The 70641-nt window shown below is 42.9% G+C and overlaps 3 protein-coding genes and 1 long non-coding RNA gene across 10 annotated transcripts in view; 2 read left to right on the plus strand and 2 right to left on the minus strand.

Annotated features, from left to right (window-relative positions):
• Positions 1 to 2077: 2077 nt before the first annotated feature.
• Positions 2078 to 29185, minus strand: farp2 (FERM, RhoGEF and pleckstrin domain protein 2). 4 transcript variants are annotated; one of them, XM_076079358.1, is made up of 27 exons: positions 28915 to 29182; positions 28000 to 28233; positions 21680 to 21784; positions 19929 to 19971; positions 19763 to 19841; positions 19371 to 19468; positions 19051 to 19165; positions 16618 to 16765; positions 16423 to 16518; positions 16129 to 16292; positions 15982 to 16050; positions 15796 to 15853; positions 15416 to 15668; positions 10933 to 11069; positions 10654 to 10743; positions 9842 to 9975; positions 9677 to 9758; positions 9330 to 9567; positions 7750 to 7880; positions 7587 to 7655; positions 7413 to 7502; positions 6105 to 6187; positions 5791 to 5909; positions 5413 to 5576; positions 3851 to 3958; positions 3601 to 3752; positions 2078 to 3491 (listed from the first exon to the last, which is right to left on the minus strand). In XM_076079358.1, exons 2-27 carry the CDS (start codon positions 28198 to 28200, stop codon positions 3398 to 3400), a joined length of 3120 nt encoding a protein of 1039 aa, XP_075935473.1. In that variant the 5' UTR covers positions 28201 to 28233; positions 28915 to 29182; the 3' UTR covers positions 2078 to 3397. The 4 variants fall into 4 exon arrangements, 3 of the variants coding, with proteins under 3 accessions (XP_075935473.1, XP_075935471.1, XP_075935470.1); XM_076079356.1 differs by lacking the exon at positions 5413 to 5576 and adding an exon at positions 4830 to 4969 and having other exon boundaries at positions 10885 to 11069; positions 28915 to 29181; XM_076079355.1 differs by having other exon boundaries at positions 10885 to 11069; positions 28915 to 29180.
• A 2133-nt stretch (positions 29186 to 31318) lies between these two features.
• LOC142935174 (uncharacterized) lies at positions 31319 to 33874 on the minus strand. The gene is made up of 2 exons (XR_012947789.1): positions 33044 to 33874; positions 31319 to 32955 (listed from the first exon to the last, which is right to left on the minus strand). It is a non-coding gene; the product is annotated as an uncharacterized LOC142935174 (long non-coding RNA).
• hdlbpa (high density lipoprotein binding protein a) lies at positions 32897 to 50620 on the plus strand. Of its 2 annotated transcripts, none has more exons than XM_076079353.1 (28): positions 32897 to 32983; positions 35150 to 35221; positions 37772 to 37886; positions 37987 to 38153; positions 39934 to 40149; positions 40240 to 40446; positions 40549 to 40764; positions 40867 to 41073; positions 41159 to 41266; positions 41368 to 41472; positions 41688 to 41766; positions 42399 to 42538; positions 42664 to 42768; positions 42858 to 42971; positions 43078 to 43164; positions 43260 to 43391; positions 44086 to 44304; positions 44697 to 44918; positions 45037 to 45255; positions 45382 to 45520; positions 45616 to 45767; positions 45852 to 45956; positions 46067 to 46201; positions 47161 to 47304; positions 47495 to 47674; positions 48589 to 48705; positions 48844 to 48993; positions 49091 to 50620. In XM_076079353.1, the coding sequence occupies exons 3-28, from the start codon at positions 37811 to 37813 to the stop codon at positions 49178 to 49180; spliced, it is 3831 nt and encodes a 1276-aa protein (XP_075935468.1). In that variant the 5' UTR covers positions 32897 to 32983; positions 35150 to 35221; positions 37772 to 37810; the 3' UTR covers positions 49181 to 50620. The 2 variants fall into 2 exon arrangements, with proteins under 2 accessions (XP_075935468.1, XP_075935469.1); XM_076079354.1 differs by having other exon boundaries at positions 45619 to 45767.
• Positions 50621 to 59347: 8727 nt separating this feature from the next.
• Positions 59348 to 70641, plus strand: part of kif1aa (kinesin family member 1Aa) — a 34598-nt gene continuing 23304 nt past the window's right edge. For all 3 annotated transcript variants that reach the window (XM_076079306.1, XM_076079308.1, XM_076079307.1), the window contains exons 1-12: positions 59348 to 59453; positions 67005 to 67078; positions 67675 to 67857; positions 67949 to 68014; positions 68216 to 68394; positions 68685 to 68796; positions 69053 to 69130; positions 69286 to 69351; positions 69443 to 69460; positions 69564 to 69642; positions 69727 to 69805; positions 70041 to 70183. In XM_076079306.1, coding sequence (XP_075935421.1) covers positions 59348 to 59453; positions 67005 to 67078; positions 67675 to 67857; positions 67949 to 68014; positions 68216 to 68394; positions 68685 to 68796; positions 69053 to 69130; positions 69286 to 69351; positions 69443 to 69460; positions 69564 to 69642; positions 69727 to 69805; positions 70041 to 70183 — 1183 coding nt within the window. The remainder of the gene's footprint in view (positions 59454 to 67004; positions 67079 to 67674; positions 67858 to 67948; positions 68015 to 68215; positions 68395 to 68684; positions 68797 to 69052; positions 69131 to 69285; positions 69352 to 69442; positions 69461 to 69563; positions 69643 to 69726; positions 69806 to 70040; positions 70184 to 70641) is intronic.

Below are 70641 nucleotides of genomic sequence, written 5' to 3' on the forward strand. Positions count from 1 at the left end.
CTTCACACTCTTCTGTTATGATTTTAAAGCCCGAGCTAAAGCGACCCTGATGACATCACTATGACATCATCAGGGTTATTCTCTCAAACTTTAAAAAGCTTCCACCAGAGCCACAAAAAACAGGACACAACTGTTTTTCACAGGCTCGTTACATTCTTATTGATTTGATCCATACCTCTCTCTGTCCTTTAAATATGAAGCTAATATGCTAAGCTAACAGCTGTTAGCTTAGCATACTAGCTTAGCACACAGACTGGAGAAGGGGGTCAAACAGCTAGCCCTGATTACACACATGAGGTATGATGCATATCCTCTATGACACACTAACAGGATTAGAGTTAGCCTATGATAAAGATGTGAAACATGGAATACAACATATTTAAGTATTTAAAATAAGTAATCTTTTTTGGCTGCCATGTTGACTGTGGCAGTAGTGTGCATACATGTGGTTTTGAAAGCACAAACACTGACAGCAAGCAGCTACACATCTCCTCCACTCCCCAACAGTTGATCATTTAACTAGATTTCCTTGGCAGAGGAGCGACATTGTCATCTGTGGCCCGGGGGAAGCCACCCCACCCTCCGTTCCCTCCGTTTGGGCCTGCCCGAGGAATGCCCTGCTTTGTTTATGACTGCTCAACAGATTTGCAGATCCTTGTTAAAACCAGAGGCAAAGAGGCGAACTCCTTCAACTGTCACCGACAGCTCGGTTTGCAAAATACTTAATCCAAAAAGCCAAGCATGAAAACGCATGTTCAGTCCTCGGAGTACGTATCAGCACACGTTTTAAGGCTCATTGCCAAGTGTGCATATCATTGCAGCATGTGTTGCAAGTATTTCTCCTCATTCCAACACATTTCCAAGGTGAGCGACAGTGCAACAAAACTGCTAGATGCCAGTAGTTGATTGGCATTGATACATCTATTGTTCATTCTTTTTTTCTTAATAAAGCAAAAATGCCAAAGGATATGGTTCCTGCCTCTCAGATGGGAGGATTTGCTGCTCATCCTTTGAATAATTATTTGGTTGGACAAAACAAACATTGCGCGAGCATCACTTTGTGCTAGCAATGATAGACATTGTTAGAATCTTTGCAATTAAACAATCTATCGATTAAGGGAGAAAGTAATCGGCAGATAAATACACAATGAAAATAGTCATTATGCAGCCCTATATGAAGTAAAACCCTTCTTTTATATTAATGCATGAGTAATAACAAGTTCATGATACAATATATAATTGTACAAGCATCACAGGGATATTTTTCTGCATCGAGTACTTTTATTTTTAATACTCCCATTACTTTATTTTGCTGAGTATAATGACATACTTTCAGTTAAAAAAACATTTTCAATGCAGGACTTGTAATGAAGCATTTTTACCATGTGGTATTAGCACTTTTATTTTTAAGTAGAGGATGCGAATACTCGCTTGTCAGTTCCCACATTGATTTTAAAATGATTCTTCTAGTCTTTAAAGGCGTGGTCGATGCATTAGCCGACTCGTCTGACATCCTTCCAATGTGTGAACCAGGACGCCCCTCAGGTCCTCTGGCACTAGTCCTTCACTTGTTACAGAGTGCAGAAAAAAAAACTTTGAGTGAGGCAGTTATTAGTTTTTATGTTTGCTTGAGGAACTGAGAGCAGCTTAAAGTTATATCTTAATCTATTGCCCGGCTTTATGGACAATATTTATTTAATTTAATCATGTATTTAATTCATGCCTTCAATGTTGATTTTATTTGTCCTCATCTTTTATTTTATTAATACATTTGAAATGTCCATGTGCATTAGACCCAAAATAGTTTCACTGTTTACATTCATATTATCAGCTCGTGAGTCATCTGTAGTTCACTTTGAATAGCACTAACCTGTACTAGAGTTGCTTTGCAAGTAATGTTTGATGAAGATAACCTGGCGGCTAAAAATGATCTCAACATAATGTAGCAACTGCAGCCTCTTATACCGTTGACATGTAAAGAAACATACAGCAAATAGAAAAGTCCACCACTGGACATTTGGTATGTATCTACCGGCCACATGTTCCCTGATAAATATCAGCACAAAGCCACAGAGAGTGTGATTGCAACGATCTTTTTATTCGTTAGGATCTTTTCAATGGAATAAAATGAAGACTACATGTGGGGGGGGGGGGGGGGAGATGCGGGAGCAACGGCCCTGATGACGACTCTAAACAATAAATAGGAGTAACATATACCGTTTGTTAACCTGTTGCAACAGTCAGTCAGTCTCTCTCTCACACACACACACACACACACACAGAATGTCAGATGGTTTGGAGAGGACCTCCATCATCACCTTACGTGAGCAGCTCCAGTGGCTTCTCCGAACACACACACACACACACACGCATACAGTGGGGGGGTTAAAGATTCCAGTCTTCATACAAAAAAACATAACGGTTAATATCACGTGTGCATGTAGCGCACCAAATAACCGACAATAAGCGTCGTTGGTGTCTCCCATGAGCCCCGACATCATTACCGAGTACAATTACTTCAAAATGTGTTCTTCTGGTTCGCCTTTAGAGGGGAAAACCTGTGACTTTTGCACACTAGAGTCACCACTGCACAATATTTCCTCATGTTATCCCTATGCCAAAGAATAAAAGCAGGATACATTTGATATTAAAGAGAGAAATGTAGCACCGAACTGGCCGCAACGCTGCCCAACTACAGGTTAAAGCAGCTCCCTTTGAAACACGTGAAACCTCCCATTATCAGGAACGCTGCTCATACTAATACTTCATACAGCTTTATTCTTGAAAAAGATAAAAAAAATCTCACAAATGCTGCCAAACGTTTGCAACCAAAATCGTGTGCGTGTCAGATTTTCTCTAAACCTCCCATGCATCTCCAGACGACTTAAAACTTGCTTCAACATCCCGTGAACTTCCTGCTCGCCTCCGTCTCTCTCGCGCACACACACGCACACCTTCAATGCAGAGAGCACATTCTATCGTGCACCTTCATTTTTTCCCCACATACTGTGTATCATCTGTGTCCCAACAAAGCTTCAGTCATCACGTGCTAAAGAGTAAAATCCCCCTTTGTGTTGGAGTTGGTCCCATATAACAGTGTTTCCAATCAGTCCATCTATGTGAACGGCCCAACTGAGCGCTACACATGCAAAGAAAACACGGATCAAAATGTCTCCCTTTCATTATGTCCTGTATACTGACATGAACGTAAGCATTTTACAAACCGTTAGAATTAAATCCTTAGGCTGAGAAATGTTAAATACTATTTTAACTGGCTGCATCTTTCAGTCTGCTATTGTCCAAATCTTTGCTCCGCGTGAAAACGACAAAAAAAAGACTTGATGGTCTCTCTGATGCCCCGGGGAGGCCCAGCCTCCAGGTGCGGGCAGCATCCGATTCAGTTTCCGTTCATCTCCACGGAACCTCCTTTGGGTATGAGCAGGCTCATCCGGCCCGTGGTGCTGGCCGCGCTCTTGATCACCTCAATCCATCTGCGGAGACAAGCACACAGGGTTGTTTTTTTTTGTTTTTTTTATTAAACAAGTTTCTGCGGTTGTGAGGGCCGACCCCTCGTGGCGTGCGCCGCAACGAGTCGCTTACCTTTCGAAGGTGTACTCGCTCTCCGCCCGGAAAAAGTAAACGTGGGACTTGAACTGCAGCTTGAAGACGTACTCCTTGTGGATGCCGTCCGACTCTTCGGGGGTGCTGACCGTGTAGCCGAGCAGCGGCAGGCTGGCCAGCGGGAAGTCGTCCTGCAATCGAGAGACGGGGAAACGCTTTCTGAATACAGACCGAATGCCTCGCCACTCTAGCAGCAAATGAATTCATCTGTCAGGTCACCAGTGCTGACCTGGTGAGTCTTGTAGAAGAACAAGCAGAAGTTGGTGAAGACCACCCACAGTTTCTGCCAGCCGTTGCTGTTCTTGAACTTCCTCAGGAGGTAACCCGACAGCTGGTTCTAGGCAGAAAATAATAAAAAAGGTTGGACGGGTGATTGTAACTGATGTTTTGTTATTTGTGGCTGTGTGGGAGCGCTTAGTTGTGACACCAATTACATAGAAAACTTTTGCGTATTTACCAGGGCTGTAAAAGTGTGGAGGTGTGCTCTAACTTTAAAATGCTCACTTCTTTTTGCCAATAGAGGCTTTGTTTATGTAATAATGTGGAGATGAGTCGCTGTTGGGTATTCACGTTTATTTCCTTATTTCCATGCGATTAAAGGACAATTACATTTTATCCTCCCCTCAGCTCTGGCCATTGGTTAGTTATAGTAAAATTGGATTAACCAAAGTAATTGCTGGGATCTTGGAAAGCCGAGATGTTGCTAAAAACTACCAGGTAAAAAAAAAAAAGACTTGCTTTACTTTCTATGGCTGTGAGCATTCTGTGAGCAAGACTTCCTTCAATTGTGAAGAGCCAGACATACTCTGTTCTGGGTTACATTAGTAGTCTCTATTCTATAACATTTTCCTCCTTTTGTAACAGTTTGTAGTTGCTTTTTTTTGTGTGTCTTAAACCGGAGAGCTGTGGCTGCGTTGTGTGTTTTTGTATTTCTATTTGTATTTAACTTGTTTTGTTGTGTAGGTACAGTTTGAGATGGATGATGAGTGCTGCAATCTGGTTTTATGCTGTGTGATCTTGTAGAAATAGACGACAAAATGTGATGCATCAATAAACAAACCAGTGTGAAACCTTAATAAAAATAAATCAGTCAAAATGTTTGATTCTCATTGGATTTCAACATGCAATTAAAAAAAACATAATTAGCCGTTTTCAGGGGACTCTGATTTCTACTGAGAATCCAGGGAGAAAGCGCGTGGCCCCGGTACCTGGTTCATGCGCAGGTAATCAGTGAGAGAGAGGTTCTGGTTGCGGTACCAGCAAACGTGTGTGATGGTGTTTGGTCGTTGGCCCTGACCGAGGAGGTAGCGAGGAGGAAGCTCTGGTGAGATAGCCGGAGAGCCGTAGACTGAGAGGGCGAGGAGACAAAAGAAAAGGGGCGAAAAGGGTGCAGAGAACAGGGTTAGCGTGTTAGCTTAGAGAGGAAGAAAGGGGGAAGAAAAGTCCTCGAGGTCTGTGGAGGAAGAAGGTGGAAGAGAAATCATTTATTGCGTGCACATTATTAATACCCTCTCGATCACAAAGAGCCTTCCGGGACAGTCAAACAGATGAGTTGCAGGATATCAACAGACACCAGGAGGGGGGAAAAAAAGAGGGAAAATGAAAATGTTAGAAAGAGGAGGTGACACGCAGAGACGACGGCAGCCGCTCAAATCTGCCGCTGCAGTGGTGATGAATGTCAGGTGCACGCGAGTCGAACTACTCGTCGTCTGTGTTTTTCCGCTGATGTGTGAATGGGTGCGCGTGTGTGTGTGTGTGTGTGTGCGTTAAACGTGGGCGGAGGAGGAGTACCTCCACAGCCTGGCTGTGATCAGACATAGACACACTGGTGTTGCGGTGCCAGCACACGTGCATGGTGGTGTTGGCGCGGTGGTGCGTCTGCTTGTCCAGCGACGTGTGTGACGAGTTCATGTCGTCCTCCGACTCCTGCTCCAAAGAGACCTCGTCGGACGATCCTGGGGAGGGGGGAGGAGGAGGGAAGGAGGAGGCGGGACAGGAAGTTGTTTGGAAGGGATTAACTGAACATTTGAATGCGTTCTGTATCCCAAGGAAAAAAATATTTTCTTTGTCACTTGAGGAAAAATATATATATTTTTTAAAGTCTCCACTCAATCAGTGCGGCAGTCAGTGTACGTCTTCAGGTAACACTGAGGGAATAGAAGCTCTTACGGTTGGAGTGGTCGCCGAGTCCTGCATCAAGGAAGATGGTGGACTTCTCTTGGGACTTCTTGGCCAGGTCAATGGCCATGTTCAGGTCCTCGATCCACTTCCCCATCTCCACTTTAGAGCTGGAATCACAGACAGGACAACCGTGCACCGAAATTACACGTGGTGACAAGTTGTGTGCATTTACAGCATAGAAAACATAACGTAAAATATAATATTCATAATAAAAGATTCTATATTATTTATCTAAAGAAACACTACAGTGCAACTTTTGGTCCAATAAAAAAAAATAAAAAAAAAAGGTTCTCGTTTCTCACCTGGCAGCCACGACAACGGTCCTCTGAGCAGAGTAGATGGTGAAGCAGTGAGGGACCGACCACTCGTTTTCACTCTCCTCAAGCTAGGAACAAAAGAGAAACCCAGACAACGTCAGCCTGACGCGGGAAGCATTCCATCCAAAAGACACATCTGTCAACAATGAATGACTTGAGCTTGGGGATAAAAAAGGGGGGGAAACGCAGGCGGGGAGTCTGAATGGAGTCACAAACAGACCTCCCAAAGGGCCTCTACCGGAGCATTAACATGCGTCTGTGTGGAGGTAAACCGTGATGATCATACAAACACCTTTTGGACCGCAGGAACTTTCCCCAGGTACTAGGAACCTTTTGAGGAACTGTTTTGACAGCAGGGACCAGGGTCTACGGTAAGCTTTTTACTTTTTTGAAAGTACAGGAACTTTCCGGGTGTGGTCTACAGGGTTGACCGTCGTTGATTGGTCAAACACACAGTACAGAATTCAATCATCAAACAAGGAAGAATCTCTAGAATGGATTCAGGACGAGGGGAGAGCGTTTCTCTCGGTTTGATTACATAAAAGTCAAGTTAGGGAGAGATTAATAGAGATCGCGCGAGTGAGAATCACTGTGCTGTTTGACGGCGTTTGTTTCATTTCTCTCATTTCATCCATTACAAGGTGCATCAGTACATACTATGCTGCAGTAAACGTCTTCGCAGTTTTTAGATGAAACAGGCGTGCACGCTGACCTGCGACCACCACCAGCAGCAGCCCTCGTCCCATGTCATGCAGGCTAATTTGCCTAATCTCCGCAGGTCTTTAGACCTGCTATGGAAACGCAGACAACAATGGGCTGCGGGAACCTTTTAGTCTCGAGACTAAAATTCTCGGGAACTTCTTGGCTGGATAACGTGGGTTTACCTTCCTATCAGTTCCCACCTTTAAGTCCAAAACACACCCATCAGTTGTGGCAAAAAAAAAGAACATCTCTTATGTCCTTGCTTGTACTTTATCATTTGAGACGTCCACGGCTCGATATACAAGCACAGACAAGATTTTTGCATCTTGAGCAGTCTTTTGGCGACCCGTCTACACGAGCGCGGGAGAAGAAGGGTGGGGCCGGCGGAGCTCAGAGGACTTACCGGTGTATCCAGCACTATGAGCTGCAGCCAGGAGTAAAAGCAGAGACATGCAAAGTTAGGACACCCAGGGGCCCTTCCCTTCTCGACACACTGATCACATCATACACACATCGGGGTTTACTATTCCTCTACTAGAGCTGTGGTGGGATAAACGTTAGAAGAGGGCCAACGAGAGCGTAAACACTCACGATCATGCCGTGAAGGGGCAGCTGGCCGTGCACTTTGAACTGATTGGTCGCCGTGACGCCTTTGCTCGTGTAGAGGAGCATGTCTGAGAACTGAGAAGAAACATTTAGAGTTATCTTTTAGGAGCATTGATGTGTGGAAATTACAGTAGAAGTAAGCAGTAGTTTCGCACTAACCAGGAAGAACATCCTTTGCTGCAGTCCTTTCTTGGTGAGCTTGTACAGACACCCCTCTCGTATGAACTCCTATGAAAAAAAAAGAAAAAAAAAAAGAAAAGGAAGGTTCATCAGACGGCTTCCCCAGCACCCTCTACCCCCCGCTCGCCGTCACTGCACTCACCCTGCCTGGCCCCGTCAGGTTCTCTATGCCGATCAGGTCTCTCTGCAGCTCTGTCAGCTTCTGGAAGTTCTCCAGCCGGATGAGGCTGCTCTGGAGCTGGGTGGCGATCTCGGCCACTTCCTTCAGAGCCTCTGCAAGGGAACAAAACCCACAGTAATGGTTAAAAAAAAAAATTGAATTAAGACCAGACTACATAATATCCGTCTGATCATGGACGGGGGGATGAAAACGAATGTTGAGCACGTTGACCAATAGGAGCGCAGAGCACTCTTTCCGAGCAGCGCAAATACAAACGTGGCAAACGGAGAAAAGGAGTGAGGTTTCACCTCCTTTCAGTGACCATGCGACCATTTGACCGCCTGCTTTTGGTCGGGACCGTTGTGTGAAATGAATCACACATGACTCTGCATACATTATGCATGAGAAAAAGACGGAGCGATTCATTCATAAAACCATGATAACACATGTGAACACTTCTTATTTTCCCCCATTCCCATGAGAAAAAGCTGTGGCTGGTAGCAATAGAACCACTCTAGTCTTGGTACCGCCTAAGGCCAAAATCTTCATTCTCGATATTTGTCATCTCATATCTCGAAAGCAATACATTTCATGATGTAGCATGTTTTCTGGTCAGTCAGTCAGAATGTGAAATAACCACATGTTTAAGCCTGAATTTGTACAAATGAAGTCCAAAATTATCAGATTTTCTGAGAAATATGAGTTAACATGTGCTAGTTTATTACTACGTAACTGTGTATCACGATACCTCCATATATGATTTCATATCTTCCTTTGAAAGGGGATAAATCATCATATTGAATTATTGCCCAGCTGTAGTTCCACGTCGGTCGAGGTTCCAGGCGAGCTGAGCCGATTTCCTAGAAGGTAGAGTTACGACACTGCCGACCACTGATTGGTCAGAGAGAATAGTGATGACCGCCCACACAAACCCGCTGTTTTATAGTCAACAGCGACCGCAATTTTTTGAATTCACTCGACCCAGTTTTTTTTTCAAATGCTGGCTAGCAAAAAACTATGCAGTACAATTGACCTGGTACAGATCCTCGGTTTGGTTGCTGCTGAAACTATTTCAGCGTCCCGTTGAAGAAGATGTCACGGCAGTTTGGTGACAAAACGGAGTTGAGTCGAGAAGAGCCGTATCATGCAGTGAAAAAAAACGAGGCATAACTAATAGACTCTCTTTACACTCTTTAAAGTCATGAAAGAGGTCTAACATACATGTCTGTCATGTATGTTGGACAAGTCATGCAAAGAACTTATTCTGTGATCACCCGACTGGACACAAAGAGATATCATCTAGTCAGATCCCAGCGTGATTAAACCTTTTTTACTTTTTATTTGCCATCTTTTCAAATGTTTTCCTCATGATTTAATATAAAGGACTTGGAGCTGACTTTCATTTGTGAACATTGTGATGCAAATGTTTTGTCTCCATCAACTACCACTATCTCAACCAACTAAATGAGACTGTTATACGTTATAAATAACCGCCTCATTGAAGAAAAGTGATTCAAAAGTCATATGATTATTACCGACACCTAGAAAAGCGGAGCGCTCACCTTTGCAGTCGTCGTGATCGCGGTGGGCGGGAGAATAATGCTTGCACAGTCTCTCCAGGATGAGCTTGTAGTGCATGAGGCGCTGGATGGGCTTGAGCAGGAACGTGTTGAGGGGCAGGTAGCACACCTTCTGCAGCTCGAACTCCTTGTAGACCGTCTCCAGCTTCTTCAGCCTCTTGCTGGCCTTCTCCAGCTCCGTCAACACCTCGTCGTGTTTCCGCAGGAAGCCGGTGAACTCCTGCGGGCGGCGACAATAAAACACACGTGCGGCGTGAGGCACGGGACGTTCCTGCTCGCCGCTCTAACGCGTGTGTGAGTGAGAGTGAGAGAGAGAGAAGCGTTCTCACCTTCAGAGCGCACATGTTCCTCAGCATCACGTCGCCGATCATCTGGTAGTCCCCCTTGACGTGAGCGTTGGAGCGTCCCTCCCTGCGGAATTTTTTTTGTCTTTATTAGCATGTCATCGGACACACGTGTTGTCACACAGAGACACACTTGAAGGCAGCACCTACCAGAGAGCCAGCCTCTGGTCCAGCTCCTTGAGGAAGCCCCGGTGGAACTCGTAGATGGGGTCGATGTTGGAGAAGAGGAGGGTCATCAGGCCTTCGGGCATGGCGTTTTCTTTGATCACAGCGCTGCGGAACCACTGAGGAGCAGGAGAGGGACGACCGATTATTCATGCCTACTACACAGACTGGTATGTAAACATGATCATGTATGAAAATGAGGTTTATGAGTCGAGCATTTCCTCTTTAAGACGTTTAACAGAAAAAGCAAAGCAACCGAAGTCTGCCAGAGGAAGAATTGATGAGAGTCCCAATGTAAGGCTTCATGTTCAGATTTATTGAGAGTTTTGTTAGATGTTTTTCTTTTTTATCCTCCAGTTCAAAAGACTCATTACACAAAATCTTCCATCTGTTTGAGAGCCTGTGGGCCACACAGAGCAAATTCTTATCACGTCATTAGGTCCTTTCTGGCTCGTGGTTCATGAAGATTTAATGAGAAAAAACATTTACATTTAAAGATACGTAGGAGAGCTGTAGGGCTGCCCCCTTAACTTTAGATTGTTCAGTCGAGAATACTTTACATCGATCATTTGTTTAATGTGAAATGAATAATTAAAGTCACACGGGTCTGGTTCACTGTTAATCGTTTTACCCGTCTTTTGTTATTTACTTTCTTTTGAAAAGTTCTACATACTTAATTTTTGTATTATTTAATTTGACCATTTTTGAAAAAAACACAAGTAAATACAGTCCAGGCTTCTACATTTGTTTTGAAATAACCACATTATTTCTACCTGGCCTCGGTAGCAAACACTCACCACAGTGATGACCTCGAGGTCCTTCAGGTACGTCCGCTCCGTGGTCAGAATCTCTTTGGCGATGAAGTAGGCCTTGTCGGTGGGATATCGCTGAGGGAGAAGAGTTTCAAAACTGAGCGATGGACAACATTCCCCTGATGACGAAATACAAACGCCTTCATACTGACAAACGGTTTAGAAAATCATTTCTACCCTTAAAAAAAAAGGGGGGGGGGCATGTGAGCGGTGTACCTTCCTCCTGCCCTCCTCCTCCTCCTCTAGCTTGGCATTGCTGCCCACCTCGCTCAGGATGGGGCTCTGCAGGGGCGATGGGTTCTGGCCCGGCAGGCTGAGGGTGGACATCTGGAAGGAGGGAGACAGGCAGAGGGGACCCTTGGAGCTGAAGGGGGAGGCCTGGGGGCTGTCCACGGCTGAATCTGTGGCAGAGGGAAAAGTGACATGGAATAAAATTAGATTTTAAATCATTTAAGTCTAATAAATATCCTTTAATTAAACTACAGTGTGAGGAAGTTGGGGGAAGTAAAATGTGAGCTTTAGAAATTGGTTGAAGTCAAATCCTTAACTTCATCTTCATCTAACCTGGTTTCCTCTCCGAAAGAAAAAACACCGCCCGAGTGTTGCACGTCTCAACAAAAGCAAGCCGAACGCCTCATCACACGCGTCGGGCCCACAAACGTAAAGGGGAGACGGCGGAGCAGACCAAATTAAGTAATGGTTCCCACATCTCCCCCCCCCCACCATTGTTTTCAGAGCCCTCAACAACAAAATGATTCATAGCCAACTTATACGAGCTCCGTCTCAACAGAACTCCTGCTTTTGTTCTGCCTCAAATTAGGAGACAAGACCAGCAGATGAAACACTGGGCTACACAGATCACCACAGCTGTTCTTCCACTTCTAATGGAGAGAGAGAGAGAGAGAAAAAAAAAAAAAAAAGGAGGGGGGAAGGCCTAAAAGGAAAAAAACACTACTCGACCCGGAAATAATTGCTCACGCAAAGACTTATCAGGAATGTGGCTTGTCTGGAGGGCAAACGGTCGTTTATAGTTTATCCGACAGGGAACGACACGAGAGGGGAAGAGAAGGAAGGTCGGACGACGAGTTTGCTGTGGAATGACTTGGCACAAAGCCTGTCCAAACACACACACACACACACACACACACACACACACACTGAGCTGGAATTAAGTTGAGGAATCTTTGTGTACGAGTGCACCCCAACCCCCGACAGCAGACAAGTGTGTTGCCTCAAATTTAACAAGGCGGCGTGTGTTTACTTGTTGCACGTAGGCGTCTTTTTTTTCTAACGTAACAATGAAGAGTGTTCCGTATTAATAGGAGGATGAAAAAAAGAAACGGACCGACTAAAGTGAGGAGTCAACAGAAGCTGCTGCAGCTGGATAAACAAAGGCTTTTAAAGAATTCTATGTAGGATCCAAAATTGATCCTGGGGAGTTTCATTCGTTTTTTTTTTATTATTCAGAAAATGATGAGGCTGAAACAGCTCACCGTTACACAATATCTCCAGTCTGTTGTCTTTGTATAAACCCCCCCCAAAAAATCTTATATACATATCAACAATGCCGTTTTCAGATTTGGGACTCAGAAGACGAGGGCAAGATAAACTTCTTCCGTCATGATCTGAACGTGTAACACTACTGGAGTTTCTGTTAAAGTTTGTGTGTTTTTTAAATGTCGGTCTGCGTCTGAAAAAAAAAAAAAAGAAGAATTTTAAGTCTGACATTCATGGTACCCAAAAGTGATGACTTTATTCTTGAGTAAAAACATACACACATGAAGTACAGGTTGTTTATAATAAGTCAATATACATGTTTCAGGGTTACGTGTTGATTACTTGGTACCTAAGTGCAGTTAAGCGAAGCTGGTTATGGTCATTGGTTGGATCTTTAGTCGAGATGTGGGGAGAATCACAAAAATAAGAAAGAAAGGCCACCAGGACAAAACCCTCCATCAGACCGACCAGCTCCACACGCTCTCATAGTTTAGTGATGGCACATGAAACGACAATGGCTGCTCACCATCCTTCAAAATGACAATGAGAACTGCTGAGTATGTAACTATTGCCTAAAAGAGCAAAACTGCCCCTTTCCCACATGGATGTTCACCGAAAACATCCCGACGCTAATAGAGAGTAACCCGGAACGCACACCTGAGATACGCGTGAAAGGCATGTTGGGTGAAAGAAGAGAAAGTAAGTGCTTAAAGGCATGGCGGTGCGAGACACACAAAAAGACTAACCTGTATAGAAAATAGCAAACTCTGCAAAAGCCAAGTGGAGTCAAGTGGGCTCAGACAAAAAAAACATTGCACTTTGCAAGTCAAGACTTTCTTGAGGAGGAAATGACATCAGTGAATGTAAAAAATACGACCGATTTAGTTAGATATCAACACAGTATTAGCTTGTAGTGCTGACTTTAAGACGGACTTGTCGAGACCAGACGGCACACGCATGTTTTTGAGGCCTAAAAAAGAAGCTCTGTGCATGCTAGTGTGTTAGCGACGTACCGTGTTAAAGCTATCGACTGCTCCTATGCCAATACTTGAACATGAAAAAAAAATAATACCAGCTGATATAAAAGCACTGAGATATGAATCGTTATTGTTACTGTGCAAAAAGACCTGCCACGATTCCTTCCAATAAACAGCAAACCACCTCGTTGGTACCCTGAAGACAGCTAAAGCCAAAAGATGCTGAAGGGCCACGTGCCAGAAAAGAGACAAACATCAACCTCTAGTCGTGAAATTACCTTTTCCTACTTTACCCAAAGGGTGTCCTTGATTTCTAACAGTTTCAAATGTTGATAAGACCTTCTCAGCTTTAGTAAGTAGGAAGTATCAGACACTATAATGCATGGTTTACCAACTGTGTGCTACAGAAGCACAAAGCCTTACATACGTACATGTGAGAGGATACATTCATTCAGCAGAAAGTGGTGTCAACAGTGTAGTTTACTGGCTCACTAGTACACTGCTTACATTCTTTAACTAAGCTCAGCATGAAGCCAAAACACTCCGGTGTGTCTATTTCTATCCTTCAGACGTAGTGGGCCTACAGGACACCCACTACGTTCATGCTGTGGACCGGTGTGATGTGAAGAACAGCCAGCAGATGTCAGTGAGGCGCACAAGTGAGGATCACTGAACCTGGACGACTATGTTGTCTTCTTTACCCTGAGATTAGAGACGCATTAAGGATTTTCCGCGATATCGGTTTCATTAAATTGAAACTATTAAGGTGGATGCAGAATATTATTCTGACATCCCGAGTTAAATTCCTATGTTTTTAGCAAAAGGGAGGCAAAACTAACAAGACATTCCTACGCTCATGTGTACTTTAGTGTTTTAAAAAAGGACTTGAAAACATGTAATAAAAAAGATACAAAGCTTCCAAAGTAAAAGCACAAAAAAGTTTTGCATTTCCTGAAATGCTCGAGGGATTCACCCAAAATGCATGATCGACATCTGCTCTGAACGGGCTGAATGTTGCGGATAAGACAAAGAAGACTGATATATATATACTACAGACTGACCGTGGCAGGGCTACAGCAGGTCAAATTACTGATCAAAACTTAAAAGCAATAAGTGCTGCTGCAAACCAACATATGGAACAGTTGATGTTTCCCGCCACTCATCAGCACGGAGAGCTAAAAATGAAAGCGTGACCACAGCGGGCGGACGGAAATCCCTCCACGTTTAAACACAAAGACAGCCGGACACGTTCACGTGGTGCAACCGTCTTTGTCTTACGATTATTAAAGGTTGCCGAGACCGTATTATCAAAGAGTGCTTAAAGTTATTCATCATTAAGTGCTGGAACAACACGGGATTCTACATTTTAATATGAGGGGATCCGGACGGGTCAGCGAGTGCCAGGGCCTGCAGGTTGTGGTACTGCCGGAGGAAACCCTCTATCCCGCCGCTGCCCAACAGCAGATTACTGTGAAACAGTTTCTGCTCGGGGGGGAGGACGCTGTCGGAGCCCCAGTCGGAGTCCGTGTCCGAGCTGCCGTTCCCGGAGCCCTCGGTAGCCGTGGGCGGGTAGCTGAGCTGCTCGAACTGCTCCACCAGGTCACCGAACTGTGCGGCGGAGCTGCTCTCCGACCGCACCGAGTACGCCGGGAAGTTGACCATGGAGCTGGCCTCCGACTGGATGTCGGAGCCCGGCAGGCAGAGCGAGGACGAGTCGCCGCCTCCGTAGCCCGCCGACATGGACTCGCCCGCCGAGATGAGCCCCAGGTTGTCCAGGTTGCTGCACTCGGAGCGGCTATTGACCAACGAGCTGGTCTCGGAGTGGCCTTCGAAGTTGTCGGGGAAAAGGCGTCTGTTCTCAAACAAGTCCTCGATGCCCACGCTGGACAGCGCGTTTCCGCTGGGGTAGGAATCCTCCGCGTAATTGAACCGATCTTCCTCGAGCCCGAAAGAGTAGGCCTCGGCCCCGCCGCCGTAAAAGGAGATCTCGGTGGGATCGTCATCTATGAACTCCTCGGTGACGTGCAGCGGCGAGTTGGACATTGAGAGCGCGTGATTCTGTGTGGCACGCAAAAGCTTCGCTTCGAACGCCTCGGGCGTAAGGACCCCCTTCCTCTTCCCCCCACCCCCTCCCACCGAGGACCCCGTGCCCCTTCGCCTGCCGCGCTCATTATCCTCATTGCCATTTTTGGAGGGCTGCAATTGGGAAGTGCCACCCTCTACACACACAAACAAGGGGCTGCAGTGTCCTGCTGCCTGATTTCTAGGGGCACCTTGAAAAGCGTAGTGAGACGGAGACGCGGCCTTGACAGGTTCTTCCTTCGGAGGGCTCGGGGGTCTGGTGGCCTGCAGAGGGGACTGAAGCTGCTGCTGCTGGGGAGGCGCTGGAGACCGGCTCGGTGTGGGCAAAGGCCGTGGCTGGAGCTCTGCTCGCGGGAGGACGCTGGAGATGTGCGCCGGGTGGAAGGACACGGTGGCGGAGGAGGGGGAGCCTGGGGCACCGAGACTGTCGTTGAACAACAAGCTCTGTACACAAGGAAAAAACAGAGTGGGGGGAGGAAGAAAAAGAAAAAAAAAAAAGAGGAGAAATTAATAAATGAAATTGTATTAGTTTACTCATTAACGTTTTTGCTCCATTTGTAGTGCCACTGACCTGTTTTGGCACATCTGTGGTGAAGGAGCGAGCAGACATCTGGATTTTACTGTTCCTCCTGAACGAGAAACAATTCAATGAATCATTTATACGAACGCAGCGTGGAAAACATTTCTCAGTCAATACTCGAGAAGACAGCGCGTCTTTCTGATAAACAGCGTGAAGACTTTGTATGAAAACACTCACCTCTGGTATGGAGTTCTCTTCGCACCGTTTTGCCTGACGTAGTCCACGAGTTGCTTCTGAGTCCGTCCACTGACAAGAGAGAGTTCTGAATTTAAAAAAAAACACCTTATGGGATACGTGCCTTTGTCTATTGTCCGTATGTGGTACCTGTATCTGAAGGAAGAGCCTCTGGTGAAGAGGATGGCTTTGGATTTGGGCAGGGGTTGGTCGAACATGCGGAAAAACGAGTGGTACTCCACGCAGATCTTCCAGAAGATTTTACACTGGTCTCGAGTGGCCATCAGGAACTCCAGTGTGTCCTGATGGGGCCCCTGAAAACACACAGAGAAAGACAATTAAAACCACACAGTATATTGGTCCCTTTTACGGTGGATGTGGAGACTTACGGATAAAACAACGCCCGACATTGGCATTTTCTGAATCAAGACACCCGATACGTACGTGAACCTCTGGGTAGAGCTTGATCAGGAACCTCTTTCTCTTGAAGCTCAGTTTGCGAATCTTGGACCAATTGAAGGTGTTTATTTTGGTGTTGCCCTGGGAGAAATGTTAGAGGAAAGAAATAACCTTTAGCGACATTGTTAGGGCCCGAGGGTCACGTCCACGAAACACAGCTGGCGTGAGAGCGGCAGCCACCTGGAAAACCTGAAGGCCCATGTGAGCGACGGCGAGGTTGATCTTGGAGCCTTCCCGGTCGGCCGCTGGGTGGAAGCGGACGCCGTACATCTCCAGTTTACGGGCAATTTCCAGGATTTGGAAATCTGATTCAGCTGGAGTATGGCCCCTGGAGTGGACAAAATGTAGGAGAAAAAAAAACATCAACACTTGTGGGTAAGAACAGTTCCTCCTTGGGCCTCTATAAGGCTCCATTAGACCAAATTATACAGAACAATGAAATTACCCATTGTGATTTAGCAGAAAACCCCCCATTTACCAAAATAACTACACCGACACAAATTTTCTCAGTGCAGTGAACAAATTGATGATCGGCCTTCAGCTCTTTAAAAAAAAAAAAAGAAAAAAAAAAAAGACTGGTAATATTTCACCACATTTGTTACAACAAAAATATATCGGCCTTCTATCAAACGACTGTTCTGTCAATAGGCAGATACTGTGTGTTTGGGTTTTCTCTAGAATAACTAACAGACATTGCCAGCAGCTCATAATTAGCTAAATCAATCATTTCTCTGAGCCCGGTATTTTCCAGGAGCACATTTAGATGATGGATTTTGTTGAAGGCGCCATCAATACTGAAAGATTTTGTTTGATTCTCCGTTGAATACACGATGCCAGAAGCTCACTGAAACGGCACTCTTTCTCAAACTGAAAAGGTTAATGATCACAATCAATGAGGCTTCAGCAGTGTCTTTGATTTCAAACACAGTTGTTGCATCGCGACTCGTTTGCAGCACAGTGTGTCCTTAAATCCCTCACAATTTCCAGGATTTATTTAAAACCATGGGATTACAACCAAACAGCATGCTAGGGAGACCTATCCATCCAATCATCACCACATTCTAATTTTGTTCATCTGCTAAGCACTGGAAATCTCCTTAGGGCCCTCCCCTGCCCCACTGGCCTTATGGCTAATAGAGCAGGCCAGAGCAGGGGATTAGGTCGAGGGAACTCGCTGCTTGTGCTTCCAGGGAAGAGATTAGCAGAAGGTCTTTACACGCTGGGCTGAAAGGAGCCCCTATTGGCCGTAGAGTAGCGCTGAGCTAACGAGGAGTCTGGCGGTGGGAAAAGTGCAACGAGCGGGTTTTGTGAGACTCTGGACTCTTTGAGACGGGGCAAACCCTCTCATTACGGTTGTTTAGCAGGAACGGGGTTTTCTCAGCTCAGTTACCTCATTGCAGTTTGTGTTGTGAAGCCACATTAAAAAAGAGACAACGTGCCACTGTTTACACATTGCAAAACATTGTTTTTCCTGTGATAAACCCTGTGGGATAGGAATAGCGAGCGGCGCTGTGTGGTCACGACTCAAAATGTCGGGTTTTATTCAACATTTAGCTGGAAATGTTCAGTAGCATTCATTTGTAATTTGTATTTCTTCCACTGCGATCTCAGGGAACAAACCCACGATGTGATGGCGCGGCGAGGTCAAACAGCAACAGTCCTAACAAATCACATTTACTCTCGTTACTCTTAAGAGACTGAAAAAAACAAAAGGTATAACCATGCTACAGCACTTTCTATTTCAACTTTGGACTTTCATTTTAAGTCTCATCTGTTAGAGACTAAAAAGAAAACCAAAACAAAATAAAATATATATATATATGACGGACTGTACACACGAGAGTTGAGCAGAAGCGTCCCGTCTGCAGCTGCGACGCAACAATGTGCTGGCACTCAGCTGGTCTATTGTGTGTTAGCGGTGAGACAATGTGCAGAAATAAGTGTGTGCTACTTAGCGGCATCAACACAGCTGCTGAAGCAGCTGTAAGGGGGTTCGCTTTGTCACTGAGGTTCAGGAAAAAAACGATAACTCTTTGGTTTAATTCAAACTGGTTTACTCCCCGACTGAATGTTCAGGATGTTCGTTAGATTTAAATTTTTTTTTTACTAATGAAGGTTACAAACAGAGTGAAATGACCCTGAATGAAGTATCCAAGCGGCAGCCATGATGAGAGCTGGTCGAATTCTCGAAAGGAAAAGGTGCTTCACTAATTCCTTTCTTACCTCCTTCAGCGTAGGGTACACCGGACCATCCTTAACGAAACTAAAAGGAGATAATGCCCACAATGCTTCGGCAGCAACATTTAAAGTGATGCACCACTCGGCGGTCAGCAACGTCTGACGGCGCTGTTTAATTGAGCATTAATAGAAAACATTCTTCTTAGGAGGTGTGATTTGTTTTTGCACAGGACTCGTGGAGGTTGTCACGGTGCTCATTTCCTATGTGTTATAAATAAAGTCGCCTAGCACAAGTCCAGTTCTTGGTTCTCTTAGCAGAAGTCCTCATGAATCCTCCTTCGTGTCTGACCTCGAACCTCATGACATTTTCCAATCGAGGTCAAAGGGAAAGTGGTTAGGAGAAGATGTAGGAGAGATGGGAGTGGAGCGACTTACAGGTGCCTGCGGTGGAGCTCCATGATCCTCTCCTGCACCTTCTCTTGGTACGGCAACAGCTTCGTCGTCTTCAGGAAGTCCCGGTCTGCTGAGTCGTCGTAGTCGCCGATCTCCGCTGTGGTTTGTGGGAGAGCGACACGTCAGTTTTTCTGAGCGAGTCACGGTAAACGTAAACATGAAGCGAGGCCCCGTTGGCTTTTATTTTGAGCGTGGGCACAGTCGTTTTATAGCAATACCAAAGATTTGACTTTTTTTTTTATGCCTAGCTAAAACGCAGTTTAATATAACAGTCAAATAAAAGTTAGCAGCTTAAAACGTACACTGGACGAGGTGAGAGGCCAGCAGGGCTCCGGTGTTTTCTGTGCAGATCAACCTGGACTCCATCAGATCTCTTTTCATCTGCAGCGAAAATAAGTACCTGTGAAAAAAATAAAAATTAAACAAAAAAGGCTTAGTGTCCATCCAGTAAAATAATATCTCAAAGCAGGCCTTCACAAAATACCTCCTCAAATAAACACATGCATCGACACTACACCGACTGCAGCAAAGCATTCAAAGAATTTCATTAACATTTTTGGGAGGACAAATACGATAATGCTCTGAACACCGTAATCGTGAGCTTCTGAAAAGAAAAAATCACTGTATTTTCTAAAGCCCCTCGACACAGGCACGAGATAAAGGCAATATCCAGAAGGAAATTACAGTCACTGACCTCGTGAACTCCTCCTGCAGCTGACCGGGGTCCGGAGGAAAGAATTTCACCGACAGTCTGAAGAGCGCATTTGCCGGTCCTGCAAAGAAAAACACGAGACTAGATGCTCAGCGCACAGATACACTTTCATTAGGCGGGATTTGAGCTAATGTTTGAGCTCACTTACTCCTGACTTGTCTCGCAATGGGTTTCGTGGGTTCCAGCCAAACCTGAAGAGAAAGAAATAGTAATCATCTTCGCCATAATATGAGAAATGTTTTCTACGAAATGTTAACAGATGGTACCGGCCGGACCGTTAATGACATAGTGATTGTAGGTTATGTCAGCATCTAGCTGATAGAATGATGTGTGTGTGTCTTCGCTGCAGAGGCCTGCCTGCCCTGCTCCATCTGGGCCTGATTGAGAGAGGAATGTGCTCGATGCAGACAGACATGTTGCATAACACGGTGGTGCGGAGATGACGCGCTTTTGTAGGCCAAACCCGGAAGTTAGTATCGCACTGGTTCCCTCCACAAAAAGCCAATGGGTTGTTTTTACATTGGATTTTGTATTATTGCGGTAAAATAAGCTCTGTGGCAAACAAGATAATGTTCACAAATGTTTGAAGCGTAAATGCAATCGGCAGAAGTAAAAAGCTAGCGAGGGAACCTGAAGTGCAAAAATGCTGACTCATTTCCTGGTTTTTAAAAAAGGACTCCTTCCTGGCATCAGCTGATATTGGCCTGAATCTTTTTCTTAGTTTCTAATTACAAAAGGTGTTGATATTCAATGATTCAATGTTACAGTTTAGACTTGTGACATTATCGGCTGAATGCAACCGAGCGACCAGCCGGCACACCCGACGATGGTTTTAAACCAAAAAGCTTAAAACTGCAACAACGCTTCTTTGCGTTCTTCTTTGTTTTTTCAGGACTAACTCTTCTCTTACATGTGGCAGAGGAACAATTAAAGAAAAACAGAACTGCCAAAGTAAGATGTAGTTGAACTTTAACCTCAACTGTCATTTCCCTTTTTTAGTTAGAGGCACTTAGTCATTTCCATTTGTAGTTGCTGGGCTTTGAACATAGTGCTCGACTCTTGGCGTGTAAAAGCGTCTTTCAAACAAATATGTGTGTGTGTGTGTGTGTATATATATATATATATATATACATATATATATATATATATGTATATATATATATATATATATATACATATATATATGTATATATATATATATATATATACATATATATATATATATATATATATACATATATATATATATATATATATATATATATATATATATATATATACATATACATATATACATATATATATATATATATATATATATATATATATATATATATATATACATATACATATATATACATATACATATATATATATATATATATATATATATATATATATATATATATATATATATATATATATATATATATATATATATATATATATGGGGTATGGCTTCTTAATGCTCCTGCTGCTGAATATATGAGCTAAAAAGCCAGTGGGCCAACAGAGGCTCCACTCTCCTTGAATAAGATATACAGTGTGTTCAATATCTCTTCTCTGTTGCTTTACAAAAAGAAGAAATCCGGTGGTCTTGAATTCCACTTATGTTTCTGGAGGAATGAAACACTGGAAAGTCTGACATTTGTGTATAGGGTGCTTGTGCCAGACGAGTTAAAAATATCCCTAGATTATATACTGTGTGAGTCCAGTAAAAACAATACTACATCACCGTTTTGCACTGCTGTGGAAAGCTACAAGAAGAGCAACTGAGAAACAACTGAACAAGTTGTTGCCAACAAGCTGTAACCTTTGCTGGTCAATACCAGACTGACATGTGGGTTCCTGGACGGTCGATGCATTTGAACCAAAGACGCGGCGGCGGCTGGTACGTACCCAGTTCAACTGCATGTTCTGAAACTCCAGGCCAAAGTAATCCCTCTCTATGAGGTTGCCTCTCAAGAAGACCTCACAGAGGAGAAACTGTCCAACAGCTTTCGGCTGAAAGAAAAAGAAGGAATCATTATTTCCATCACCGTGCCAACACAAAGGTCTTAAAAGCCCACAGATGAGACATCTTACAACCTCAATAAACAGAAAGTTTTCACCACAAAAAAAAAAAAAAGTCTGGAGAACAATATAGCGGATCAACAACATAGGTGATCAACAGACAAAACTACATTTGTGTTTTTTTGCTTGGGCTGAGGTGAGGAGGGCCATACTCGTGTACCGTCTGTGTGGTGCAGAAGATATTTGGCATCTGAAAATGATCCACTTCACGTGTGCTTTATGGCTGCTTATGTTCCATCTGTCAGTTCAAATAGTTTCTGGATGAGCAAGTCAAAAGGCTAAAACGCTTCCCACTCTACAATAAAAGAAAAAGTTATCTGGAGCGCAGCTAAATCTGCCCAAGTTCACCCTTTGGTACGCTCTGGGGTTTGTTTTCACTAAACGACGAGCTAATTACTACGTACTAAGAACACACTGCACTTGAGGTTTTGGAATCCTGGCCCTTGACTTCTTTTTTTTTTTGGAGGGGGGGGGGGGGGGGGGGGGAATAGCCTGAAACATCTGGTTGTAATGTAAAATAGTATTTTTAAAAGCCGTATTAAAAAAAAAAAAATGTAAAAAAAGAACTGCTTTGCATTGGCTGAAGTAAAAGATTCCCACTCAAAGAGCCGCGGGAGATTTACTGTAGTGAAGTCTTTTCATTGCTTTGATACAATCGTGTGTTCTGCAAAAATAAATAAATTGCAGGTGAAACCTTCTGGCATGACGTCTATAAATGTAGGAATCTGTTGTAAAACAGCCCTCTTCCGTGCATTTACAGTGTCTGATTACAGCCCGACCTCAACCAAAACGTGTGTTAAAATACTTTGTCTGAGTGCGGAACAGACGTCCAATCCGGACAGCATCAGTAAACGTATCAGCGGCCAAAAGTGAGGAACGTTTTTTAAAGGGACTCTGCCTCAGTTTTGACTGGTTCAGGGGAGTTGTGCCAATGCCGACTCAACAAAAGAGTCAGCGTCGTCATGCACCGAGCTCTGAGCAGACGGGGTCAAACATCTGAAGTGCTTTTGTAATCTTCCCTCTGGATTCAATAATCCAATAATCCGTACTTTCCCTTTTAATGTTCACAATGTTGACCTCTTTCAGCAGATTTACAGCATGCTAAACCGGCACAATGCGTCCAATCAACTTGGACATGGAACTCAAATGTATCCACCTCTTTTTTTCTTCAATTTTCTTTTAACAAGCTATAAAAACTATTTAAATAAAGCGATTGGTTTGACAAGAGAACCTGAACAAAGGGAGATCACAATATAAACAGATGTTTTCCCCCTCAGGGTAGCAGCCATGAGTGAAACTACTCTGTGTTACTCATTAACCCTCTGCAGGAATGTGAAACTGCATTCACAGCACTATTCCGTCTTCTTGAGGGGGAGAGTAAAATCCTTTATCTTCCAAAATCTGAGAACGATGGATGACAGCTGGCAAAAAAAAGGGACACGGTACGCTACTGTAAAATGAAAATAAAAATCACCCTCACATCCTCCTGCATGAACATACAGGAAGTTTGAATCATCTACCTGGTTTTATCTCCAGAGGAGTTTCTACACGGTATCTCCTCACACCGCAGACATTTGCAGATCACTTCCCCTCACCGCTGACCACGCCGGCTTATCTGTGTGGTTGCTGTGTACACTTGCGGGCACACAGTTGTTATACCGGCCTTGAAATATGCTCGGCATTTCTGCATTCCAGAACAGTGATGAAGATTGAATTCATGAATATATACGATCTTTGCAGTCGGCCGTTGATTTGCTGTTTTATATTGTAGCCAAATTGAAATATCTGGGTTTTGAACTGTTGGTCGTGCAAAACAAGCAGTTTTAAAACAGGTACTTTGGGAGATTATGATGAGCATTTTTCTAAATTTTATTTCACAATTTGATATTTTATTTTAAAAGATTATTTTCATTAATAATACCACTGATGAATTGATAAAACAATTGTGAGTAGCAGCTCCACATGTTGCATTAGAGAAAAGTGAGTATTGTGAATCCCTCTAGTTTAATGATCACAATTATCATGACTAATGATCATTCCTCAATCATCTGAAAGCATGAATAAAAACGAATTCAATTAGATTATTCACAAAAAATATATCAAAAAATGTGGTCGACATTAACCGACCCGTCTTCAACCACGATTTATCTAAAACCATTCTGCCGTGAAATCCTGCGGGCTGCTACCCAACAGTCCATCCGGCGTTTTTCAGTTCGAGCGCATCTGTGAGTTTGTTCACACCAAACTTGAGACCTCCGTCTCATCTCTGGGCTCTAACGTTAAGGCCGGTCAGTGGGTCACCCAATCAAGCTCAGAGAGCAGTAGGGATTATTAGCAGATGTTTCTCTGGGAGACAAATCTTCCCGTGTGTGTGTGTGTGTGTGTGTGTGTGTGTGTGTGTGTGTGTGTGTGTGTGGACGTGTTAGAGTGCGTGTTTGTGAGGGGAAGAGAAGGGGGGGGGGTGGGGGGGGAGTGTATATACACGTGCAGGGTTTGAAAGCTGCTATGCACATAGAACGAAGAGGGGAAACGCATAAAAGCGCAGGTGACCCAGACGTCACCCAGCCCGATTTGGAATCAAAGGCCTGGGTGTAGCTCGCATGACAGGTTTTGAGCGTGGTTCATACTCCCCCAGCCAACCAGTAAACAGCAGTGGGGCTGGGGCAGGACCTCCTACTGACGGCAGGGGGTGTGTTGGGACTTGCATTCGACACAGCGGGACGCACATTGTCAGAACACGCATTTTAAAAAGCCCTGCACACCGGTGGCCTTTGTCACAAGTCTGCGAGGAGACATCTCTCAGATCGAGCGGTCCTTTGATGCTTTTCTCAACTAGAAGACTTTCATTTAAAAAAAAAAAAAAGGCATTGGTCAGGATACACCTGAGCAGGAGCGTTTGTTTTGGCAGATACACGCAATACTGTGGTAATCGGGATCAGGTGGTTTATTTCTCTTTTTTTTTTTAGTGTGCCTTCTGCTCAGGTCACCTGTGTAACCCAGATACTGTCAACACTCGTCTTGGCCTCCAAAACACAGAAGAAAAAGTATTAAAAAAATAAAAGAGATTACAGGTGGGAGTGGCTGCCAACTGCTCCCAACGGCAAAATACAATACCAGAACAATAACAGCAGGAGAGATCACACAAAACAAGTCCTTCTATGCACTTGAGTGTTTGGCTCCTTCAGCATACAGCGTGACAGTGGGAGCGCTTCGTAGAGATGAGAGCCAAGTGCTCAGCTGTACTGGCTCATTGTTTTTGACACGAAACAGACGCCCAATTCCGCTTTTATAACCTCCAATACTAGTCTGATATGACTTTATCTTTTAACTATTGCAGGATAAGTAAAAATAAATATTTCACACAAAACACAACAACATCCAGACCAAGTCCATCTTGGAACAAACAGAAAAAAACAGCACATGCACAAGTTTTGCAAAAAACAACAAAAATTGATTCTGCTGCAGGCCAGTGGTTGAAATTCCAAACTTTTAGCAGGGCTCCACTTCTGTGTGTGTGTGTGTGTGTGTGTGTGTGTGTGTGTGTGTGTGTGTGTGTGTGTGCGTGTGTGTGTGCGTCCCCTCCCCCACCGCCCTGACTCAAACTTTGTACTGGCCACGACTGCTCCCTCTGAAGAGCTGCTCTTTTAACACCAGAGGCCATCCACCCCCACCCCCACCAGCAACCCACTTGGTTGTCAACCCCTCTACTTATGTGCTTGTTTGCTAACACTAAAGCAAAGCCACCCCCTCCCGGATTCCCTCCCACCGATGCCCCGACTGCACCGCACTTTCACACGGCCGTGGCTCCACGTCCAAACCCTGGGCCCTTTTTATTTGAGAGTTAGGGCCCCAGCAAAAGAAGAAGGGGGCTGGCTGTTGGTGGATAAAAGGAGCCTGTGTTTCCCCTGCCATGCCTGGGCCTGGCCTGCCCTGTCCACAAACCACAAGGCTGAGCTTTCTCCTGTGCTGCTGGCAGCGGGGAGGGGCCCTGTGGACGAGAGCCATGCGAGAGCAAATGTCTGCTGGATGACGACGACCATGCTGGGTACCTGCAGCAGACGGAGGCCACGGATCAAAGCAGCTCTGATCTGATTTGGCCGTCGCAGCACCACGAACACGCGTATTCAAATCGTACCACGTGTCCACGCGGTCACCCCATCATGAGAGTAAAATCCGTTACGCATTACAGGTGCAAAAGCATAAAGCGTGGCAAAGCCAGGACAATATCTAGTGAGAGGGTGCAGGTAATGACGGACGATAAAGACTTTGCACAAACGACCAAGGCAGCTGAGCAATCAAAACGCCACCATCGGGGGAGGCGGTTGCATGGACGACACAACCATTCAACGCTGCAATTTTGTATCTATTTTTGCATGAAGAAAAAAAAACTACAATCACAATGCATTTTTCATTAAAAGGGGATTGTGGACCCATAGACGATATATAGCACACAGGCAGTTCTGAACACTAGTCATGTTAGCGGATGTTTTGCTCTGCAGCCACTCAGTGCATAGACAGAAATACTATTCTCCTAACAGCCCACGACCCTTTCTGTGTGAATGAACAGCGACATCAAGCAATGTTGGCCACCAGAGCCTCTCAGAGGCCATCTTGTCCCCGGAAAAACTGCAGTCTGCTTGACAACAGGATTGCCGTCATTCCCCTTTTTGCAGGAGGTATGTACTTCTGTCTGCCACCTCCTATAAACACCAATGTCCAGAGCATATACTTTGAACTCTCTGGGTCAAACTGACACAAAAAACAAACTTCTTGAAAGTTTATTTTCCTTTGAGATGAGCAGGGATCCGCTTCCAGACAAATTAAAACTTGTTCCCGTCACATTCTATTAACGCAAGACTTTGAGACAACATATGGTGCATAAGATTATGAAATGTCCGTCTCAGCAGTGCCCCCAAACTACATCTGCCAGAACAGTTAGTGTTGTGGCAACGCAAGGATTTAGGACAGAGTGGTTGCACAAGTTAAACACACCAACCTATTCTCGTAGAATGAGTGGCCCATAAGTCTAGATTTATTACGCTGCAAATAAAAACATTGATCAGTCACTGACGTAGGCGTTTATTCATTGTGGAGAATCCACTCCGATACCCCCCTCTCTCACACACACACACACACACACACACACACACACACACACACACACACACACACACACACACACACACACACACACACACACACACACACACACACAAAAGACAGGAAACTTGCTCTGATAGAGTGGCTTCCTTATTGCTTCCTATTTGCCTTCTGAATGACTCCAGCGGCAACTTGGCAAGTAAACATCGGAAAGCACCTCAACAGTGTGGATCTAAAAAGTTTGCCTAAACTAACAGCCAATCTTTAAAAAAAAATAAAAAAAGGATTAACCTCTCTGTAAAGTAATTACAATGAAAAGGAAACATGACAGCCGTCCTGCTTCGTTACAGACCATGTTAATGGTAGCTAATTACTTCTAAAATTCTGTGTAATTTGCCTTGCACTGTATTGCTTTAAAATTTATTTTTTATTTATTTTAAATATGATTATTTTGTTTTTGTAGTTGCAGGGATGATGGCAGAACAAAGGAAACCAACATTTGGGAGACACTGTCCTGTTTGCCAATTTCATCAACATTCAAGTCAAAAAAAAGAAAGAAAGCATAACACGAGACTAAAAACAGGAGAGAAAATATTATTGGGAAGCTATTCCAGCAACCTCCACACAGGAAAACACAAGCTGATGATTCAAGAATGAACCAGTCGTTTCCCTTGAACACACAGGCTGAAACAAATTAACTTAAAATGGTAAACATAAACAAGCTCGAGTCCTGGATGGCCATATGATTTGCCAATGCTTAGGAACAGAAAGTACTTAACTACTACTTGAGTTGAGGTGACAGCCAATAAACTAAAAAAGTACCCTGGTGAGTTACACTAAGTTACCCGAATAAGAAGCCATAAGGAGGGAAGGGATTTCAGCACCAAAGCCATGTGGCATCTGTCACCAAACCCCGAGCCACACGCACCCCCACGGTAGCCCGGGTCAGATGTAGCCTGCTGTGCGGCACAACCGTATCAACAGTGTCAATAAAAGAGCATGCAAGATGCACGGGGACTGTGCGCAACAGTCCAGGAGACACTTACGTCGACATCAAAGAATTCCTGGGAGTCGTCCAGCCCCTGCACGCGGATTTGTAGCCCTCGTCCGTGGTTCTTGCTCCCGCTGACCATGTTGCCGCCGAGGCTCTGGCCCGGCTCCAAGGTGCTGATACCGGGGTTGAACTGGGCTCCCAGCCGTATGCCAGGGGTCTGCAGGACCCGGTATGAACCCTCGAGCTCCCCCATTTTCTGCTCAGAGCAGCTCCCCCCACCTCACTCCTGCAAGCACGAGTAGGACGGAAAATGATCACCGAGTTTGGCGGGGGGGGGGGGGCAAAAACACGAGGAACCTTTTCGTGGTTAAAGTAATGTCGCATTGTGTCTGGGGTGAGTAAATGTGTCATGAAACGTGTGAGTGTTGTAGTATAACTTCAATAGCGTCTGCATGTTACGTTCCCAAAAACAAGTAGCTTTAAGCCGTTTGCAGACACGCGAGGCTCATTCATAATACGTGTAACACACAGCGTTGACATATCGGAGACCAGAGGCTAATATACACCCGAGGTATCTATGTGGCATTCAACAGGAGTGTAGGTGGAAACCCACTAGAAAGGACGACATTAAAGTACAAAACGAAACTACGGAGGACCCATAAGACTCTACGTTTATTAGCGTGCGTTGCATCTGGGCCTAAGTGGGTCAGCTACACTTCAATGTTGCACTTACCAACATTATTAAAGCGAGAAAAAACGTTCACAAACGATACATAACTCAAGTTTATTTTCTTTCTTTTTTTAAATGGAGCTCAGTGGATAACGTTGTTAGTTTACAGACGTGGAGCGAAACGAAGTATTGATACCCACAACCGAGTTTTCTCTCGGGGGAAAAAAAAAAAGTCACACGAAGCTAACCAGAGTGTCTACATGTGTAAATGTGTCCATAAAGTAGCGATAAACTTACCGTCTTGATCCGTAACGAAACTAAATGCTAAAAGTTAGTTACACCGCAGGACACTACTGTCCATGGTAGTCGTCGTCCGACGGAGTGCGTATTCAGACTAGTTTGTCATTGGCTAAAACAGTCCCAGTCGTCCTGCCATTGGTTGAAATGGGGCCGAGGAGTGAAGATTTGCCCTCCTTTACTTTAAATAGCGTCGATGGACGGACGGATATACTGCACTGACCGCCTGAAAAATTACATGTTGTGGCTTTTTAATAAGGCGTCGTGGAAAGTTTAAATAGTGTGCGGGTTCGTTCCTACGTGTGTTGAATCTACAGGCCGGTGGTTGTCGACACCCAGAAGGAAATTTATGGAAAATATAGTTTTATCTGATTCGTTTTATCTGATTTGACTCACAGAGCAAAACAGCCGTTATTTAAGTTTGGGCTACACTTTGACCCGTAGATAAAACGAAGTAGATGTAGGTTTTTTCTCTGTAACCTTCCAAAATCACTAAATAAAGTACACGTTTGGTCTCTTGGCACATTAGGTAACAGTGCGTGCGTCACGAGACTATATATCAGAGCTTGTTTACATCAATCATGAGGAATGTGATGCATATATTTGCACGTCGGTGCGTTTTTTGTAGGATAAGAATCAGAATGAACTTTATCACGAGCAGGAAAAAAAGTGATTTCTGACGCTGTGAAGGAGCGCCCCCTGCTGTCTTCTATACTTCAAATCTGTAGTAAAATAGACCCCATACATAATATAATAGATAATGGACTATATATGTTTGCATTTGTACTTTTTTTTTTTTTCATATATGTGCAACCATGTAGCAGACATATTAGTTTCGTACACATATCTTAATAAAGGCACTTGTGTATTTCTAATATTTGCTGATATGTTGAAAAACATCTTACTGTGTAAAATCAATGACTATTATATATATGAGGTGAAATTGAGAACGAGGTGCACTTTATGTTTTACTGTCCTGTCTACAAGGACATGAGGGATGTAGTACTCTTTAACAAAATTACTTCCATTTATGTTGATTTCTTTTGGCTGGATGACTCCAAAAAACTTGAGTAGTGGTTCAGGAAAGGAACCTTTTATGTAGCAGATGTTATTTGCCAGGCCTGGGAGAGAAAGCAGAATATTTTCTTTAAGACCGAGCGGTGAAGTAACCTGTATTTATGGTGTCTCATAAACCTATGAGGGTTGGTGTTGCTATGTGCATGACACGGAAAAAAAAGAAATCAATCAATCAATCAAAAAAATATGTTTTTGATGTGAAGAAAAGGGAAATATCTTTTGTAATTCTTACTTTATATATGATATGATTAAGTGTTCATCTGGCCTATATGGTAAACTAAAGTGTTTCTGGATTACAGTTGACAATGTGATATATTTAGATGACATGGAGAAATATTCTATGTAATCTGCAGGAGAGGGGTGTTATTGTCCATTGATTCATCATATCATCTCATAATTCATTGTTTTCACCTGCCAATTTGTTTTTCAGGGCCAAGGAGTGGAATCTTTCCCAGCATGCAGTGGGATGAAAGCAGGGCATCAGCGAGGTCATTGGTCCATCACGGCACTCCTTATCTGCTTAATTCCTGCAAACACAGCGCTCATCCTTTCCGGCCATGTTGATAGATGATCACATGACGCACTTGTCAAAATGTACTTATGTGTCGTTGAACTTTTGTCTTCGCCTGATTTGTAGTTACAAATGCATCATGGTTGTTTTTCTGTCAGCACATTGTTGCTTCTATTTGCTGTTTTCCTCTTTGCATTTAGCAGATTTTTCTCATTCTTTATTTTCTGCTGTTGATCATTCAGGAGAAATATACAGATGGTATCCAATCGTGGAGTCTGGACTGATTTGATCATTGGGCATTATCTTCAAAGGGCCCTGGTCCTCCTCACAGTGGTGTGATGACATTAGTCTGGTTGATGTGTGTTTCAGTCAGAATATCAATGCTTGCTTAAGGGTGGATACTCTAAGAGCAACACATGTGCGCTGTAATGCGCATTAGTACAACAGTCTTGTTATAAACATTTGTTTCTAGCATTTGTTTCTAGAGAGGCGTCTATCTGGAACGTTTTGAGGCTGTAGAGTAGACTATGGTGCTACTATATCCATTATATTATAATGACCACTGAGCAAAAAAAAAAGTAGCTTACCTCTCTAAAACTGTTTCACCTCAAAGTGATCATGACAGAGTATTTTGAAGATTGTTATTGTGGATTTTGTTCACCCTCTGTGTATCCCCTCTCTGGTTTCACTGTACTGATGTCCCCAAAAATAGAATTATAAATAATAAAAAGTAAATTGATGCTTTCCAGTATGTTACAGTCATCATTGCAGAATTGGTGGATTTAGAGAAAGTCTAGGGTAGGGTATTAGCCAAAGTTGTTCAATCAACATTTATTAATAAGATTGTAGCACATCTATAAAACTTCTAGCACAAAATGATTGAATGTGAGCTGTAAGGTTCATTCTTGACTTGACAAAATATTATTACAATCTCAAGGTCGTTATTACATTTCTTCTGGAGCTTTCGGTGTCATCTCATGGCCCTCATCAGCTGTCAAACTGAGCAAACTCCACCTGCCACTGTAGGACATGCAGTGCATCTAAATGTTGCAGAAGAAATCTACCAAGTGAAAATTTGAGTTAGTATCTCAAAAAAGAATTTCAGGAAATTGATTTAACTTCAATTAAACTGAACTGGAAATTTGAAATAACACTTGGAATTTGTATTAGCCTACATAATCTTTGTGTATGAACGTCTCCACTTCATTAAGAAGTGATGTGTAGCTACAGTCTCATGTTATGTTACACATATTACTGCATAACAATCTCTTCTTTGTGTTTGGGAATCCAGCTTCAAATTTGCATCCTGATAAAAGAATTTCTGAAGGATTTCCTTCTGCACATGGACAACAGATGGATTTTTTTCTGTCATTTTTAAGATTTCTGATCAGAATGAATTGACTTTAATCATGGTTGGATTATGAGACAGTGGGCCTCTGGGCACAGACACACCTCTCTTACATATCTTGCAAGACACACAGACTTCATACTTCTTTTTTATTATGTTGTGTCTCTTTGTAGTCGATTTGTGTCTTGTTGAGGTCATTTTGAGTCTCTTTGCGTCTCAATGAAGTATTTATGTGTCTCTTTGCAGTCGTTATGTGTCTCTTTGTGGTTGTTTTGAGTCTTCATCTGGTTGGTATGTGTCTCTTTGAGTGACATTTTGTAGATGAAGGTCAAGGGGGCCGCCAGTCACTAATCCATCCATGACTTTTGTCCCTCGTAGCATGCTTTGAGCTCAATTACAAGGTGCATTTATTTGTATTTGTGTGTTTCGCAGTCCACTGGCTGTAAACTGTGGATTCTGTTACTTTGTGCTGGAGTATATCCATAAACAGCTAGCTGAGGAATGACCTGAGAATGCAGCCTCCCTGAACTTGTATAAGGGGAAGTGTTTCTGCACATGCCTATGTTGTCCTCCAAGATAGCTGCAGGATTGTTTGGCATGTGCATATTGCTCTCTCACAATTCACGGCAACAGCATTGTGAGCCTACCTTCATAACATTAAAAAGGGATAGCAGTGAAGGAGGATTGGTGCGGGCTCATCCTTTATCTGATCCCACTAAAGAGTGAAAAGACATTGAGGAATTTTCCCATGTTGAAATGTGTGATTAATAGTAAGTAAAGAATGAATTTGCCACCTCATCTGGTCTTTTTTGAGCATGAATACTGTCCTCTGGACATGATTTTAATCCACCCCTGATCCAGCCCAGGCTTAACAAGGGAAACAACGTTAACCACATTTTATCTGACGGCTCATTTTACTATGCTATGTAAACAAAGAGCTGAAGTTGTACATGAGTCTGTAAGTCTTGGATATGAAAATAAAGTATTTGTAATCGGACTCTTTGACGTGACGTTGGAGGATATGATTGGTGGGCGGCACTGGTATATATCCGTCAGCCTTCAATCCCACCTTCTCGCCAGTGGAATTTCATCTCAGCTCCTGCACCTTCAGGGCACACGAGAACATAAAATAAGTAAGTACTCCACTGTTTTCTCCTGAATATGACTGTATTGCCTTTACATAGGACCTTCACCTGTACTATACATGGCGGAGTGGTACTTGTTGGAGAGACAGTTTGTTGGTGAACCTTGGACGTTACAGTGTGTTCTGGCCTGACTCCGTGTCGTTTCTCCTCTGCTCAGCTGTATGCCTACGTGGACTTAGCGAGCTAGTAGAACCGACTGTAAGCTAACATGAGCTCGCTGGCTAATGCTACACTTCAACTTGTACTTTTTACGACCGTGTTAGCGTTGGCTAATGTATATTAAAAAAAGATCCAACCCCCGTGTATGAATATGACAGAGTTATTATACGGCTTACATGTTCAATCCGCGTTAGCTTAATACCATTAGCTGGCTAAGGCACAGCTTGAAGTTGTGTGTAGGGCTGTTTGAGAGAGCCAAGCTACATGTAGCCGAGGAGCTACGTGTCACAGTCGCACAGTCAAAGTTTTTAGCAAGTTTGCTAGCTAGCGCTAGCTTAGGGTTTGGAGCTAGTAATCCACGCCACAGTGATTTTGTTACTGAAGATGGCACTTTTACGAAGATGTTCTCATATTTGCTGAACATCCGACATTATATTGGCATCCCTGGGAGTTGAGTTCACGTTAGTTCATCTCGATTTCAGTACATTTTACCGGTCACTCGACGTTAGCCAACATGACGGCAGCTAGCACACACTGTAATGTGTCGTTGGCAACTGTCAGCCACATCGTTAACTTGATATTGTGTTAGCTAGCACCCACACTAACCAGCTACTTAAACCCTTAATCTGGGATTTGTGTATAACATTATATAGGCGCTAAAGTGGCCATGCTGCAGCTAACGTTAATGCAAATGTAACTAGCAGCAGGACGAGCACGTCAGCGTTAACTTGAGCAGCACATTTAGTGACCTCGTCGGTTAGATAATATGCCGATGTATTTTGCTACGTTGGTTGACCGCTTTGTGTGATTGGGCTTTAATGAGTTTATGGAGCTCCTGACTAATGTAGTTATTAGTCCCCAGTTCATACGTAAAATGCGTCCTTGACATGGTAACGTTAGTTAAGACAAAAAAAACTGGCATCGTTGTGTTGTAATTCACACGTGTCATTTTAAGCCATGGAGTTACTGTCTCTATTTACTGACTGCTGCTGGTGTAGACATGGCCAGTAACAATATTTGTTGTTTTACTGGTGTTAAAGGGAACAGGCCGTGTTTTGTTGCCTGTGCTAACACTACTAGGCCACACAAAATACCGTTACTAATATTACGAGTTGGTTAGTTAACGTTATATCTTCATTATGCTTACGTTATAAGTACTACGTGTGCTTAAATGGGTCTCTTTCCCCTTGACATACATGTGCAGACCTTAGTGAGAGCACAGTTGGTTTCGCCAGTGGCAAACTAGTAGAATAAATGCAGATGTTTTAATGACTTTAGCACAAATTGGCATGCCATGTCAAAACTACACAGCCGTTATTGATCAAACCCTTTCAATTAGAAACATATAGTGTGGTTCTTACACAAGAGAGTAATGGCCTATTTACCTGGTTCACCCACAGCAGCTTCATTAATTGCCAGGTCTGTCCTTCTGTCTGATGGGACAGTGTCCAATTATAGAATCCAGATGCTTGTCAAGGAGAGTGATACTTAACTGGAGTTCAGTAATGCCCATCTTGGCCTCAACTTTATCTGAATGCTCTTTCATTTCTGGATGGTTTCAGTTGTCTATGGTGGCAGTATTTTGGAAGTATTTTTTTTCCTGCTGGTCTTACTAGAAGCCCTACTTTAAAAATATATACAAGTTACTTTAACACTCTGAGTGATGCTGACTTTTTATTTCCTGCCTGATGTTTCCATTTAATGAGTTTTAGCTGTGTAACTAATAACTGTTGTAGAAAGAAAATCTGCCATTATAATGTCATTAACCATTTTTAGTAGTTTTTAGTTAATGGGACATGATACACACATAAGCAATAATTCAAATTGATCACACAGATATTTTTGAGAATAATCTTTTCTACCCTGTAGTAGCCAGTCTGTGCATAGTTTTTGAAGAGACTCTTGAAATAATTATTTCTTTATCTGTCTTTGAAACTAAGATGCCATCCTGGGTATTGCAATGCAGCTGATCCCTTTTTTCTTTGTGGTCTTTAGGCAAAAGCTGGCAGGCTGACGGGAAATTGCATCTTTACAGGACGGATTATCTGGTAACTGACCAATTAGCTGGTAAGTTAAAACTATTCGCATTGTAAATTGCTGTCACTAATATCATCTTCAGCTATCCGCAGCGCACCGTTTTGTTTACCCTAAATGGGATTCCACCCACCCCAACCGCAGCTTGAAGATTGGCCCCGTAGTAAAGAAGTATAATTAGGATTGTGGAGTAGAAAGCTTCAGCACTTTGGCCGTACAGCGTTTTCTCACTGACATTTAGCACCAGTTTATCCTTCATACATGGAAACTCAGAGTAGTCCGCCATGCCTTGTACTTCACTTGTTAGCAGATGAAGTTTAGCCCACAGGGGATGCTGGATCTCCAAAAGCAAGCTGAGCAACGTAGCCATGATGTGAAAAAGACTCAATTTATTTAATCCCACAGTCCGTTAGTATCTATCGAGCATTGTAATTCATGAAAGAAATTGCTGTTTTAACTTGACGTAAAATGGATTTTCTGGACTCTTAGTACTCAACATCCCGTCCACTTTTTTAGGGTATTTATTCAATTTAAAGCCGGCCGCAAAGGACATTGTTTTATGTTCAGTCTCTTAATACACCTGGCCTGTTCTGGAAAAGCCACGATTCACTATTAAGTGTGTTGCAAACCTTTTTTTATTTTTTATTTTTTTTCGCTGATATTGACACATTGAGTTAGAATATGCACCTAATAAGCAAATACCTGTTGAGTAATTTGCAATAAGCAAATATGTAACTGAGTCTGTTTAGCATTGGCGGGCTTCGTTTACCCCCATGTGGATGACTTCGACATGCTACGCACTTTCTCTGGCCACAAAAATGCCAACAAGGCGGGGACGGCCTACCTCCAAAATCCAATTAGTTGTTTGCATGCTCGCGCAATAATGAAATCCATACTAAGTGTTTGATTTAATGTTTAAATGAAGGATATTCGCACACTTGACTTGGCAACAGGGTTTGCAAGTAGTAATGAGTGCTGGGCAGAGAGCAGCCTTAAGTTTATGAAGCCTGACAAGGAAGAGGCCACTGAAAGGGTGGTCTGAAAAGTGTAGGGGGGGAAACTGCCTGCTAAACCAACGACTGCCATGTTAAGGCTCCAAGTCAATTTCCTTTAATTGCCTGGTCTATGGAAAGAAAACTCTTTTAATATCAACAAGTTATCTGTGACATCTGGGAGTCTCTCCGTGCTTTCAGATGAATTTCAGGCGTGCTTGGGGGCAAAAATCCACCGTAAAACAATTCACATTCCTCTGCTCTTGGTTGGCCGGGGTTTAACTTTCTTTGCTAGCCAGAAAAACAGAGCAGTGACTCCCGATGATGTATTCAGTTTCATTATTGACAGTGAAGTGGTGTCATGCTGTAATCAGAGCACTTGTTTGTTTGTTTCCAACTTTGCAGAGCAAAAATAATTGTTAATGGAACTCAATCAACACAGCCAGCTTTGTATAAGTCAGAAATCTGTAGGTCTCTTTTGAAAAAGGAAATATGTCATAGATGAGATGTTATGCTTTGTGCTTGCTTTCTTTCCTTGAAAGAGTTCTGTTCAAAGACCCTAGACAGGACATCGGAGTTTCCTGTTGGTGGATTTTTGCTTTAATCCTATCCAACATGGACATACACTAGGGTCAGTGGGGGAAAAAATCCTCTTAACCCTGGAGCCAACTCACTAGGTTACACTTCTTAGAATAGCACTGGACAAAGACGGTCACAACAGAAGACAAACTGGTTTCTTGCAGAGAGACAAAATGTCCTGTAGATGTGGCCCTGCCCACACCAGTGTTTATTTTTGTCTTTTCTTTTGTGGTGCTAAAGCATTATCTATTTACTCACCAATCAGTCTCGGCATACTTTAACACAGGACTAACATGCTAATGTGACAAGAAGAAGTGTGGTTATTCTGTGAGAGACACGTTTTCTTTTGACGAAGGAAGATCAGATAATGGTGAAAATCCCAAAGTCCGCCTCTGATAAGCTTGTATAACATGCTTAACCTGTGCATGTGACACTTTTTTTTCTGTTATCTAGTTTTTATGACAAATGAGTGTTTGCCAAACTCAATTTGTGAATTAAATAAGGAGCCGATCATACTTCTATGTCGCTGTTATTTCTGTTGTGCGAAACCTGTACAAAGCGATTACAACGTGTTAATGTGTCCCAGATGTGCAAGAACACGACACAAATAAGAGCAGTGACGAGTGTTAATCGATCCCTTAGATGTGAAGCAAGTTGCTGTGTAGTTTAGACTGACGCCAAACATTCATAACTGTGTGAATTTCTATTTTACATTTATGTAACAAGCTTGTAACAAGATGGAGGAAAAACGACATACTGTACGTTCTCAAAGTCTTGTTCAAGCTCCTGAAAACATGGTTGCTCTTGGTTGCATGGTTTCCTCTTGAGCATTTCTCTTTGATTGTTTATTTAAAAACAGTCCTTGGGTATTTAACACAAGTTTATTAATCAAACTTTGCTAATCTGCCCCATCACTCATAGTGAGAAGCTGATTTAGAAAATAAGTGTCTTAATACTATGCGCTTCCTGTTGTCAAACCCTTTAATAACAATAATGCTTCCTGTCCTTCCAGTGGCACACTCGGACTCAGTGTAAACGTGGGATTTTGACCATGAGCTCAGTCGCTGTACTAACGCAGGAAAGCTTCAATGAGCACCGCAGTGGGCTCCGCCCAGAGCAGATTGGTGGTGAGTGTTTGGAGTTTTAAGGTTGCGCTTGATTTTGTAAAATGCAAACTAAGAGCCGTAAATGGATTCATGAGTGTGTTTTTTTTTTGTCTGTGTTCAGCTGCTGGGGCAGGACCCAGTGCTAAAGAGGAAGAGGATGCGCTTCCTACCTACAAGGACGCCTTCCCGCCTCTGCCCGAGAAGGCGGCCTCACCTGAGGGGACCCAGGAAACTACCAACGCCTGGACATCCAAGATCCGACCTCTCAAGTCTTCTGTTATCACCCAGGTAGAACGCTTTTCAAAGTTACCAAGACATGAACTGAAAGGTTTGCTAGCTTTTGTATGAATATGTTTTGAAATTCACTGATTGAGGTTGGACTTTTTATTTTATTTTATTTAAAAAAAATTTTTTTTTATAAATGTCTCAGAAAACATCAGAAAACTTTAACAAACGAGGGAGAGAAAAAGAAAGTGAGTTTGGGTGAGCGGTAGAAGAGAGAGAGAGAGAGAGAGCTTGGTGGTGTTGTGAATGAGAGAAAGCGTTATGTTCTGCAGCAGTAAATACTATGCAAGTGTTGTCGCAGTGAGACATTTATTTTTTTTAGTTGAACACTGCAGAGTGTGTTCACCCTGTGACCACCAGCAGCCCCCATGCCATGTTGCTTTTTCAGAAGTCGGCGGACTAATTTGCCTAATCTTTGCAGGACTTTAGACCGCTATGGAAAGGCCGACAACAACGGGCAGAAGGAACCGTGTAGTTTACTTGAAAAGTAGTCCCGGGACTAAAATTACCTGGAACTTTTCCCATGTATTAATACGGGCGTACCAACACAGGTGTTTTTAGTTAATCTGGCTGATTAGACCTCTCCTCAGGTTGAAGGTGGGCAGAAGGGTTCCAGGAATTATGAGCTCACCAAAATCCAGATTCATCCACAAGGAAGGGGGTAAAAAGTTGTAAGTTGAGCTGCCTAACAGGGTGAGTTAGCACAGTCTGTATACGCCCCTCATAGTCCAGAGAAAAGGGTTAATCAGGCAGCCTGTGTTTGTGTACTACACATGCTTTAATATGTGTGATTTTAATGCATACGTGTCTTTTTTTTTTTTTTACAAGAACTCTACAAAACTACAAGCCATTTTTTAGTGAATCCCTATTGTGAAAACTGATCAATTTTCCTACTTTTTAGCCAAATACGCCTTTTCCACTGCAGACGTTTTGGCTTGAAATAGCAGGAAAAACACAGGTGCAATAATATTAACTCCAGCTATAAGCAGTATGCCGTGACAGTGAGCCCGCCCACACAACACCAGGGCCCTGGAACGGAATGAGATGTAGTGTTGGTTAATGTTATAAATCACTGCCATGCCAAAATATCTGCTGTAAAAAGGCCTCTTGACTAAATATTAGGATAAAATAATGTTTAGCATTCAGTACGCTGACATGTGCCTCTAGCATACTCCAGTGGTTCCTAGTCCGGACGATCAAAGGTCTACATTCATTTCTATGATATCTCGGTTTCACCTTTTTAATTCTTGGATACTTTTTCAGGCCTCCAAAACTAAATAAAAGAAATCACTGTTTGATTGAACTTTCAGTAAAGTGAGGCAGACCGAACATTTGACCAATTTACTAGCTTTACCGAGCTAAAACACGATTGGGAAAGACGAGCAGACTCTCTGCTGTTAGCAGTTTAATAGTGTCATTTTAAAAATCAAAAAGATTTGGTTAGGCTTGTCTTTTAGTTTTGGTTAGGCTTGGCTTTCCTATTCAAGATCAAAGGCAGTGAGAAATACCTAGAAATGTCCCACTGGGACATTCAGAGAACTTGAATAAGAAGATGTTAGGACAGTGAGTTAGTTTATAGAACCCATTCGCTCATGCTTGTACCCTACAATGTGTGTGTATGTTGCATGCATGTGCAAGGGGTGGCTGTAGTCCACAGTTTCAAACTGTTTTTGTTTTCGGTGCCAATGGGTCCCGATTTATTTTGAGTCCTATCAAAGCAATTTATTCTGATGTAACAATTGTTCATCACATCAAATTGATGTTTTTCTTTTTCCACAACCAGGTTTTCCATGTGCCGCTAGAGGAGCGTAAGTACAAGGACCTCAACCAGTTTGGGGAAGGTGACCAAGCGAAGGTCTGCGTGGACATCATGCACAGGACCGGAGCCCACCTGGAACTCTCCTTGGCAAAAGATCAGGGTCTCTCCATCATGGTTTCTGGAAAGGTGGATGCCGTGATGAAGGCCCGCAAGGAGATTGTGTCCCGACTGCAGACTCAGGTCAGGAGATCCGTCTCTTGTCTGTGATAACTGTACGCAGTATTAATGGTAGAGTACAATGGCGCCAACTGTCCGTTTTAACCCCGACAGGCCTCAGCCACTGTTGCCATCCCCAAGGAGCACCATCGCTTTGTCATCGGCAAAAACGGGGAGAAGCTTCAGGAGCTGGAGCTCAAGACTGCCACCAAAATCCAAATCCCACGACCCGACGACATCAGTAACCAGATCAAGATCTCTGGTACCAAGGAGGGCCTGGAGAAGGCCAAGCATGAGATCCTGTTGATCTCTGCTGAGCAGGTAACGTGTCTCCTGAGACGGTCAACTTGCTCCGTTAACATACGTCCCTCATATCGCAGTTTTAGGATCTATTGTCTTTTTTTTTCCTCTTGCTCTTTTTAGGACAAGCGTGCTGTGGAGAGAGTGAACATTGACAAGGTGTACCACCCGTTCATCACCGGCCCCTTCAACAAGCTGGTAGGAGAGATGATGCAGGAGACCGGTGCCCGTGTCAATGTCCCCCCTCCGAGTGTGAACAAGACGGAGATTGTTATCACTGGGGAAAAGGAGCAGGTGGCTCTTGCTGTGACAATGATCAAGAAGGTTTATGAAGAAAAGGTAACGTTGAAATCCAAACGATTGCGAGGAAAGCGAGCGTTGGCACAGATCACACCAATTCCCTGCTCGACTAACTTTTTTTTTTCTCTTCCTCTATCGTAGAAGAAGAGCACCACCACTATTGCGGTGGAGGTGAAGAAGTCTCAGCACAAGTATGTGATTGGCCCCAAGGGAAACACCCTGCAAGAGATCCTGGAGAAAACTGGCGTCTCTGTCGAGATCCCACCGTCTGACAGCAGCTCCGAAACTGTCATCCTTCGCGGGGAGCCGGACCGTCTGGGTCAGGCCCTCACTGAAGTTTACGCCAAGGTGTGGAACTTTAGAAAATACGACCCTTTGACGTGGTTTATTGTTTATGAAAAAAGTAACTTAAAGTGCATGTTTCCCTTCGCAGGCAAACAGCTACAATGTTTCCTCGGTCACAGCTCCTTCTTGGCTTCATCGTTTCATTATTGGCAAGAAAGGGCAGAACTTGGCCAAGATTACCCAACAAATGCCCAAGGTCTGTTGAATTGTGATTTTATTTTATTTTTACGCCAACATTTTTAAATACACTTTTCTTTCTAATTTGTGACTTATTTTTTTCATGAATTTTGCATCCAGGTGCACATCGAGTTCACTGAGGGAGAAGATAAGATCACCCTGGAGGGTCCCACCAAAGACGTGCAGATGGTGCAGGGCCAGATTGAAATCATAGTTACAGATTTGGTGAGTATCTGGTTAACTATCGAACTGTATCAAGACACAAAGCCTGATTGACAATCAAAAGGCTTCTTTTAATGTCACAGTCATGTGCTACAAAGTAGGTTGTGTAAAAGGAGGACCAGCATTGTGTAGCGTAACGCACCTTTGACAACACTTGCAAGCTACAGTTGATATATTCCAGTGATTTTCATGTTTTTCTCTACTTTCACCGTTAAAAGGTGAATCGTATGGACTTCACCGAGATCAGTGTGGATCCCAAATTCCACAGACACCTGATCGGAAAAGGAGGCGTTAACAGTAAGTACTGTGTTGTTGTCAAAGCGCTGGTGTATTAAATTGCAACAGTGCAACTCGGGGTTGTTGATATATTGAACATACTCTACATATTGTAGCCTGGAGACGGCGAAAGAAGTGAAGCGCCAAAGCGAGTTTATACGAGTTGAGGTCGGATGCAGTGATTGGAAATGCCAGCCTCCATTGGAAAAAGATGGGCACACGACAGCCGCCATGTTTTTATTTTTTTGCACCACGTATTTATACTTGGTGTTACAGTTAGACCGTCTAAGAACTGTCTTCAAAATAAAAGCCACCCTCTGGTGAATGTGTTCAGCAATTTCGCATTCATTCAATAAGTCAGTCATGCCAGTAATCAGGAAATATAAATGAATGCATATTAAATTAAATATAAAACGAGTTATGAAATATTTATTTTTAACTCCCTCCTTACTGTATTTAAAAAAAATACAAATGCATTAGTTATTGTGCTAATGGTCAAACATGATAATAATAATAATAATAATAATAAAGAATACTTTGTTGTTCAGATTAGTTTGCTGTGATCATGATGCGCATCATCATTTTGCAAAGTGCAACAAAAACTTGATCGGCGTCCTTCTCAAGCCATATATATTTATTGATTTTATTTATAGTCAACCGCATCAAAGAGCTGCACAAGGTGACTGTCCGCATCCCCCCCGACAACGAGAAGAGCACCGTGATCCGTATTGAGGGGGATCCCCAGGGTGTGCAGGAGGCCAAGAAGGAGCTGTTGGAGCTTACGACACGCATGGTGAGTACAACATTCACAGGCAAGATGCTGCAAATTGGATCCTGATGTGCCGTCGCTAAATACACCATCATACTCTCTCTCTCTTACTCTCTCGCTCTCTCACACTCTCTCACTCTCTATCGCAGGAGAATGAGCGTACAAAGGACCTGATCATTGAACAGCGTTTTCATAGAGCCATCATTGGCCAAAAAGGGGAGAAGATCAAAGAAGTGCGGGACAAATTCCCAGAGGTGAGTTGGTAACGTTGGTGGTGGTGGTGGTGGTGGTTTGTCTGTACATTAAATGTACCCTAATAACTCCATGACCACATTTCTTCCAGGTCATCATCAATTTCCCCGATCCAGCACAGAAAAGTGACATTGTTCAACTTAGGGGCCCACGGAATGAGGTTGAAAAATGCGCAAAGTTCATGCAGAAGATAGTGGCTGAAATGGTAAGTCTTTTCTCCTACATGGGTTATCTGCCATAGACGGGTATTTTAAAAGGTTGGTTTGTTTTGGCGTCCATGAACGTTAACTCTCAGGGATTCCTTTTGTCAGGTGGAGAACGGCTTTTGTCTCTCAGTCCCCATCTTCAAGCAGTTCCACAGAAACATAATTGGAAAAGGAGGATCAAACATCAAGAAGGTGCTGTATATTTAAAAGAGAATTCATGTAGGTCAACGAGGTCTTGGAGGTGTCCCACGTTTGACTTGAACGATACGTTTCCTTTCGCTTTCTAGATTCGGGAGGAAACCAGCACAAAAATTGACCTGCCTGCTGAGAACAGCAACTCCGAGATGATCGTCATCACAGGCAAAAAGGCAAACTGCGAGGTCGCACGAACTCGCATCCTGGCCATTCAGAAGGAGCTGGTAAGCACGGGCGTGCACGTATATCGGTCGCTCCAAAGCTTTGGTAGACTGGTCTGAATCGACGTCGTATTAGTGTCGTCACGATGACTTCGATACGATACCCTGCATGAATATCTGGATACAGATACTGAAACGATACCACAGCGAAACCTAAAACATGAGGAAAAGTAATGGAATAAAAGCTGCAGAAATCAGTAAGACACCACAGTGACTGTCGAGAGCGCTGTGTTGTGTCGACGTGGTGTTTGTGAACCAGACTGCTTTCTCTTTAGCATCCGTTTCACATTCCAGAGAAACGGGGTAAAATAATATTTAAACGAATACTCTTTGGTGGATTATGTGTTTGTCGGATTACAGGAGATGCTTGGACAGATTCAGAGAAGATGGTGAATCTCATTTTATCGGTACATTCGGTCGTATTTAGAGCTACATCGTTTATTTTTTTGTTTCTTTTCAATTTCATTAGTTGACTTCAAAGTGAAAACCGCCCGCTGCGCAGAACTCTGCACACACACTTCCCCCGCTGTCTCAACGCAGCTCCTAGGAAATAGCCTACCGCGCTTATTAGAACACTGTCATTCCGGTACCAATTAAATGGAACGTCGTACAGTTTTTAACGGCAGGGGATTGCAATATTTTCTGTACACCTATCAACACTGGTCCAAATACCTGATTACCGTCTCTCTGTGCTCAGGCGAACATCACCGAGATGGAGGTGTGCATTCCCTCCAAGCTTCACAACTCCCTGATCGGGTCGAAGGGCCGCTTTGTGCGCTCCATCATGGAGGAGTGTGGCGGCGTGCACATCCACTTCCCCACTGAGGGCTCAGGGATCGATAAGGTCACCATCCGAGGCCCTGCGGAGGAGGTGGAGAAGGCCAAGCAGCAACTGCTCGTCTTGGCAGAGGAGAAGGTTTGTAGAAATGTGACGAGCTGAACTTCGGTTGACCTCGCTAAACTGTCAGCCGTCAGGCAGAGGGAGGGCCTCTGTGCCTCATTGATCATACATTACCACCTGCTGAGAGCTTCTGTCAGTGTCCTTTCCACTGTCGGAATCAAAACGAGCTGGTGCATCGCTTGTAGTCAAGATGAAGGTTTGCTTGTCTGCTGCACTTCTCTCCCTCAAGATTAAATCACGTTAAGCCCATTCAAACTTAAAATCAGCGACAGCATGACAGAGTTTTCCATCCGTTCTAACTTTGAAGTTCATAAAAGCATATTTTGTGCCGACCTTTTTTGTAGTTGGAGTTGACTTGTGATCGATTTCTTGTTCTAGAAATAATTGAGTTCATATTTTTACCTCAGCAAACGAAGAGTCACACTGCGGAGCTGCGTGCCAAGCCGGAATACCACAAGTTCCTCATTGGGAAAGGTGGCGGAAACATCCGCAAGGTTCGCGACAGCACCGGGGCCAGGATCATTTTCCCCATCGCGGAAGACCAAGACCAGGAGCTCATTACCGTGGTTGGCACTGAAGAAGCCGTACGGGACGCTCAGAAGGAGCTGGAGGAACTCATCAGGAGTCTGGTGAGGCTCCAAATGAGTTTTGAACATGGCAGGACGGCGGCAGATTTAGGCTTTAGTTCTCTCACGACGCCTTTTATTTTTATTTATTTTTTACAATGTATTCACTCTTTGGTTTCAGGACAATGTCGTCGAGGACAATATGACCGTTGATCCAAAGCACCACCGCTACTTTGTGGCTCGCCGCGGCCAAGTCCTCAGGGACCTTGCCGATGAGTATGGTGGCGTGATGGTGAGCTTCCCTCGCACGGGCACTCAGAGCGAAAAGGTCACCCTGAAAGGAGCCAAAGAATGTGTGGAAGCAGCCAAAAAGCGCATGCTGGAGATCGTTGAGGACTTGGTTAGTAGATGCACTCTAGACGGCCTTTATTTTGTGTGTTTTATTTTTATTTTTATTTTTTCTCTTCTGTTTGAAATGTAATCAATGTCCCCCCCCCTCCCCCCATTTGAACGTGGTCTTTTCCAGGACGCTCAAGTGACCATTGAGTGTGTGATCACTCAGAAGTTCCACCGTTCTATCATGGGTCCCAAGGGCTCACGGATCCAGCAGATCACTAGAGATCACAATGTGCAGATCAAGTTCCCAGAGCGCGAGGACCCGCAAGGTAAACGCGCGATCCGCATGAAGACTTTGAAATGGAGTCCCTAAATTACATAATGTTCTCATCAAACTTTGTCCAATTATTTTTTTTTTTTATAGCAGCACCTCCTGCGGAGGCCCCAATTCAGGAGAACGGCGAGGCCAACGGCGAAGTGAAGGAGCCCGTTGATCCAAACGCGCCCAAAAAGTGTGACGTGATTGTGATTTCTGGCCGCAAAGAGCGGTGCGAGGCTGCCGTGGAAGCACTGAAGGTCTGCTTTCAAAACTGAGCTCATTATTTTTTATTATAATTATTATTTCTCCAAATAGTTCCTCTAACTGTCTCCTTTCCTTAGGCCTTGGTTCCTGTCACTATTGAGGTGGAAGTGCCTTTTGAGCTTCATCGCTACATCATCGGACAGAAAGGAAGTGGAATTCGAAAGATGATGGATGAATTTGAGGTGTGTGTTACAGACTTTGAGTTTGAAGCTAAATTAATAAAATAAAACACACAAAAATCCCATTGTGCATCCCCGTGTCAACTGCGAGTAACCTTGCTTTCTTCCTCCAGGTTAATATTCAAGTGCCTGCTCCTGAGCAGCAGTCTGATAAGATCGCCATCAGCGGCCTGGCCAATCACCTCGACCGCGCCAAAGAGGGCCTCTTGGAGCGCGTCAGAGAGCTGCAGGCCGATCAGGAGGATCGGGTTAGTATTGTGTGGATGTATTCACAGTGAGGGATTTTAAGCCTTTTTTTTTTATAGCCGGTGTTTTCAGAATTTGTAGAGATGGAACAATAAACTATATCAGACACTTATTATAATGTAATTCATTCACATCAGGCACAGTCCTGCTGATATCGGAGCTAACAGCTAATGGAGATTATTATGATGCGTTCAAGGTCTATGTTTAGTGAAAATGAGTATTAAAGTAGATTAATACGATCATAATGTGTTCAATGTAATCTTGTAAAATGTAGTTTAAGGCGAGAAACTTGAATAAATCCAGTTGTGTTCACAGCAGTACATAAAGATCTTCAAGAGGGAATTATGACCTGTTTAACTTCATAACATCAGCAGCTTGTAATACACCATTAAAACTGCTAATGCCCCCCAAAACATGTTTTCATCAAAGCAAATATTTAAATAGAAATAGTCGTACATTTCTAATCATTATCGAGTCCAATTCATTTTTTGTGTTTTATTCAAATAACCAGCACAGTACAGACAATAACAAAGTTAACGGATACGATTTAGAACTGTTGACAGTTGACAGTGATTTTGGGACCATTGAAATCAGTCTTCGGGACAGTGATTGAAAATACAAAAGGTTGCCAGGTCAGAATTTTAGGAAATCTGAATGAGCAAATAAAATTCCGATTGGTGCATCTCTACTGGTGTTTACTGAGGGGAGTCACTTCTGCTGAATCTTTCTGGTGGAAGTGTCCTTCAGTGTAGATCATTCACATACATGGAGCACTTAAGTTATCTTTGAGATTACCTCAAAGGCCAACTGAGTCGGGAAAGAAATATTAAATATTAATAATGAACTTTCTTTCCCATTGTTGGTTGCCCACCAGTTCCAGCTGAAGTAGAAATGAGTCGTGTGTGTCAAACTCGGTGGAGTTCTCTAACCTAGAGTATCGTTTCCACCAACCTCTCCACAGGCACTCAGGAGCTTCAAGCTGACCATCACTGTGGACCCCAAATATCACCCCAAAATCATCGGCCGCAAGGGCGCCATCATCACCACCATCCGCACTGAGCACGACGTTAACATCCAATTCCCAGAGAAGAACGATGAAAACCAGGTAACTTTAGTTCATTTTTAATCAAAAAAAGACTGGAGGTAAAAGGTGAACGTACTCCATCAGCACAGCAGGTGGTGCTAAAGGACCGGTTCATGAGAATAATAGTTAATCACAACTATGGTAGTTACTATCATAGAATTTATGCTGGCAGAGTAAGTCATGTTGAATTTGCTGCCGTTTTCCTCCACAGGATCAGATTACTATTACAGGGTATGAGCACAAAGCCATAGCAGCACGAGATGCCATCCAGGCTTTAGTGGATGAGCTCGAGGAGATGATCTCGGAGGACATCACCCTGGACAGCAGGGTCCATGCCCGCATTATCGGAGCCCGCGGCAAGGGCATCCGCAAGATCATGGACGAGTTTAAGGTGAGGCTGCTGAGAGGAAACGTGCTCATCGGTGGATTACCACATGAAATCCAAAAGCCTGACTGTAGCACACCTGATGCTGTGGTGTTGTTTTTTCAAGCTTTCATTGTGTTCACCACTAATAACTTATAAGCCTATTTTCTTTTATTTTTTGGGGGGGGGGGGGGGCAAAATCTTACAGATTATTTCTCCACATGGCAATTCAAAGGGAGCTTTTATTAGATTGTAACATACAAAAAAATTAACCTTTTTTAAAGTATAAAGTCGGAACAGTCATTTTTCAGTACCAACCGTTCACAACTAGAACTACACCTGCATGCAGCTAAGACGCACATAACCACGCCCTGCAAATTAGCTGCTGACATCATCAAATAACATTATAAACTTCTGCCCAGCTCAGACTGCTGGACACAATTCCCATCATCTCCATTCCTCTGGAGAGAAGTTGACCTAATTAAAGGGACGGTTCACCCAAATCCCATTTGATCTAATCCCATCTGTGCTCACACCTGCAGATGATGGATGACCTATAGATGATGATGGTGTCATGGCTCTACCTTTTAGCCTGAGCCAGGCCTCAGTTCTGGTTTGAGTTAGATGGATTGGGGCTCTTGTAATCCCTACTCCTAACAGCTAAACATGAACGAGCTTGGCAACGACCCAGCTCTGTGTGACGATGGTCCCCTAGGTGGGGGATACCTGAGAGAGCAACTTGGATATATTTTTCTAGAAAATAAAAATCCCAGTCGGCGCTACTCTGTCCTGGGCTGCCTCTTGGCCCGCCGCTGGGTCTTATCCTTGAGCCACCCCTTTTGTGTGTTTTATTTCTTATCATGTTACGTCCCTTTTTTTTGCGTTTTATCACTTCAGAGTAGCCAGTCTTTGACGGGGCTCGGCATGTCCATCTCTTTCAGGTTGATCTCAGGTTTCCACAGAGTGGAGCTACAGACCCGAACCTTGTGACGGTCACAGGTCGCCCCGAGCTTGTGGATGAAGCCATCGACCACCTTCTGAACCTGGAAGAGGAATTCGTAAGCGTTTTTTGCATGCATGATAACTATTTTTATCTTTTTTATTTTATTTTTACAGCAGATGGTATAAGATATGCCTGTAATGTTTGCCGTTTCCCTTTTTATCACTGATGCATTTTGCTGTGCTGCTTTTGCCAGATGGCAGATGCTGCGGAGAACGAGTCGAAGATGACTTACATGAGGCCTCACGGGGGAAGCGCTGCCGCCATGGATGAACAACGTGGCCCGTCCAAAGGCTTTGTGGTGAGGGAGGCTCCCTGGACCACTGGCAATGAGAAGGCGAGCATTGTAAGTGTTTTTTTGTTTTTTTATTGACACTGTTTGAAATTAGAATCGATCTCACCTTCCTCCCTTAACCCTGGTGTGTTTGGTTTTTTACTTTCAGGCCCCTGACATGAGCAGCTCTGAAGATTTCCCCAGCTTTGGAGCCCCAGTGGCAGCCAAGAGCTCTCCCTGGGGACCCAAGCGCTTCTAAGCCATGCTGCTACAGATGGGCCTGAACTAAACCGGACACAATCTTCCCTTCTATCGCCCCACCCCACCCCGCCCCCCTATTGACCCGGACTGACCGCTGACCCTACGAGTCTTCAGTTCTGAGAATGTCATCCTTCTCTGTGTACTTATCCCGCCCTGCCCTCGCAGATTCATCAGTCTAAAAGTGCTTTCAGATCCTGTAGTTGACTTGTGAGCTTTTGTATCTGCATTTAATAATGCTCTCTTAATGCTTAAAAAAAAAGAAAAAGAAAAAAAAAAGGTTAAGTCTATACAGTCTGTACGAGACTGACGTGGTTTGAACTGTTATACCAAATTCAGCGGTGGACAGACATGAGTTTTATTTTGTTTTAGTTTTTTTGAGCTGCTCTTCTCTTAGTTGCCTTTGCAGGTTTGAGTGAAGGATGAATTACAGCTGGTGACGTGTTCTGACATGATGACTGACCGAAGAGGGGCCAGCTGTTTCAGTAAACCCCTCCTCACCCCCCCCCCCCCCCCCCTCCGCTCCCCCCCGCCTGCTTTACTCGTGTAGCCGAGTGAGAGTTTTCAGTCGTTAGCTCTCAAGCACACTGCAGTGGTCGTCCTCGTTGTCGCATCTTTCCATTTGCTTGTTAACTGTGCTTCTGTGAGTAGTGGCACGTACCTTGTAGCCTTTACGAATTGGCAAACTTTACAGGGAGGGGGGGCGTGGGGGGGGTCAGCCGTCGTCGTCGCTGCCGCAGAACGGCACCCATTCAAACTGCCAGATGCTTGGAGATCATGCCCCGAACTAAACTTCTTACAACACTATGGCCTAGCGCTCCAACGTATCAAACCTCACACTAACTGTTGAATGAAACTTTTTTTTTTTTCTCTCTTTTTTTTGACATTCAAAAGTAAATCACTATACAAAAATCTAAATATGACCGTGTTTGTGAGCTAAAACAGCAGACCATCTCGTGCCAACTATGTGTCTAGTGGTGTCCCGTGTTCCTCATCTCTGTAGTGGGTCAGTGTCCAGTCCCTTTGTCTTCCAGTTGCTATGCAGATTATTCTGTTCTATATAGCAATGGCCCTTTTTTTTTTTTTTTCTTTTTTTTTTTTATCAGCCTTACAGTTGGAAAGATACAAACCAGGTAGAGGTGATGTCTAGGTGCATTTTTAATGGCCAACGGGGAAAGGTATGTTCGCTCATGTGAAAGCTCTTGGAGATCCACACCCCCCCCCCCCCCCCCCCCACCTCAGTTATCCTAATGAGTTTAATTTGGGCTGAGGAGTGCAGATTTAGCTTGCTAGCTGCTGATTGAGCACCTTGCATCAGCCTACCTTGGTTTTTATCCTTCTAGCATTGAATGAAAGTTTATGCAAATACCATTGAAGTGAACGGTTACGGATGACACTGGAAAAGAAATTGTCCAAAAAGTCAATAAAAATTGAAAATCTCTGACGCTTCCTTTTGATTTATTTTGTAAAGAGCAATGTTATTCGTTTAATCGTGGAATATATCCACATACAATGAATACAAATCAATCTGGCACGTTGCAAAGCCGATGCAACTGGCAGTGATACTGTTGTCATGGATACTAAGTGGATCTCAGTGTTTGAAGGCTTGCATGACTTCTATTTGGCCTGAGGATGGTGCTAGAGGAGAGGCCATTATTATAATCCAGTCCTAAAATGTATTGCTCCTCGAGTCATTCCAAAGCAGATCTGGAGAATTAAAACAAATGGCCAATATCAATTTAAAAGTGGCCATGTACTGTATAGAAAGTAGTTCTCCGTAGAACTCCAGGTTGCAAAAGATAGAAATTAAGCTCTACAGCCAGAACTTGAGCTGTAGAAAGTTTACATCATTCAAAGCTGAAAAAGAAAGGAGTGACAGATGGAGAGAGAGACCTCAACCATCCAGGAACGGGTCACTTAGCTCCAGACTGAACTTGCCAATCTCAAAGAAGAGCAGAAGGACGAGACCAGGGAGCAGGAGGAGAAGGAAAAGTCTCCCTCTATGATTTACCCGATGAGCTGCCGGACGAGATCACAGACTCTGAGGAACAGTTTGAGAAGAACAAACAAAAGAAACCTTCAGCATGGAAAATAATTCAGACACCACATACGTTCGAGGAAGACTAAGAAGAAAGAGGAGAAGCTGGAGGACGAATCATAATCTACCCGAGACATTCAAAATCTATTTTTATTTTTTTTTTTAAAGTCAAAGCTTTACAAAATACAAATGTCTGCCAGTGTTGTATTTTAATTGTTGACTTGGAGATGAAACAATCCTCTTGAGTTGGGTCGACACTGGACTTGTTTTTAAAGAAGCTGCTAATAAACCTTTGAATCGGATGCAAAATACTGAAGACTGACACGATGCATTCTGGACTGCTTGTGTCCATTTGTTTTAATGACCGTTTTAAGAGCAAATAGATAATATCCAAAAGTTCTGGATTTGAATACAAACTGGTTCATTCTGGTTCCTTTGTCAACAAGTTATAACCCTTGAGGTTTTCATGAAATAAATTGCCTTGTGTCAACGGTTCAGGCTGCTGGTGGTGGTGTAATGGTGTGGGGGATATGTTCTTGGCACACTTTGGGCCCCTTAGTACCAATCGAGCATCGTTTAAACGCCACGGCCCACCTGAGTATTGTTGCTGCCCATGTCCATCCCTTTATGACCAGTGTAACCATCTTCTGATGGCTACTTCCAGCAGGATGATGCACCATGTCACAAAGCTCAAATCATCTCAGACTGGTTTCTTGGACATGACAATGAGTTCACTGTACTCCAATGGCCTCCACAGTCACCACATCTCAATCCAATAGAGCACCTTTGGGATGTGGTGGAACGGGAGATTAGCATCATGGATGTGCAGCTTCTGTGTGATGCTATCATTTCAATATGGACCAAAATCTGTGAGGAATGTTTCCAACACCTTGTTGAATCTATGCTACGAAGAATTAAGGCAGTTCTGAAGGCAAAAGGGGGTCCAACCCGGTACTAGCAAGGTGTACCTAATAAAGTGTCCGGTGAGTGTACATATACAGTATATATATATATGTATATATATATATATATATGTATATATATATATGTATATATATATATATATATATGTATATATATATATATATGTATATATATATATATATATATGTGTATATATATATATATATATATATGTATATATATATATATATATATATATATGTATATATGTATGTATATATATATATATGTATGTATATATATATATATATGTATGTATATATATATATATGTATATATATATATATATGTATATGTGTATATATGTATATATGTATATGTGTATATATGTATATATATATATATATATATATATACATATATGTATAAACAAATTCACACTGTACTGACATTTGCATTGCTTTTGTAGTTTGTGTGTAGTTTGTGTGTAATAATGTTTTAGGGAACCGTCCGATATTTAAAAAGTCATCAGTTTTATATATTAATATAGTTTATTTTTGTGTGTTTTTCTCATGGAGCAAAATGGGACTACAAACTGCATTATGTTGCACAACCCTGTTGTAAAATGAGAATAAAATTAACTTTTTAAATGAATGAGCCCCTTCGATGACCAATCAGAATTTTGCTGTTGTTGCTCGGAGGATTGGTGTTCCAACTGTAAATTGACAGAGGGCCAAGTAATAGTCATTTTTCTTAATACTTGGCTGACAATACAAGTAAACATTGATTTAATAATCAAACTAAATAGATATAAAAGCAAATGAAGGGATAATAAGTAAAAACATAAACATACAATTTAAATAAATAAAGTAACATAAAACATGCTGGGGGTCAACATGAATAAATAAACAGTAACTTAATTAAAAACATTAAATTGTCATAGTTTTTGGTTATACATTTGCAGAACAGATGGTTTCAGTATGGGAATTGGGACCCATGGCGAAGTGTTTAGGAGCTGCAGGTATCTATTTTTAAAGAAAAAATTCTGATAATTTATTAAAATGCCATTACAACTGAATAATTGATCCACCCAAAATATGTTATCCTTGAGCCGTTTCTTGAAAAATAGAAATCTGCTTTCGTATATTTAACATTTCGTATTATAAAAGTGTGCTTGTACACAGACCATGCAAACAGTGCTACTTTGATTAGATGTTGTTTAAGTTGTTTATGTTCTAGTGTTACCTTTTAAAATCATCTGTCATATTTCCATATTCTCCCTTTTCCTCTTCATCTTTCCAAATTCCTCAAGCTTCTAGCGAGAGGGGCGTGTCCATGTATGACTCGGACAAAGATCAGTTCTGCCACCAGATAGAGCCAAATGTAATACTTCATCATCTGTTTTTTTACACTTCAGGGGCTCATTTTGTGCCATCATGTTGATAATTGGAGAAATTAATCAGTTATATTTGTTGCCAGTGAACCACCAGAGGCAACGCTTCACATTTAAAAGAAAAATAAAAGAACAAAGAGACAAAAAATAATTAAATACAAACAAAATAAACATCAAGCATTGGTGTAACAATACAGAGAATAAAAGAAAAAAACATTTTTATACATATACACCCAATACCTACATACATACTTACATACATACATTCATTCTTACACGCACATGGTTTGCTCACTATAGCACTGTTCCTATAGGCCTGTGAAAACAGTAAGGTTTTCAGTTTAGCTTTAAATGTACATAAAGTTTTATAGATAACTAAAAGCACCTTTACCAGCTCCAGATCTTATTCCAGGTATGAACAAAGAGCAACTGTCTGAAGACCTAAGAGCTCTGATGGGGTATATGGTGGGGGCTGAACCACGTATAGTGCCGTAAACCAATGGGAGGACTTTGAAGTGAATTCTCTGTTGAATGGGAAATGAATGGGAAAACAACAAAGGGATTTTAAGTACCTTTAATACATAAAATAACTAGTTACGCAACTGGCGACGCAAACAGCCGTCTCCCGGGTGAAAGTCCTGTGTTTGTTTGACCCTACCCATCCCCACCCATCCCTCTCTTAGTGGACTTCCTCACTCTTTACACGTCACTTCCTCTGACCGTCTAATAATGAAGCGGGTGGGTTTACATTGGAGGTAGCTTTAAGGGAATGAGACCGGATTGGCTGGAAAGTGTTACAAGCCATTTCAGAGGACCCAAAAGTTTAGGTCAAATAGGACCTGGACTAAAGATTCAGCAACGTCACTCCAAATACGGTATTTTATCAAGGATTAGAGATGAAATAAATGCAAAAGTTGCTCCTCTCACACTCCCTGTTGAATCAATGCTGCAGGAATTATGCCAGATGAAATATAGTTGGGATGATCCAATATGCGAATCTTTGGCAGACCACTGGAAGAATTAGTCAAAAGCAGTTAAATTGTTTGTTTCCACATCCAATAGGACTTGGGTTGGAAATTTGCTCAACAGGCTTTGATAGACACACGCCAAGTGCATCTCTTAAAGAAAACACGTCTGTCACACCAGGCTCAAGGCAACACCTCGCTCTACCAATAAATTATTCAGGCTCCTGTGCCACTGCATTTAGACATGGCAGAACAGAGCCGGGAGGCTGGGCAGAAACAATATCAACCGCTCCCCCTGCTTCTTCCTGTAGTGGACGCTGGTACTTCTAAATAATCAAAGGCCATTCCTTTTTTTATGTTCACTTATAAAACTGAGCCTTTAGCTTGGCCCACTTTTAAAACCGGGGAGGACAATCGTACCCGGGTTACCTCAGGATTCATGCCAGTGACATCATCCTTTATTATCCGTTGTGATTCACGCTCATTAATTGATCCCTCTCTGTCATCTTTATCTCAATTTTCTGCATGGTGTTGGCAGACCGTGGCTACGCTGCAAAACTGTATCTTATTTCTGTACACGGATTAGATTGTGAAATCTTAATGCTGATGAATTAAATAAAGCAATTGCATCAGATAGAAGTGGAGAAGATGGGGGGGGGGGGGGGGGGGCAAGAGAGATGTTTCACGTCAAGCAAATGTGTCCAAGCGGGAAGGGGGGGAGAGAGAGAGAGAGAGCGAGAGAGTGAGAGAGTGAGAGAGAGAGAGAGAGAGAGGGAGAGAGAGAGAGAGAGAGAGTGAGAGAGAGAGAGAGAGAGAGAGAGAGAGGGAGAGAGAGAGAGTGAGAGAGAGAGAGAGAGTGAGAGAGAGAAAGAGTGAGAGAGAGAGGGAGAGAAAGAGTGAGAGAGTGAGAGAGTGAGAGAGAGAGAGAGAGAGAGGGAGAGAGAGAGAGAGAGAGAGTGAGAGAGAGAGAGAGAGAGAGGGAGAGAGAGAGAGAGGGAGAGAGAGAGAGAGAGAGGGAGAGAGAGAGAGTGAGAGAGAGAGAGAGAGAGGGAGAGAGAGAGAGAGAGAGAGTGAGAGAGAGAGAGAGAGAGGGAGAGAGAGAGAGTGAGAGAGAGAGAGGGAGAGAGAGAGAGTGAGAGAGAGAGAGAGAGTAGGCAATAGGAATGGTAGGACTGTGCAAGGAGCAAGGTCACAAAACACAATTGCATTGTGTTTCACTCAGGCTGAAACCTGAGCAGCCAAATTATCCTTCTACCAGAGAGAGAGTTCCTGTTCACTACCTTTATTGCTGCTAAACCTCACGTGCAATTGAACTCTGTATTTCTTTTTAATACATGCAACAGAAAGAACCAGATCTATATAATTTAATCAGTTCGGAAGTACTTTAACATAAGCGTTGCAGTTCAGAATCCAGACAGCGTTGTGCTAGAAAAATATTCCACTGTGCAGAATAGTTTCAATAGCTTCAGATGGATGATAGTGAGAAGAAAATGTATGGATCTGGACCTCGTCAGCCCACCAACCCATTACTGTCCTGTAGAGTGTGGGTTAGGTCACATGCACAAGGACACGTTGACATAAGTTTGCTGCTGCCACAGACAAATTTCCCCTTGGGGATGAATAAAGTACATTTCTATTCTATTCTATAATGAGGACCGGTCCTCTCACCTCTCCAATCAGCTCAGTGACTGTCTGAGAGCTTCGCCAACATCTGTCCACATGTTACTTTTCATCTTCGTCTGTTTACACTCAATTCTTTATAGGTCTAACATTTACACAGGCCGCACTACAAATATGGATATTTTTCTCTCTGACTAAAAAGAGGTTCCATTATATGTTGATATGATGTTTATTGTTATTAACCCTCATTTTTTATTTCGCTGATATTTACATTTTACATTGACTGTTTTTTTGAAAATGTAAGATATTCTATACTATAGTCCACAGATTCATACGTTTTGACGTGTCACAGAAAAATCGCAGGTGTAAACAATGAATGGAACGTAGCCATCGTTAATGTCATTAGTAACACCTGTACTTTTCCTATGACAAGTAAAATATCTGCTGTAAAAAAAGGCCTATATTGTGTGTTTACCATTTAACTTTTAGTATTTGCACAGTTAACAGAGGCTGTAGGCACAGGCTGACTATAAAACCTGCAAAACTGCTCGACAACCATCAGAAAGATGCATACAGGGACACCACATCTGCAAAACAAACGTGATAACATTTCTGCTATATTTCTGTTTCTGTGATCAGAAGCTGCTCTGAGATCAGCTCCACTAAACAGGCAGTTTCCATGGTGCAAAGACCTGCTTTGAGCCACTTTGTCTCCCCTCAGCTGGATGTCCCTGGCTTGACCTACTAAACGCTATTCATCACAAACGCGTTTTTATGCTCCTAATTGTCCACTGTTTTCAAAACTGTCCTGGAAGTAAACTCTGTTTAAACCCTAACAAAACTATTGTATCCCAGCTATCTGCTGTTGTTTAAACTTAAAATAAGAAGTATTAACACCGCAGTTTGTATTAAAGGTGTTATAAGAGGGATACTAATCTTTCTCCCAGCCTCCCCCTCCTCTCTCTCTCCCTCTCTCTCCCTCTCTCCTCCCACTACTGCATTGATGCTGTTACCTCCCTCGGCGGTGATGTCACTGGCTCAGTGGAGCTCGAGCATCCTTACCAAAGACAGGCAGAGACAATAGGGCCATTTTGACCGCTTTGGAGTGCGAAAAAGCGGCCGAGCAACCGACCGGTGTCCCCTTCCTTTTCCTCCCCACTGGCAGGGCAGGGCAGAGAGAGAGAGAAGAGAGAGAGAGAGAGAGAGAGAGGAGGTGGGTCGGCGGTAACCTCAGCCCTTCCCGTGTTCATGGAGCGGGGCGGCTGTTAGCAAGAGGCAGTACCAGACCTGGAGGAGACCAGAGGAGGTGGAAGTAGATACGGAGCTGGATAATAAAACAGACGGGCACGACAAACACGGTCTCGACACGGGAGCACGTCGCTATTAGCACTGCGGAGGTAAGGTAACCTTTTTTTAAATGTGTCCATTATTCCGCCTGTAACGCAGTTTCAACGAGACATCCTTTATTTACTTAGTGTTGAATCTCCTGGGAGGAGATGAGCATAGGGTGCGGCCATTGAAGAGGCTGTCACTGTCGGAAAGATACTATAGAGACAGCATGACATTAACGCATCTCTGTAACACAGCACACCATGATATATTATAGCTTATGTTGTTGAATAAAATGTGTTTTAATTCCGTGAGCAGGACGACGGGAATAAACGCCCCGTCATTGGGCGAAAGGTACAATTCAGTGTGTTGCTGGTAGACTACACCTGCTGATTTCAGTGATGTTGGCTTGTAACCTATAAGCTCTCAAAATGACGCAAGAAATATTTTTAAAGAAAGTATTTCACAGAGACGAATTATCAGTTTTAGCCCAACGAAATACGAGTCTTAAGCTAGCGTTGACCTGAGGTGTATGGCCTCACTGTCATGCTAAAACACTGTCAATTAAATATGTTTTTATGAGGGATAAGGAAAAAATGTATCAAACTGTCGTCATGTTCAAACACACACCAGCATGGTTTATTACATTAGCCTTTGTCGCCGGGAAAATGGTGGCCGCCCAGCTGAGCTGCATCATCAGCTGATTGGTCTGAGCATCTGTAGGAGAAGATTATGAACATGGGTGTTGCAGATTTAAATCAACAGAAATTTGTTTCTATACAAAACATAGTCTGTGACAGTGGGTGAACATAGGACATGCTTTAAGCATGTGGATCTTCATCCCGTCATGTCAGACATCAAAACAACATGGCATTTGATGTGGAATCTTTTCTATTATTCCTTTTTTTAATCAGTCCCAGTTAGTCTTCAGTATACGGTGCGGGTTGACCTTAAAAACCCAAATACTGTTTTCCTATAGCAGCAATGTTAACCTGCATACATTTTACTAATGAGTCTGTTTAGGGGCCAGCTGGAGAGGGTGTACCAGGAAGCAGGGTGACACAGCAAATTTACAACACTCAATTACGATGACTAACATCTGAGTCACAAAGCACATAGGGACATACTCTGAATATTAATGCAACATCCAACATTATCCCACATCTGGGGCATAAATTAAGTTACAGCAATGACATTTTTCCCTATTAATAAATAATATATTTGATAGCTATAAATGATGATAGCTTTATGATATTCACAGTCAGACGGTGAAAGCTGCTTGTATCCTGTTGCTCACTGTTAAAGCTTATTGATGAACACATTAAATGATTGTAATTTGATCGCCACAGAGGATGATGAGTCACGGTTGCTCCTGATACACTCGCGATGACACCACACGCTAAACTCCCACAGTGATTTCATGTTGATAATTCGTCTTTTAGGGGACGAGTTGTTCATGAGACCGAGCCGCCGATCGGAGCCAGACGCTGGATTTGTGGCTGGTTTTCGGAGCCATTGTCAGCCGGAGAAATAGCCTGACATTTAGCTGCTGCTGCTGCACTTCTTTTGTTACTGCTAGCTTTATTATCCGTCTCCCTTGGCTGTAGCTGACCATGCGTGGTCTTTTCATGTTACAGCCACACAGCCCTGCCCTCTTCAATTGTGCTCGTCACGTCAACCATAAGGTCTCATGTTCTGTCCTCACAACTTTGAACACAGATGTAAAAGAAATAAAAAATACACCTCAGTTTCGTGACAAAAAAGGTGACGTACGTCTGTTGCAGCATGTCCTGTGCACATGAATTGATAAAACTAAGAATTGTATTGATCAAGATTCACTTTGTGCTCCCTTCTACAGACCTGCGGGCCCTACACCTGGCCACTAAAGAAGGCACCCCAAGGTGCTAGGAAGACAGCGTCATGGCAGGGGCCTCTGTGAAGGTGGCGGTGCGTGTCCGCCCCTTCAACTCAAGGGAGATCGGAAAAGACAGCAAATGCATCATTCAGATGTCTGGAAACACCACCAGTAAGAAAAGCCTAACATTCACCTACAGCATGTGTGTTATGTGTACTTGTTTTTATTGTTTTTATTCAAGGCACCCAGCTAGATGTAAGCTTTGAGCTGGGAAATCCTTTTTTCTACCAGAAGGCGCAGGTTCAGGCTTTTCAGAGCGATTGCTGACCTTGACCCCTGAACCCCCTGTCCAAGGGGTTTACTGGAAAGATGAATAGATTGCACAGTACCAGGAGTGACTGTGCAAATCTCCTGTGAACAAGCAGGCCTGTACCAAAACATGTGATATGAGCAGGAAATGTATTTAGAATCAGCTTTAATTTCATGAGAAGAATATTGAAGACGCAAAGTATTTTTATTCATCTACGGAGAAAATGTCAACCTTGTTGAGATTGTCTAATTAAGGGGCCACTCTTAGTAGAGCAGTGATGTAAATGTATCACTGCGTCAGGAAGTCTATTGATCATCGTGCTCGAGGTGACATAATCTCCTGCATATTTCGCCTGATATTTATTTAGGGCAAGGCCTGTTATGTGTTCATGTGGCCAGATTAAGCCACGTTTAAAAATGGCTCCTCATTCAACATTTTCAACGTTAGTCTTTCCATTCAAATCTGCCCCTAATGTAACTATTTAATACGTATGATAGTAGATACATTTTTTTAAAGAAAACGAATGATTTTGTCAACATTAAATACCCCATACAAACATTTGTGTACCTGCCTATAGCTACAGTAAGGTTTCCTGCCTAAACCTACTGTATTTGTTTTTGCAGCCATTTGTTGTATATATTCTTTAAGTATGTAGTTTAGAGCACCCACATTCCTTGGGTTATCCGGTGCAGAGTGAGGAGACTGGAAAGATACTCGATATGTAGTCTGCTTAGGAAGGTAAAGCCATTGGTCAATAATGGATGAGGCTTCCTGAAATATTTACTGTTTGTCCTAATTTAGCCATCTCTCTCTCCCCCCCCCCCCCCCCCCCCCCCCCCCCCCCATGTCATGGGTGACTAGACAACAAGCTGGGTGGCTTTTTTGGGCCGACTTGTTTTAACTGTGCGATTTGTTGCGTTTTGTGATGTAGTTCCCTGTTAGATTAAACACTTATAATCTTTAAAAGGAAATCTCAAAACATGGGTTCTTATGAAGTCCCTCCAGGATCTCCCAGCGTGAGGGCGACTACATTTTGTTGGCACAGAGCTCCTTCTTCTGAGTATTTTGCTGTCAGCAGCGTAAACTTCGATGTATTTGCCATGTGGATACCACTGAAATGTCCTTGGCGACGTCCTGTTTTGACTTAATCTGTGAATTAGAATTTTTCTCATCACACAAAGTGGATCCGTTGTTTTTAATGAAGCATGTTACCATGATAATTAGTATGGTGTTCGCTTGTTCTTCACTTAATTCTAATTTGGTCGGCTCCTGCTTATTCACGAACGTATTCCTAAACTGTGTTTGTATGGAGACCTCCTGAGAGAACCCACCACAGTAGCTTTGCAGTACAAACTTACTGTGGCTCATTCAACAAGATATAAATATAGAGAAATATTGGGCTTTTGTTTTTCAAGAATGTAGGTTTTATCTATTTATAAATTATAGTAAAATCAGAAATAGTTATAATATCTAATATAAGCACCACAAGACTGTGCAAACGATTTCCTCAGACCTGCATCCACCATTCAGTTACCTTGTGGGCTTGATTCCCCACAGTACAGTATATATCACTTCTACAAGCCGGTAAATTGCAGTGTCATGTAAAATAAATATTGCAGTGGACATTTTGACCAATAAGGAAGCGCCCAACACTGATCACCTTTAAAGACATTAAGGACGTCTGTATTCAGATTTTTAGAGAGGCCTAAGTGACGATTCTGTATAATCAATGTACCTTAATGAAATCACATAAATGAAACAGACTCTATCAATAATGTCAACAGGTCTAGAAAACATCTTGCTGGTCACACCCACACAACACAAAGCCGCTCTCATTGAGACGGCATGTCTCCTCCAAACCGAGTCAATGGCTCTGGATGTGGACTGGAGGACGTGAGCAGGCCGATGTCATGAAAAAGCCCGTTGGTTGCAGTGTCTGGAGGGGATAAATGCCCGCTTGTCTTTTTTGTAGTCTGGGCAGAGGAAAGGAAGAAGAAGAAGGAGTGGCTTTTTTTCTGTGTGTGCGCCGCTCTGCTTTGTGCTCTCTGACACTCATGAGTGGGTCAATACCCCCGTTCCCACAAAGTAGGAGAATGGCAGTAATCTTGTTGTTTGAGAGATCTTTCCCTCCCACACCGGCCTTCATTAAGATGCAGGGGACAGAGCTGAAGGGAAAGTAGGCCTCTCTCTAGAGGACTGCTGGCTGCATATACTTGGCGGATAGACTGACATCTATGTTGCAGCAAAAAACTTCTAAACTTGTAGGACATTTCACTAATAGTGGATGCAGAATATCTGGACATAAGAACTCTTGCAAATGTCTTTTAGTGTGGTATGTTCTATGTGTTTGAATGTAGACCCAGATTACATTTTTTTTAAAGATTCATGTTGCTTTTTTGAATTTTGAGTACCTCATTAGCATCATGTTTACGGCTCCATAATGCTAATTCTGGGTGTCTTAGTCTTTATAAACTTGGATAGAAGTCCAACATAAAGCGGCAGACAGCATAGCACATGCTGCTGCTGCTGCTGCTGAAAATAGTAGCATCTACGTGGCTCTCCTCCAGTCCCTGTCAGTGGGTTCACATCCCCTCAGCCAGACCTGCTGACGCAGCCACATTTCCTCCCTATTGACTGGGGCAGGTCACCCATGACGGTCTGACCAGCATCACTCACTCACAATTAGGAGGACAAACATGGAATGGGCTATGATAGGATGCTGAAAATATGCTTTATATTTATAACAACTCAAATGAAACCAGAGCAGACATGTGGGCATCACTGACAGAGATAAAGATGAGCAGTGGTGTAGTTTTACAAAATACTGCTCGTTTATACACAATACTTACTGTTTTACAACCTGTTTACATCTCTGTGTATATATTGATTACTTCTCATTGCGCAAATACATTTACATTATATTCCTGTTAAATCATAGCAATTACTGCAGACCTGTCAACCACAAATTGATATTAATTCATTTTATATTTGATTTGTGTATATTTTATCCCTATGTTTTAACTTATGCACTATTTTTAAGTCTTATATATATATATACATATTTAATGAGGATTTGTTGGACGGAGCCTGAGATCTAAGATTGTCATTGCCAGCCACATGACACGAGTAAAGTACTTCAACTTGAACTAATATATATATACATATATATATGTATATATACATATATATATGTATATACAAATATTGTGCACACTCTTTTCAATTAGGGTTATATCGAAATATACAATATATATTTATTTTCAAATTCCAAAACATTGTTTTGGGGAATTAAAATCCCTGATGTGAAGTCAGAACAAACCTACAGTATCTTCAAAGAAACATATCGATCTTGAAAATGTATTTGCATTTGAAAGTATTTACAGTGAAATGTTTAAGTCTCACAAAAGTGATCAGTTTGAAAAAAGTTGCACAATTGTTGCATTGCCATGTAGAACACAAAGTTTGATCATCAAATAATTTAAAGTAATTTTAAAGCAAAACATATCTCCCCCCCCCCCCCCCAATTGTTTCAAATGGTCTAGAGGTGGATGGAATTTTTGAATGGATCATATTTGAAGCATTAAAATCAGATTTTGGGAAGTCGTCTCTTCAAGTAGGAAATTACATCCAGCTTTTATGAATTGTTGCTGCTTATCTTTACAGGACACAAATCACATCTTTGAAAGAGAGAAAGTAATAAGTGTGAATGGCAGTAGTGTCCACCTCAACCCACCAGTAGAAGAGCATGACGCTGATAGAAGTGGACACTCTGTGGGTACGTGCACAGACTCCTGACCTCCTCCTGTCTGTGAGCACACCGCCGGAAGAGAAATGACTTGCTGTTGTATCGCTTCTAATTACGATCCCCCCCATGACATGACTTCCAGACCCGCCGTCGTCTATAAACTCAACACCTCGTGATTAAAAAGCGTTTCCGTCATAAAAAGAGAAGACGGATAGTAAAAGGGAACATGATGAAGGGTGGAGACGTGCTCAGCGTGCTGCTAAAACCGGCCTCAGGTGGAGATCGCTCTGACACGCAAGCTGTGACCGCTGAGAACGTCACCAAAGCTACCGGGGGCAATTAAACAGGCAGCCCGGCCCCACGTCTCACTGTAACGCTCACATATTCTGCCCATCACTGCCTCCCTAAAGTGATTACCTTATCGGAGAGCGAGGCAGAGTATGTTTGGGGGGGGGGGTCTTGTATGAATCATACCGCAATCAGGGATGAGTAAACAAAGAGTTGGACTGCAGAGGCTCTGCTTCTGGGTAAATCAGATTTATTTTGGTTTATTTTATGTCTTTCTTCTGTTATAGAACCCACTTTTCCTAAAACAATGTCGGCATTATTAACCAGGAACACCAGTGTGTTTCTTTCCTGTTTTCATCACGATGCAGCCTGAGACCTTCCGGGACCTGCATTGATTGTCAGGCTGTATTAGATAAATACGTCTATAGAGGCTTTTCACAGAGGACCTTTTAAACGTCCGTTTTTCATCAATGATGGGAGGATGTTTGCATTTCAGAAATGCAGTATATGAAGTGTCTCTTGCAATGAAATCACAGCCCAGACCAGTACGTCCATCCGGTCCATTCCCGTCAACACGATATCTCAGCAACACCTTTGAGGAATTTATTTATCGGAAACGCCCTCTTGGATTCAAGGATGAACTAATTAGAAGGTGGTGATCACAAAACACTTTTTTGATCTTAACTCAAGAATAGGGTAAAATGCTAAAGTGATGACCTCTTGTAAAGACTTGGAAGTAAACTGCAACCCGACTGGTTGATAATTAGAGATACATGTTATTGTAAGCAAGGTGCAGTGTGACACGCTGACACCCTTTATTTCAGTGTTTCACCTGCATCACTACTGCACAGAATCTGCGTTTTCTTAGGAAAGTGGTTAGATAGGACGGGTGCAAAGCCTCTGTTAAGTACTGTTTTATTCAAGTCGACTTTTTATTGTAAGATTCAAACAACTGCACGGCCAAAGCCTACTTCCAGAATACGTGAGCAGTCTGGCTCTACTGGAACAGGTAATAAGGCTGAACTCAACAGCATCACTGAAACACAAATGTGATGAGTGGAGGGATTGATCGCCATCGCTAGATTCATGCCAGCTGTCCCTCCAATTCTAAGTAGATATTTCGGTCTAACCGGAATATCTGGTGATGTCATGATGTCTCTGATGTCGTTATTGTAGAGGACGGTTTGTGAAAGGGGACAGTGCACAGCGGAGGAAATGAGCAGTACGGAAAACATTTCTAGCTAATTCATGAAATGGATTCTGTGGCTACGGTTAGCAGCAAACCTCTTTGATTTCATGACGACGGTAAGCGCTGAATTCAGATAAGTCTTCCAGGGAACGTGGTCACGTCAAGCCTGGTAAATCAGGCCTCATGTCTGTGTCACGGGCCTGAAACCGGAAACCCACGTCAGCCCCACTGGCCCATATATCATGGCTGGGAACCCAGTAGCAGTGTAGAAAGGAAGTAAACGTGCGCCCACTTACTTGAGAGTGGACTGAGCCCGGGGCCTTTTCCTCTCTTATCGACCACATGCATTAGCAGAGAAAATGGTGTCTGGAGCTCCGGGAGAAGGAGGAAGCATTTTCATAGAGACCACACCAGATATATTGTTCTTGTGAGAGCACGATACCACGGACTGTGGTATTAAGTTCAATATTTGATTTCAATACCTGAGTTTGACAGATTCTTTTGGAAAAAAAACAAGCAATTAGCATTTATGTATCTGATATTTTGCCTTTTAAGACTGTATTTGTAAAATGTCTCTAAATCATGAAAATCACGGCTTTATTTGGTTCTGAAAGCATTTTTCTGCAGAACTCTCATTGCTGCATGTTGTTTTTTTGCGAGTATTATACTTCTTGTGGCTCTGTTGTCAGATCAAATGCATCATTCCAGAAGTGAAACATCTGGACAAGAAAGAAGTTATGAAATATAAATCATCAATGTATCAAAAAGTCCTGTGTTCACTTTCAGACATTTCAGGCATTGTTTTGTCTGATTCATGACGATGCATAACCTTCATAACAGCAGAATACATGGGATAACATGGTAACAGCGAACAGATGTTTGTCATCATGATGGAGTGAGTGAGTGCCTATATGCCCCTACCAGACCAGAATATGACATTTAAATTATAATAATATTGATTATAATTTTAGTAATTGATGTATAAGGGAAAAGGTTATTTTCCAGTTTGAGTAGAAAGATGTCAATTTGAATTTGTTCCATTTTGATTCGTGCTAAATGGACAAACCTGTGATTTACAATTCAAATACTTTAAATTAGATCATCCGTCAGTCTGGACTAAATGAATATTGTGAGATCCACTGAGGTCAGTAGGCTGACAAAGATGAAGTGAGATCCTGATGAAGTGCAGCTGAGGCTGACGGTGGTTTCACAGCGGCGCTGTTGAAAGATGAGCCGAGTCTGACGGGCTGAGTGTGAGCTGTCCTAAGATGGCCACTGCTAGGTAACAACGTGGCTTTTTAATCTGGCACCGCCGTCAGGCAAGTAAGAATAAAATCCAATATTTAATTGCCATGTCAGCACAGTTGATGGGATTGTTCCTCAGTACATTTGTTTTATACTGCGTGTTCCTTTGTGCCGCTACCTCTCTATTTTTAAAATGTTGTTCTACGACTAAAGATGCTTGTGTGTCTGAGTTTAAGTGTGGAACAGCCTCAGGATATGTGTTACTCCTGCAGCGACATTGTCCTTCACCTGAAACTCTGGAATGTCCTTCCGGAGGGGAGGGATTTGTAGAGGGCAGAGCAAAATAGTTTCTTTTTTTTAACCTGACAACTTTGTGTTTTGGTGTGTAATTAGTGTTGCAGCCTCACAGAGCCTCCAGCAGGGCCGTGAAGGAGCAGTGCTGAAGATTCATCATGAATCTGGCTTTTTGGAAATGTATGCAGATTGGCACATATTTGATAAGATTAAAAGTACATTTTCAGAAAAGTTGTAATCCATAAAATAACTGTCTTCATGTAAGTAAACAACTTGGGAAGTTTTTGTGTAGTAGCTTAAATGTTTACCCTATTTACCTGTAGTGTCTCTCCTTAATGTGGGCAAAGAGACTGCGGTTAGGTTGAAATGTCATTTTGCAATAACACGATGTCTGAGTTTCAGTCAACGCAGGAGAGGAAAATGTTGTCCCAGCATTCAGTGTTCATCTTCCAGAAGCTGCCAGACGGTTTCTTGTCCCCGTGTGTCTGATGCTTTGCTGTAGTGCAGAGGCCCAAACACTACCTGTGACTGTTGGTTCAGAAAGAGGAGGCGACCCGGGCCTTCCCAGTTCTATCAGCACAACACGACACTGCGCAGATACGGTTTCACGTGGGCGGCTCTCTGACTCGTGTTCCTTGTCCTGTCTTTCAGCCATCGCCAACCCCAAGCAGGCCAAAGACAACAAGAGCTTCAACTTTGATTACTCCTACTGGTCCCACACCTCGGTAAGTCTCTCTGCACCCCCACAGCGTGAATGTTGTACTGACACCCCAACAAAGACACACATGTGCATCACTGTGGATGCTTTATGTAGGGCTGGGCTTCATGGCCGCAATCTAATAGATTTGATATCTGGATTACAATATATATATATAGCACATTTTCTGGTAGCTCAATGAATACATAGTCAATATGAAAGAACCACATGGTAAAGCCTTGTATATTCCTGTGAATTAAATACCTGACAAACTTACTCAGTGTTTTATCACTTTATTAAGAACTTTTGTGTGAATTGAACATAACAGTCAGTGACATTATAGAGAAAAAAAATATTTCATTGACTGTTTACACTGTTTACACAAACACAGTTCGGTCAGATTTAGACAATTGTTTGATTTAACAGATTTGAAATTTGAGTTAGTGTGTGCTTTTTATTTAAGGTTTACACAACGTACTTGATATATGATTTCATCACGATACGATTCCACTGAACAATGATAAACGATCACATTGAATTATCGCCCAGCCCTAACTTTATCGTTTGTCAGGTTTACGAGAAAGTTTAAGATTTAAGTGGCTGATTATTGATCTCTGTCCGCAGCCAGAGGACATCAATTTTGCCTCTCAGGTGCAAGTGTACAAAGACATCGGAGAGGAAATGTTGCTGCACGCCTTCGAGGGATACAACGTCTGCATCTTCGCTTACGGCCAGACGGGCTCTGGCAAGTCCTACACCATGATGGGGAAACAGGATGTCAAGGATCAACAAGGGATCATTCCTCTGGTACAGACTTACTGTGATTACTGGACCAGTGGTGATGATAAATCAAAGGGGACATGATGTGACTATAACGTTCATATTTGTCTTCTTCCAGCTGTGTGAAGATCTTTTCACTAAGTTCAATGACAATGCAGGCAACAGCATGTCTTATTCTGTGGAGGTAAGCATCAGATTCTCTCTGTCATGGGCTCCTCCTGTTTATTACATTTATTCATCATTGATCTCACACAAGCAGAATACATTTACTGTACGAGCTTATTTCCATGTGCAGTCCCTGGGCATGTTGACACAAACACCTAATGCAGTTGATACAAATAGAGGTCTGCTCTATGTGCTGAGCTAATATAATGATTCTGAACAGGTAAGCTACATGGAAATCTACTGTGAACGTGTGCGAGATTTACTGAACCCCAAGAACAAAGGGAACCTGCGCGTTCGAGAGCATCCTCTGATGGGACCTTATGTGGAGGACCTGTCCAAGCTGGCTGTCACCTCCTACAACGACATCCAGGACCTGATGGACTCGGGCAACAAGGCCAGGTGATGGAGCTGTTTATGCATTCAGGCCCTTCACCGTTGTTATAGATAATATGGTGAAATATACAATATATGGTTCAGATTCAAGGCCCTGAAGGTCAAAAACTAAAGCTCTTTATAATGTATATTAAGGTTCAGCGGATTATTATGTTCTATCTATTTCAATTCAAATTCTGTTTATTAAGTTTGTCAGACCTACAGTAGAAATATCAGGACTAGTATTTTGCTCTGTCACAGTAAGAGACTCATTGTGGAGCAAACAGCTGATGAACGTGTCTCCATTGTGTCCACAGGACTGTGGCCGCCACCAACATGAACGAGACGAGCAGCCGCTCGCATGCCGTCTTCAACATCATATTCACTCAGAAGCGCCACGATGCCGAGACTGATAACACCTCTGAGAAGGTCGGGTTCTATCCCATCCCGACTGCATTTATTTAACATTGAGCTGCTGCCACTGCTTATCAATGAGCTGATTGATGACGCTGATTTAAAAGGAAATCAATGATTGCTTGAAGGTCGTACTGTAATTATAAGGTTACGTTGCGCAGATGTTTTTTTAATGAGACCCGTCTCCTGAATAATGATGAATAGCTTTAGGGGTTGTTTCTGTTTGTGTAGTTTAAATAACGGAGTCAGTTTATTGGATGTTCTGTTGCAGGTCAGTAAGATAAGTTTGGTGGATTTGGCCGGCAGTGAGAGGGCCGACTCTACTGGAGCCAAAGGGACCAGGCTTAAGGTGAAGTGTTTCCTACTAATGCATTTTAGATATAAAAACACAGATCTAAAAACACATTTCCTCTCTGAATATGCCTACAATATATGTCAATATTAAAACAGTGAATCACTGTGTTTACTTGTTAATATCATTGTCTGCTTCTTGCTCTATCGCAGGAAGGAGCAAATATCAACAAATCTCTAACTACACTGGGGAAAGTCATCTCTGCTTTGGCAGAAGTGGTATGTATTATATCTGCATGCTGTATATTATGAGACAAAGCAGATGTTATCAAGGATACACAAGTCAATTTTACTGTCTACTTCCTTTCAGGACTCTGGCTCAAATAAGGTAATTTGTTTAACTTTAAAAAATTGTTATTCATTTGTTTTTCTTAACGCAAATGCCAATAAATACATTGATTTTGAATGTGGTGTTTTAATTTGATACACAGAATAAAAAGAAGAAGAAGGTGGAAAACTTCATCCCCTACAGAGATTCGGTTTTGACCTGGTTACTGAGAGAAAATTTGGGTATGAGCACAATATTTCGGTGCTCCCAGTGATCCATTAGACCTTGACAAACTGAAACTAAAGGGTTTGCCTTCATTCTGTCAGGGGGGAATTCTCGTACTACGATGGTAGCGGCCCTGAGTCCAGCTGACATCAACTACGACGAGACCCTCAGCACACTCAGGTAGAGAACGTATCTTCTGCTGCGTCTTTTTTCCCTCCCACACAGCCGCTCAGGGACATCGATGTCATTGAGTCCAAAGTGTTGCGTAATACACGTTTTCCCTCAGTGGCTTGCATCACTTTCACACTTCACCCTTCATGAGTTGCAGCTGCAGTGCCAAACTGCAGAATCCTGCGAATTTGTCTCCTCCCTCACCTGTGTCGCATGCTCAATGATCCCTCCCTCATGTCCGCAGGTACGCAGACCGCGCCAAACAGATCCACTGCAACGCTGTGATCAACGAGGATCCCAACAACCGATTGGTGCGCGAGCTGAAGGAGGAGGTGTCCCGTCTGAAAGACCTCCTCTTCTCCCAGGGCCTGGGTGACATCATTGACAGTAAGGGACCATTTGTTTGGTTTATGTGAGCATTAGTCCATCTCTGGATTTTAATGTCAAACATTTTTTTAAATTTGGTTTTACATCCTTTTCGTTAGTGTGCACACTTTTCTCAATGATACACTGTTGAAACAACACGAAATATATTAAGAGCCAGTGCAGAAAAATCAATAGGAAGACGACGTGAATGGAGATGAACAGCGACTGATTCTCTTTAGACTGCAGTTGCAGTGCAGTTTACTCCCATGATGTGGCAGAAAAACAGGCAGGGTGGGAAATTGTGTGGGCGGGGTTTCAAGCATTGGCTACTGGAGCTAGCACGTCAAGCTAGCTAACATTAGCATGTAATAGTAATGAACGTCTGTTACAAACAGGAGGTGTGGAGTTTAAAATTGTGGGCATTTACCTGGCACAGAGGGTCTGATTATTAAAAATGTAAGATCTAGCTATTTTGTTCA

This window comes from Anarhichas minor, unplaced genomic scaffold (assembly GCF_050575085.1).
Source record: "Anarhichas minor isolate MPS153535 unplaced genomic scaffold, ASM5057508v1 ptg000071l, whole genome shotgun sequence".
Lineage (NCBI taxonomy): Eukaryota > Metazoa > Chordata > Actinopteri > Perciformes > Anarhichadidae > Anarhichas > Anarhichas minor.

Bases quoted from the DNA above. Each gene is read 5' to 3' on its own strand.
- hdlbpa (XM_076079353.1), top strand. From the start codon at position 37,811: ATGAGCTCAGTCGCTGTACTAACGCAGGAAAGCTTCAATGAGCACCGC. The intron at 41,473-41,687 runs GTGAGTATCTGG...CACCGTTAAAAG, and splicing joins AAATCATAGTTACAGATTTG to GTGAATCGTATGGACTTCAC. The intron at 45,768-45,851 runs GTCTGCTTTCAA...TCCTTTCCTTAG, and splicing joins CTGCCGTGGAAGCACTGAAG to GCCTTGGTTCCTGTCACTAT.
- farp2 (XM_076079355.1), bottom strand. From the start codon at position 28,200: ATGGGGGAGCTCGAGGGTTCATACCGGGTCCTGCAGACCCCTGGCATA. The intron at 6,188-7,412 runs GTGAGTGTTTAC...TTTTGTTCCTAG, and splicing joins TGCCCCTTCACGGCATGATC to CTTGAGGAGAGTGAAAACGA. The intron at 3,492-3,600 runs GTAAGCGACTCG...TTGTCTCCGCAG, and splicing joins AGCGAGTACACCTTCGAAAG to ATGGATTGAGGTGATCAAGA.